At 46.0% G+C, this 60,948-nt stretch overlaps 1 protein-coding gene across 1 annotated transcript; it reads right to left on the bottom strand.

The window, feature by feature from the left end:
• On the bottom strand, positions 3,598-30,497 carry CES5A (carboxylesterase 5A). Its single transcript, XM_005691990.3, has 13 exons — positions 30,425-30,497; positions 28,978-29,185; positions 26,080-26,218; positions 23,922-24,055; positions 20,168-20,321; positions 19,306-19,410; positions 17,382-17,486; positions 15,596-15,736; positions 12,053-12,121; positions 10,125-10,272; positions 6,489-6,638; positions 3,920-3,992; positions 3,598-3,829 (listed from the first exon to the last, which is right to left on the bottom strand). Exons 1-13 carry the CDS (start codon positions 30,495-30,497, stop codon positions 3,598-3,600), a joined length of 1,731 nt encoding a protein of 576 aa, XP_005692047.2.

The raw sequence follows: 60,948 nt of genomic DNA, 5'->3' as shown, positions 1-60,948 counted from the left end.
AATTTTGTATCCTGAATCTTTACTGAATTCATTGATGAGTTTTAATGTTTTTTCGGTGGTAGCTTTAGGATTTTCTATATATAGTATCATGCCATCTGCAAACAGGGACAATTTTACTTCTTTTATTTTCCAATCTGGATTCCTTTTATTTCTTTTTCTTGTCAAATTTCTGTGGCTAAGACCTCCACATACTAAGTTGAATAAAAGTGGTGAGGGTGGGCATCCTCGGCTTGTTCCTGACAAGAGGAAATGCCTTCAGCTTTTCATTATTGAGTGTGGTGTTATCTGTGGGCTTGTCATAGATGGCCTATATATTATGTTGAGGTTTGTTCCCTCTACATCTGTTTTTTGAGAGTTTTTATCATAAAAGGATGTCAAATTTTGTCAAAAGCTTTTTCTACATCTATTGTGATTATCATGTGATTTTGATTCCTCAATTTGTTGGTGCGGTATTTCATATTGATTGATTTTCAGATATTGAACTATCCCTTCATGCCTGCCATAAATTCTGCTTGATCATGTTATACTTTCCTCTTACTGCATAGTTGAATTCAATCTGCTAATAGCTTGTTGAGGAATTTGCATCTATGTTTGTTAGTGATATCAGCCTGTAACTTTCTTTTTTTGTGATATCTTTGTTTGATTTTAGTATCAGGGTGATGTTGGCCTACTGTGATGAGTCTGACCCAGGTAATTTCAAATGACTGCTTCTGCCCTGAGTCTCACAGCATGTAAGATTCTGTGTGTGCCCGTAAGTGTGGCGTTTCTGTTTCCTACAGGCTTCTGTCTCTCATGAACACTGGCCTGCCAAATCAAATGTTTTCGGGGATCGTCTTCCCCATGCAGGACCCCTGGACTGAGGACCCCACTGTGGAGCTTAGACCCCTCACTCTTGTGGGGAACCTCTGCAGCTGGAATTATAATCCTGTTTGTGGGTTGCCTATACAGGGGTATGGATCTTGACTATAATATTTCTGCCCCTCCAACCCATCTCATTGTAGATCCTACAAAATAGTTTCTGCTAGTCTTCATGTCGTTCTCATGGATAGTTGCTCTGTAAATAGCTATAATTTAGTTTGCCCATGAGATAGGTGGAATTGGGGTCTTCCTACTCTGCCATCTTGGCCATGCCCCATAAAAGTTGATTTTTTTTTAAGATGCTCTAACAATGAGGAAAATACGTATGCCACATGATTAATGCTCAGCAGTTCTTATTCAGGGTGTGCATTGAACATGTAAAAGCTGAAAATATAGATATCCAGGTCCCTCCCAAGAAGATTTTGCCTCAGTTAGACTGGGGTGTGGCTGGACATTGGATTTTAAAAAACCCTTTATATAATCCTTCTACTTACACCCCATATAAATTCTGAATTAAATGAAAAAAATTGGATACCAAGTGTCATTTATATGTCAACTTTGATTTGATAAAATATCTGATTGCAGGTGGACAGGAATATGAGGGGAGAGGGCCCCATATCTGGATGAAGTAGAAACATGCTCCCTCCAGCAAGATACCAACCAAAATAAGAACCATATTTGATGTTAGGACTGCATTCAGTATATAAATGTGTAATTTCATTTAATATAATACTATTTAAAAATATGAGTTGAGTGGTATTTTCTAGTTGGTAGTTTTGCCAAATATCAATGTAGAAATTAGCCTTCTGCAGCTGCAGAAGCAATTGAATTTTCAGCTTGCTTGCATATGGCTCAGTCCCTCTTTTAAGAGCCATAAAATAGCCTGAACATCACTGATCTGCAACTCTCAAAATCACCTAGACTAGAGATAATCCAACGACTTTGGATCATCTGCTGAGGGAGGCAGCCAACATGGCAGGAAGAGTCTTGCTCTGGAGAGACAAGAGATTCAAGGCCTGGTTGATTCAAGGTTGGCTTGCTGCTAACTCACTAAGTGATCTTGGGTGAATCCCATCACCCCTGCAGATTACTGCAAAATGAGAAGGTAAGGGGTCCAAACCTAAACACCTTTAGGGGGCAGGTGATGTCAGTGAGCGAAGTGGGCCAGGACCAAGACAGTGGGGGACAGTGAGGGCTGTGGGTCACTTGGAGGTCATTCCTGTGGCAAGGGATAGCCCCTCCTCAGCTCCTGCAGACTGTTCCATCAGAGAACGCTTATGAAGGTTGTACAGTGTACAAGGACACTGTTTCAGAGGACGTGCCATTCATATCACAGATGTAGATACTTTCTGGGGAGAGTTCTGAGGAAAGGACATCTTCTCATTTGCACAAAGGTATTTCACGGCCTTTCAGAAGTCCAGAATTACTGTGTGGTAATTCTGTTCCAGTGTCAGCAGATCTGTTGTCGTTGAGAAGCTGTAAATATAGCTTTTAATGTGAAATTTCCCTAATTTAAAATTAGGTGGAAAATAATTCCAAAACATATTTGACATTGTGTGAGCTAAACAAAATACTTGTGGGGATCAGATTCAGGCTGTAAGTGAAGATCTCTGACCTAGATGAACTGTAAGTTGCTGACATTTCATAGACTTTCTTATTCTGTGTACCTCATGTCTAATTCTGAAGGAATAAAAAATAAATAAACACTAATTACCTGGGTAAGTTTTATGGATGTAACAGGGATTAAATGGGCATAAAAAGTAAAAGTACACCCTTTGAATGATGGTATGTATAATGTTCTCCCTAATTATCATGTGGTTAACTTTAATTCATCCCTTATTACAAATGTTATTTCTCCAGAGGGAGCTTCCTGAGACTTTCACCTAAGTTAGGTTCCCCTCTTATACTTTCTTAAAATGCCTTACTTTCTTGAGTGAACTCTTCGATGTAATACTGTAAGACAGTCACATGTGTGAATGTTTGCTTCCTGTCTGCTTACCATTCAGTGGAGAGTATGCCTTTATTAACCGCTATATGCCCACTGGAGATATTACGGGTATCTATCAGGCATCCTGTGTAGATTTACTGAATGATGGATTAGTCTTCACACATCCGTGTAACATCTTTTCTTCTTGGTGTCTCTGACTGAACTTGCTGCTTGGTGCTTGACTTCTGGGACTCAGACCTTGGAGGACATCTGGTTTCCATTTCTGAGAAGGATCTCTGGTATGTCCCCCTCCCTGAAATATCTCCAGAGTCAGACAAGAGACATAGTTCAAGGCAGTGATGTTCAGGACATCCATTCTTGGTTTGTGATTAAAATTCACCTGGATGGGGCTGGAGGACTCGTAATTTGGGAAACATACGCAAGATATGTTTTGCTGACAGAAAGCCCACTTCATCTTGGTTGCTGGGACTGGGGGGAGAGTTTTCAGCCCAGAATTAAATTCTGTTCCCTGTATCTGTTTTGCATTCTCATTTTATTTTAGATGAGTAAGAGGATCATGATGATACCAACTGATGGGCCAGCCCTCTTCCAGATTTACTAAAGAAATCTGGTAGCCTTCCAAGACAAACGGCATTTTTTGATGTTGAAAATAGTTTTTTAAGGGTCATCCCCAAGTTCCCAAAACACAGATAGAACAGCTGATTCCATAAAGTAACTGAACATAGATGAAGCTAATGATGGTGGAAGAAATCGTAGGAGAAGGGAAATCAAAACTACACGAAGAGAACTCCTCAGGGAGCAAAAGAGAGAATGAAAGGCGGGAGTAGAGAAAGGAAGGCTGAGGACGAAAGAGGAGCCAGGAGAGCTCCGGCCGAGGTCATCATCAAGGGGAGGGTTTCTGTCCAAAATTTCAGCTCCAGCTCTTTCAGTCTCTGTCCCACGCTTATGTTCAAGTCCAGCTGCAAGTATTCCTCAGACTCCCTGTAGGCCGGCCACAGAGGCAGACCGTTCCCATTAGGATTCCTGGAAGTGAGAGATTTTTTGCCTCAAATGCCCAGTGAGATTTTCATCCTCAAACACCTGGTTACAGAGGAAGCTGGGAGGTTCACTTACCCAGTCCGAGCAAAGTTAGCCCAGTATCTCATCATCTTCCTGCTCAGCGTTTTCTCTTCCTCTGTGGCTTCTTCTGGAGGAAATAATCACAAAATCTCATCCCCACAATGATTTGCTGGAAGCCCAAGGGGCCTCCCATTGGATGAATCGCTTTTGCGCCTTTCTTTTCGTTGCATCCCTAACAGCCTGCCGAGGCGCCATACTCATTGTGCATTTGCAGACCATGACTTGCCCAGGGAACCAAGCTTTCACATGGCGGAGGCTGAACACACACCTCTGCTGTCTGTCCAGTGCCCTTCCAGCCCGTCCATGTGACTGCGATCTCCTTGGGGACAGAGATCACCTCTCTCTCTCTCTGCCAATCCATTAATTGTATCTGTATTTTATTTGAAAATGTAATACTGCTCAAAGTACAAAATTAGAAATACAGGAAGTAAGTCTAATGAAAGTTAAGTTTCTCCCCATCTCTTCCCTCTAGTCACTGAGTTACCAGCCTCAGAGGCAACCTCAGAGGCAACCATTGCTTCCTCGTTCTTGAGTGCACTTCTGAGAGTGTAGACGAGCACATGGGTTTAAGCAGACATCTTTTTACACACTTGGTACTACAATGGACACACATTCTGTATCTTTCTCTTTCACTAAAACTGTATCCAGGAGTTAGTTCCACATTGGCACCTATAAAGCTTCCATTTGTTGCTCTTTGTTGTTCTAGAAACAGATAATATATAAATATATATTTATATGTCTGTGCTTGTGTGCGTGCTCAGTCATGTCCGTCTCTTTGTTACACCATGGACTGTAGCACGCCAGGCTCCTCTGTCCATGGGATTTTCCAGGCAAGAATACTAGAGTGGGCTGTTATTTCCTCCTCCAGGGGATCTTCCCAACCCAAGGGTCAAACCCACATCTCTGGCATCTCCTGCATTGGCAGGCAGATTCTTTTCCACTGAGCCACATGGGAAGCCCATATTTACAATTAATTATATGTAAATATATAATTCAGGTATCCATTACTGTATTAATGGGTCTTGACATTTTTTCAATCTTTTGCTCAAAAAAGCAATGTTTCACTGTGTGCATATATATTTTTGCACATAAAGAAGTATAATTGCACACACAAAAAAATCTTAGAAGTTGAATTGTTGGACTAATGACTACATGCATTTTAAGTTTTGATAGAGTGTTCCATTATCTATTATCCCCCACCTGCTCAAATACATTATGTAAAATGTTCTTCCCAACTGTGACCTATGAAAAGTGATTACTTGGTCAAGGTTAGTTTTTAATCCTCTTTGCCAGGAGCCAGTCTGGGTAGATTTTTATGTTCAAAAGCCACTGGTGTTTCTGTTTCCCTAGACTATCTATTTATATCTGTTACTCAGTTTTTGACTGGGTTGTGCTTTTCGCATTGATTCCACAAGCTCTTCAGATATCAAGTAATTTAACTCTTTGACACAAACACATGTTGTTCATTTGTCCATTTTTGAGAGTCCATGTGCCCATCATATACTACAGACTCAGTGATGGCTACTGAGTAGTAACAGTAGTATTTATTAAGCACTCACCACGTGATTTATGAGACTTATTTCATTTAATCCTTATGACAACCTAAGAGGTAGTTCTGTTAGTACTGGCATTAAAGATAAGAAAGAATAAATAAAGCAACGAACAAACCACACTACACACACTCTAGAGGAGAGGTTCTGTCCTTATCACAGAGAGGCCAGTGTGAATTGGTTAAGGGTCCATATTGAGCAATATTTTTAATGAACTAGTTTAGTCATGACTCCTGTGTATAGTTCCTGTGGTTTTTAAATTTTTGATAACCTCACTGAACAGGTCATAAGCTCAGGAATAAATGAGCTAACCTCACTAGAAACAGTTCACAAGCATTCACATAAGATCACCTGAATCCACACCACTTTCAGCTAAAATTATGAAAAATATGGCTTTTGCCTTTGAAAGCCCTGGATGGTAGCCTCATGGGAGCTCTGGGACGGGCAGGGAGGATAAGATCAGGTGTCAGGGAGAGGGAACTAAGTGGCTTTGTTTCTCACAATGATCAGACTGTGGGACTTCACTGGTTGTCCAGAGACTAAGACTGTGCACTCCCAATGCAGGGGACCCAGGTTCAATCCCTGGTCAGGGAACTAGATCCCACATGCTGCCACTAAGAGTTCACATGGTGCAACTGAAGATCCTGTGTGCCGCAAGACAATGGAGGAACTCACAGGCTATAGCTAAGACCCAGTGCAGCCAAGTAAATAAATATCGAATTGCATGAGTGTCCCCAGGTGCCCACCCTGCCTTTAGTCCAGACAAAAATTTATCGAGCAAATGTTGGCCCTTCTTTTTCATCCTCGTTTCTAAAACTATGAGTGGGGCCATTCTCCAGGGAAAGGTTGTGTCTGTAAACCAGAGGTTCAGTCCACCCTGCCAGCCCTCCCAGGCTCTCACATAGTGGTGGGGTGGGTGAGCCTTCATGCTAAAGGTGGTGATTCTCTCCTTAGCCCCTTCTCCCTATTTCATGTTCCTGCAAGAGCAGGAACCCCTCAGGCCAGTTTCTTACCAAACATGACAATGTTGCCCTTCAGGAAGGCACCTCCAAAGACGAAGCGGATTTCATCAGTGTGATCAGCTTTGACAAAAGGTGGCTTCCTGTCCTTCAAGCACTGGGGCCGATGCTGAAACTCATAGAAGTAGACAGGGGCACCAGCATCTACAGGAAGGTAGAGAGGGTTTGTGGTAGACATGCAGGCAGGGGACAGTAGAGACTGGCCCCGCACTCCACCCATCTGGTCTGGGATTCACAGACTCAGGTGGAACAGCCCAGAGACTAGAGGTGACCTAAACCAAGCTAACTCCTTCCTCATCTGAGGCTAGGGTTTCCTGCTCCTGGAAACAGAACTCATTACCCCTCAGGGCAGCCTGCAAGGGCAACGGTTCTACTTTTCAACACAAACAAACAAACAAAAACCAAGGGAGGATGGGATAAATTAGGAGAATAGCATTGACATGTATTTATATGCCATGTGTAAAATAGATAGCTAGTGGGCAGCTGAGGTCAGCTGACCTGGAGGGCTGGGGTGGGGGTGGATGGGAGGGAGGTCCAAGAGGGAGGGGATGTATGTATACTTATAGCTGATTCATGTTATTATACAGCAGAAACTAACACAACATGGTAAAGCAATTATTCTCCATTTTAAAAAATTCTTTATACTGATCCAAGATGTACCTCCTTGTGACTTCCTTTCATTGACCCTGGTTCCACTGTCTGCAGAAAATAGGACAAAGCTAATCCTCTTGCTTCCAAGATGCTCCACTGCATCCTATGTTGCTTCATCTCTCTTCTAGTGAACGTCTTTGCTCTGTCATTTCCCCTCCTCTGCATCAGTTTCTCTCTATTGGATTGTCACCATCAGTGGCAAGTAAGCTTACAAAGTCTCTCATTAAAGCACACACACACACACACATGCATGCATACACACAGAGAAACACACACAATCATATACACTCTTGGTCTCAACTTCCCCTCCAGTTACTGGCTTATTTCTCTAAATCCTTTCTAGCTAGCCTTATAATGCAGTTGCCTTGTACTCACTATCTCTGCTTCCTTTCCTCTCGTTTTCTCTCTTTTCATCAAAGTATCAGGTAAAAAGCACAGATTTTAAGGGTGCATTTTGATGAGATTTTACAAATGCGTGCACCTTCATGTAAACACCACCCCAGGCAGGATACAGAGCATTTCCATCACCCCAGAAGTTCCCTTGTAGCTCCTTCTAGTCATTCTACCAAGAAACACAATACTTTTATTCCTATCACAATTGATTAATTTTGCTTGTTCTTGAACTTTGTGTGAATGGAAAGCACAATAGGTACTCTCTTGAATCTGGCTTCTTTGGCTCATCACAACGTTTTGAGGTTTATCCATGTTTTCCCTGTATCAGTAGTAGTTGATTCCTTGTCACCAAGTAGTATGCTATTGCATGAATATACCATAAATTATTTATCTGTTCATCTGATGAAAGACATTTTGGGTTCCTTCCAGTTCTGGGCTATTATGATCGAAGCTGCTGTGGATATCCATACACAAGTCTTATGTATACTTGAATAATAGAGTAGGTATATGTTTAACTTTGTAAGGAACGTACCATTTTCCAGAGTGATTGTAACCATTTTACATTCTTGTCAAAAGTACTAAACATTCCACATGCTTGGCAATACTTTTTGGTATATGTTTTGAGGTTTTAATATTAAATACTAATCATTCTAGCAGGTATAAATGATTGCCTCATTTGGGGTTTACTTTGCATTTCCCTGGTGATTAACACTGTTGAGCACCTTTTCATGTGTTTTTGTTCTCCTTTTTCCTCTACTGCAAAGTGTCTTTTCAAGCCTTTCACCTATTTGTAAATGGATTATTTGTCTTTTCATTATTGAACTATAAGAATTTTTCTGTTCTGGATATGGATTTTTTTGTGGGATAGCTGTGTTGTGAATATATTCTTCCATCTGTGGCTTGCTTTTGCAGTTTCTTCACTATAAGTCGTAAAAACTCACCAACATAAATGTCAATATTTTAACAGTTTCAGGGTGTGTAATTCAGCAGCTTTTAGAAAGTTCAGAATGTTGTGCAAACATCACCACTATCTAGGTCCAGAATGTTCTGTCACTCCAGACAGAAACCCAGGCCTGCTGAAGCACTCATTCCCTCACTGACCCCTCCCTTTCATTCATGGAAACTGCATGACTGTAGATTTGCCTGTTCTGGACATATCACATAAACAGAATCACACAACATATAACCTTTTGTGTCTGGCTTCTTATGCTTAGCAGTGCTTCCAGTCTTCATCCATGTTGTGGCACGTATCAATATTTCATTCCTTTTTAATGGCCAAATAATCATTCATATATATAAATTAAATATATATGCCCTGCTTTGGCAAAAGGATTCTTTATCACTAGCATCACCTGGGAAGCCCCATAATCCACGTGCACCCTAATGTTCAGAGCAGCAGTGCTCACACTATCCAAAACATGGAGACAGCCTAAATGTCCCTCAGCAGAGGGATGGATAAAGAAGAGGAGGTGTGTGTGTATGTATCTATATATTCACATATATACACAGTGGAATACTACTCAGTCATAAAAAGAATGAAATGACGCCATCTGCTGCAACATGGATGCAGCTAGAGATTACCATGCTAAGCGAAGTAAGCCAGAAAGAAAAAGACAAATACCATACAACATCACTTACACGTGGTATCGAAGATATGACACAAATGAACTTAACTGTGAAATGGACTCACAGACACAGACAGCAAATCTGTGGTTGCCAAGAGGGAAGGGGGATGGGGGAGGGATGGACTGGGAGTTCGGGGTTAGCAGATGAAAATTATTATATATAGAATGGATAACAACAAGGTCCTACTGTATAGCACAGGAAACTATACTCAATATCTGTGATAAACCATAATGAAAAAGAATACTAAAAAGAATACATATGTGTATGTACACACATATATGTAGCTGAATTATTTTGCTGTATAGCACATTTACACATTGTAAATCAACTATACTTCAATTAAAAGTAAATAAATACAAACTTTTTTAACAAAGAAGGGCAGGTTTGTGCCCCACAAGTAATCTCTTTCTTATTGCTCCACTACTCCTTATAGATATTTGGGAAGACATTTCCAAAGACAGGGCTTCCCAGGTGGCTCAGTGGTAAAGAATCCACCTGTCAATGCAGGAGACATGGGTTTGATCCCTGGGTAGGGAAGATCCCCTGGAGCAGGAATTGGCAACTGGCTCCAGTATTATTGCCTGGAAAACCTGGCAGACTGTAGCCCATGGAGTCACAGAGAGTCAGACACAACTGAGCATGCACACGCACGCATTCCAAAGAGAAAGGTAAGTGGGGGCCGGCCTCTGAAAATGTGTGTGTGGGGGGGTGGGACTTCTCCACATAGTCCTGAAGAAAGGAAAGTACTAGAATCAACAAGGACTGATGAACATTCCTGAACTCTGAAAGGCAGGGGAACTGCGAAGGTCAGCATGCAGGGCTATATCCCAGGCAGCCTTGGGAGCTCCCTCTCAGCAAGGGAACAGAGGGACAGGGCAGGGCACGTGGCCGCCAGTACACAGGCGACAGGGATCCCTGCGGCCACCAGCCTGGCAGGAGGAGGGGCGCGAGGAGACTCACCTGTGTGATATTGAGCTGTGACCAGCCCAGGGACCACAAAGAACACATCTCCAAGTAAATCCAGGAAGCGATTTCGTATATCGAGCAGAGAGTGCTTGTTGTGGAAATATTCATCAGCCACAAGGTATAAATACTGGACAGGGATGTGCTGTAAAACATCATGGTAGCAAGAGACCCGGGTCAACCACAATAGTCATCATAGGGACACTCGCCAAACCTTTGCCTTTGCAGGCGTAATTCTGAGTGCTTTATACGCATTGTCTCATTGAATCCACACAGTAACACTATGATGCAGGTATCAGAATTAACCCCATTTGACAGGTGAGGGAACTGAGGTTTAACGAGGTGATGAGGTTTGTCCAAAGTGGTGGAACCATGACTCCTTCACAAGTCTATTTGCACCCAGGTCCCATGTTCTTAACCCCAGTATGAGGTGTTTGGTCATGTTCACCCATCCCGACAGTCTACAAGTCCCTCAAATGCAGGGAGAGTGCCTGTTATCACTGTTCAGTTCAATCGCTCAATCGTGTCTGACTCTTTGCGGCCCCATGGACAGCAGCATGCCAGGCTTCCCTGTTCATTACCAACTCCCAGGGCCTGCTCAAACTCATGTCCATCGAGTCAGTGATGCCATCCAACCATCTCATCCTCTGTTGTCCCCTTCTTCTCCTACCTTCAATCTTTCCCAGCATTAGGGTCTTTTCCAATGAGTCAGCTCTTTGCATCAGGTGGCCAAAGTATTGGAGCTTCAATTTCAGCATCAGTCCTTCCAATGAATATTCAGGACTGATTTCCTTTAGGATTGACTGGTTTGATCACCTTGCAGTCCAAGGTACTCTCAAAAGTCTTCTCTAACACCACAGTTCAAAAGCATCAATTATTTGGTGCTCAGCTTTCTTTATGGTCCAACTCTCACATCCATACATGACTAATGGAAAAACCATAGCTTTGACTAGATGGGCCTTTGTTGGCAAAGTAATGCCTCTGCTTTTTAATATGCTGTCTAGGTTGGTCATAGCTTTTCTTCCAAGGAGCAAGTGTCTTTTAATTTCATGGCTGCAGTTACCAGCTGCAGTGATTTTGGAGCCCAAGAAAATAAAGTCTCTCACTGTTTCCATTGTTTCCCCAACTATTTGCCATGGAGTGATGGAACTGGATGCCATGATCTTAGTTTTCTGAGTGTTGAGTTTTAAGTCAGTTTTTTTTTTCCCACTCTCCTCTTTTACTTTCATCAAGAGGCTCTTCAGTTCCTCTATCACTGTACCCAGGACCTAAGCACATGCCAGGGTGTGCACACTTTCAAGAAACATTTATTCAATGAAAAAATGAATGAAATGAACCTGGTACAGAATACACACTGAGTGTATGTTTATGGAAAGAAGAAATGAAGGAAGGGAAGAAATCTATCTCTGTCTTAGTGTCTAGGTTAAATATATCTCTATATCCCTAGTATAGGGAGTGAATGAATAAATGATTGACTAAAGGCCCTCAGCATTGCTAGAACATAGAACAGTACCTGACTGGTATGCAGTGAATATGGGTCTCTAGTCCCAGGTGGTTTTCAGAATTCAAAACTTTTCAGTTCTTAGATGAATAACTCAGCACATATGCTGCATATTATATGATATGCTCAGCCCCCACATTCATATGATCACAGAGAAACATATAGCGGATTAAAGTGAATGAACGTGTAGGAATAATGAAGACCAATGGCTGTGGATCAGTCTAGGTCAATTTTGGCTGCTGAGTTTTTGGGCTGTCAGAGCTATTTGGATGCTGAGACTGTGGACAGGGGATTGCAGAACTCTGTTTCGTGAAGATCTACTAAATGAATGAGTGACTAAATCTCTATCCCAGCCTTACTCCTGAGTGTGACCCAGGAGGTTTGTGAAATGAATGGATCACGGAGGAGAGTCACGCCCACTTACCAGGACTGAGTGTATCAGTTGCAGGGCGAGGGACTTGTTGGAGCCCCCGAGGATCTCAGGAAACTCCTTCTGTGGAAAGGAGCAGGGAGTCCTCCGTGAGTACATCAGGTCATCAGAAGGGAAACTGGTGTCCCCAAGGGCCCAGGCACCCACCTTTCAGAGGGGAGGCTGGCTAGAGCAGGAACGCTTTCGGCCCCAAGGGGTCCATGTGTAAGGAGCAGCCTCAGTGGGTTGGTTGAACAATGATAATTCTTTTTCTCACATTTGAATTTATCAAGCAGCCATTCCTTGTCATACCTGAGGTCTTGAGGGAGCTGAGTGGCCACCACGTTATGAGTTGAGTGTGTCCTCTACTAAATTCCTATGTGGAACCCCTAGGACCTCAGAATGTGACTGTGTACAGAGAGGAGGGTCTTTAAAGAGGTTGTTAAACTAACATGAGGATGCTAGGATGGGCTTTAATCCAATCTGATCGGTATCCTTATAAGAAGAGAAAATTTGGACATGCAGAGACTCAAGGGGTGTGCACATGGAGGAAAGACCTTGTGAGGCCACAGAGAGAAGGTAGCCACCGGCAAACCAAAGAGGAGGACGCAGAGGAAACCAAACCTGCTGGAGCTTTGATCTTGAACTTCTAGCCTCTAGAACATTGATAAAATACTTTTCTGTGGTTTAAGTTACCTCTGCCGTATTTCATTACGGCAGCCCTAGGAAACTAATACAGACCACCACTTGGCTTCAACAGCAAGTTGAAGTGGTTTATTTATTGCTCTCTTTCTAAAGTCCTTTGTCATTGGGCTGTCTGAGAAACCAGCAGTTGGCAGAGGCAGGCAGCAAGTGAGGCTGCAGAGTGGATGGTTAAAAACACAGAGGCTGCTTGGTACAGAGTAAGAGCTACAAGCAGTTATTTTTAAAATGACCCTTCCCTGGCCAATATCACAGCTTAAAAACATGAGGGAATAGAAATAGTATTCACTTGTCAAATGAATTTCTCTGGTACATTTTCTGCTGAAAATCTTGGGGTAACGAATCATGACAGATATTTAAACAAATCTGTCTTGTGGAACCTGAGAGAACCCCTAGAGTCTTTCAAATAATCCACAAGTACTTTTAAACTACTAAGAACCCTCTCTGTATGTTCAGGAGCTAGGATTGGTTTTTGGAGACTTTCTATGGTCTCAAACAACCACAGAATGACAGCACTTATGCAGGCTTTTGTGCTATACAGACATGGACACCAAGTCTGTCCTCCCACTTGAATAATTCCAATATCTAATAAATGCCTAGCATTTAGACTATATGCCAGGCTATTTGATATGCACCTGTGAGGCAGGTAGTAACTTTAGCCATATTTCATAGATGAGGGAACAGAGGTTCAGAGAGGTTAGGCAGCTCCTTGAAGGTCACACAGCCAGTAAATAGAGAACTCAGTATTTACAGGCAGAACCTAAATATATGAAATTTATACACTGCTGTCTCCTCTCTAGCTAGGAGATTTAGGAAAGTCACATTAGCCTCTCTGAGTCTCAGTTTCTTTAGCTGCTAAATGGGGATAATAATGCCTGTTTGCATTATTGTACAGTCGCCAAACACTTGCCTTATGAAAGACACTCAATCACAGTGATTATGGTGATGTGGCTGTTATCAGTAGCACCTGTCTCCCTTTCTCTAGTACAGATACACAAAGCATTAAAAGAAGTAGCTTAAGCCACAGTCTGTGACTCAGTTGCTTCAAGTACAACGAGGGACAAAAATCCCCACCTCACCTACCCTGAAACATTGCTCTGTATGTCAAATTAAAAATCGCCAGAACATGCCTTTAACAACCCAGTGATCTCAGGGTTTTGATTCCAGAGGACCACCAGCTAGCCTTGTAACTCGACAAACCACTGTATTTCATAGCCTGCATTTCATACATTGTATTTCACTGCCCGTACTTGAAAGATGGAGGTTGATCTGTAGAAGTGAACTAGGAAATATTTAGAATTGAGCACTCTCTTCTGAGGACAGCATGCGTGTGTGCTAAGTTGCTTTAGCTGTGTCTGACTCTTTGTGACCCTGTGGACTGCAGCCCGCCAGGCTCCTCTGTCCATGGGATTCTCCAGGCAAGAATCCTGGAGTGGGTTGCCATTTCCTCCTCCAGGGAACCTTTCCAACCCGTGGATCAAATTTGCTTCTCTTATGTCTCCTGCATTGGCAGGTGGGTTCTTTACCACTAGTGCCACCTGGGAAGCCCTCTGAGGACAAATGAAAAGCTTGTTTTAAATGGGGAGACTCAAACTACAGGGTCAAATGAATCATGGCTCCTACTAAGCATTCAGATCTCAGCTCAAATGGTCCCTCCTCAGAGAAGCCTTTCCTGACCCCTTTTCTGCTCCCTAAAGAAGCTTCCTCTTAGTCTACGTCCTTCATAGCCCTTAGACTCTCTGAAACCATCCATTCAATCCTGCATATCATCTGTCTCTCCCCTTGAGAACGTAAGCTGGCAAAAAGCAGGAACCATGTGACTTGCTCATTGCTGAATGCTGTTTGTTTGTTTGTTTGTTTTTGAGTGCAGGGCATAGAGTAAACCCTTGGTTCATATTTGTTGGATGGATGAAACAAGTCAATAATTTTGCAACTTGCACTGGCATTCTTGGAAATGAAATGCCAGAACCAAGGCTGGAAATGAAAGTGTGAAGGTCTGCAGTTTTCTAAACCTGTATGAATTTCACCTTTGAGGGAGAAACAGTGCTTATTTGAAACAGTCATTTGTAATATTTTGAACAAAGTCCACTTGGATGTCTTACTTTTTTGTACAGTTGTTTCTTTAACCCTATAGGAAGAACAGAGTGAACACTTGCTGCAGCTGCCCCCAATCCACAGTTCTCCTCCTTCATTGAGAAAAAGTGACTGCTGTGTATTTGGGGTGATGGGCTCCAGCCCTCATCAGTATCAGTATCAGTTCAGTCGCTCAGTCGTGTCCGACTCGTTGCGACCCCATGAATCGCAGCACGCCAGGCCTCCCTGTCCATCACCAACTCCCAGAGTTCACTCAGACTCACGTCCATCGAGTCGGTGATGTCATCCAGCCATCTCATCCTCTGTCGTCCCCTTCTCCTCCTGCCCCCAATCCCTCCCAGCATCAGAGTCTTTTCCAATGAGTCAACTCTTCCCATGAGGTGGCCAAAGTACTGGAATTTCAGTCTCAGCATCATTCCTTCCAAAGAACACCCAGGACTGATCTCCTTCAGAATGGACTGGTTGGATCTCCTTGCAGTCCAAGGGACTCGCAAGTCTTCTCCAACACCACAGTTCAAAAGCATCAATTCTTCGGCGCTCAGCTTTCTTCACAGTCTAACTCTCACATCCATACATGACCACTGGGAAAACCATAGCCTTGACTAGATGGAATTTTGTTGGCAAAGTAATGTCTCTGCTTTAGAATATGCTATCTAGGTTGATGCTGGTGAGATCTATGTGCATGCCCAGTGTGAAACAAGTGTGAAGCAGACAGCTGCCTCACTGTTGAAGGAGTGGGAGGAGGCACAGAGGAATTCTTACCATGGGTAGCAGGAAGCCACACTCGTGATTATTGACTCCGATGATGGAAGGAACCAGATGAAACAATTTTTGAGCCAACAGGTCTAGCAGCTCATTAGGAAAGAAAAGGCCATCAACCACTCGAGTGAAAGACTTGGTTTTCTGAAACAAGGAAGAAGAGAAAATCAGTAGCTGTTTCATTTCACAAAATCTGCTGTCCCCAGACTCTAGCCCAACTGAGCCAATCCACTATAGCAAAAGGCATTAAGGAAAGAAAAATCAATCACTCTTGGCCCATCCCAAGGCATCAGTGCTGCCTGGCCAACTCTGCCACTCACTTGGGCAAAGGGGCCCAACTTTTCCGGGCCTGAACTTCCTGGTCTTCTAAATGAGGATAAAAAAGTAGTAACTCCCTAAGATATATAATACCCCAGCACAATGATTCTCAGAAAGTGGCTCCAGGACCAGAAGCATTGCCTGGGAACTTGTTAGAAATGCAAGTTCTCAGGCTTCCCTGGTGGTCTAGTGGTAAAGAACCCGCCAGCCAATGCAGGGAACACAGGTTCGATCACCAGTCCAGGAAGACCCCATGTGCCTGAGAGGAACCAAGCCCAGTGCGCCACAACTACTGAAGCCCAGGTGCCTAGAGCCTGTGCTCCACAACAAGAGAAGCCACTGCGATGAGAAGCTCACACACCGCCACAAAGAACAGCCCCTGCTCTCTGCAACTAGAGAAACCCTGTACAGCAATGAGGACCCAGCACAGCCAAAAATAAACAAAAATAAACCTTTAAAAAAATTCTCATGCCCTATCCCAGGCCTGCCAAATACAAAACTCTGGGGCGTGCAGCTCAGTAACCAGCCCTCCAGGTGAGTCTGATGCATGCTCAAGCGTGGAACCACTGTCCAAATGCGATGGACAGAGAGGTGAGGTGAGGGGATGGCCAAGGTAGTGTGGGCTGCTGTGAGCATCTTCCCAAGGCATCTTCCTCAGCACTGAGACTTGGGTCTGGATGGACGGTTCTTGGGTCTTAGGAAGCAACATCTGGTTCTATTTATGATTTTTTTGTTTGTTTGTTTTTTTTAGGTCTCTGTTTTGGGAGTACGGGTAGAAGAGAGCCCACAAAAAGAACTTTCAGACTACATTGGGTCAAGAACTTATCTATTTCCTTGATCCTAGTACAACTTGTAGCAGATTTTTCAATCCATGCCAAATAATTGTTTAATAAATGTTGGAATCAGACAGGTAAGGACTTCATTTTCTCTCAAGGACTATCAGAAGGTCTCAAGATTGGAAGATTAGGCATAAAAAATTATCCAGTCCAGTGAATTACTTAGTGATTGAAATTCATCTATAGTCATTTAGACTTTGCTTGCATACCTACAGAGGTGGGTATCTCACTGTCTCCTAAAGGAGCTGATCCTTTTTCAGATACCTGAGTTTTTAGAAAGCGCTTAGTTATGGCTCCCCAACTTCCAGCTCTTGATCTTGAGTTTAGCTCCTGGTGGCCTGTGGAGCAAATGTGGACCCTCTTCCCTGTGAGATCCCTTCACTGATGTAGAGACAATTATAGTCTTTGTGTTTTGTTGTGTCTTCTCCAAGCTAGGCAGCACCCTAGCTTGTCAATCTCCTTAAATTAAACTATAAGAGCTCTATATTCCACATTGCTTTTTTTACAGTCATTACTAGGAATCCCCAACCCCCATCCGTCCAAGTTCTGAATCGAAATAAATAAGACAGAGGTAGGATTTGTCTATGATTCCATTCAAAGGACAACCTTGTCCCCAAATTCCCCTCCCTCTTCACCTGGCTGATGCTCAGCAGCTCCTCGGAGGACTTTGCCCGCAGGCACTGCAGCAGGGCCACGGAGTCTGATGCGTTGCAGTCACAAATACTTGCAATTGTCTGCAACTATTTTCAGAGAAGGAACAGGTCAGTGCACAGAACTGAAAGCCTCCAGGAAAATGAGAGTTGAAAAACGTCCTCAGTCCAGCCCTAGGCTGCTGCTTGATATATGAAGACCAGCACGTGGCCTCTCCCACCACGGGCCCATAGTGGAATGCACACACTGAGGACAGGCTGGCGCTGCATCATCCTTTCTCTCTTGCCTGGCCCTCCTCGCCATCTTTAGTAATCACCTGAGCTGGATCTGTCTCAGCCTGTGTCTCTGCTCAAGCCCCACCGCCACCCCAACCTGGAGCATCTGAACATGTCCTGAACATCCTTTTTCTGTCTCTACACCAATTCCTTGAGGCCCAAGCCCCATCTTTTCCAGGATGTCCTTTTAGACCATAGACCCCATGAGCCCTTCCTCTTCTAATCTCCTGTTACTCTAAGTGTCCTCACCTTCCTGCCTTCGTTAGCCTTTGCTAAACACCTTCCTGCTCTCTCCCTGGACTTCCTACATATATAGAACTTGGCTCTTGAAAGTAGTGACCCTTACTCTTCTGGGAGTCATGGATGCTCTGAGTATCCAACTGAAGCTACAGACCCTCTCCCTGAAAGTCGCACACACAGGCAGTCTGCATACAACTGCAGGGGTTCTAGAACCACCTCTTCTACTTTCCATGGATTCCAGGTTAAAAATCATAAAAAGGATTGATGCCATCCAACCATCTTATCTTCTGTCACCCCCTTCTCCTGCCCTCAGTCTTTCCCAGCATCAGGGTATTTTGCAATGAGTTGGCTCTTCGCATCAGGTGGCCAAAGTAGATTAAGTAAATAAGGACTGAGTTATATATCACCAGCAAAGAATAATGGATAAGCTGTAAGAACTATCACACATCTGCTTACACACACAGTCTTAAGTTAGTTAGTATATGCCTTTTCCACGGAAACACTCATTGGTCTTAAAATAGAGCAGGGAAAACCATGAGCACTCAATATGTGTGTGGCAAACGCACAAACTTAAAGTAGCTTGATATATCATTCTACCCAAATCAATATTCTCTGGGTATTGAGAGTATTTTTAAAAATCATATTACAGCTCTATGTTCCCACTCTTGGTTGTTATTTTCTACAAGGTGTTTAAAAAAATGCACCACTAATGTGAATGATACCCAGGAGATGGCTCCATAGTCCAATGCTTAATTAATATTCATTGAGTGAATCAGCTCATTCGTTAACTCATTCATTCAGCAAACATTTAGAATCTTCTAATACACACCAGATACTATGCTGGGACATGAAAGATACAGAGAGACCTTGGCCTCTGGGTCCTCTTATCTGGTAGAGCGCTAAGACAAGATGATAGATGACAAATATCTGGGGCACATGCTTCACTTCCCCCACAGTCTCATGCCAGACAGCATTTATCAGTACCAGTGTTATTTCACACTGAGCTGGAAACAACCTCAGAGCCTTTCTTAACATAGCACTGTAGGTAGAGAAAGCAGATAAGCCATACATAATACAGAAAACTGAGTCATGTCACCAGCAAAGAATAATGGATAAGACGCGAGAACTAACACATCTGCTTACACCGCCCCTGCCCACCCACTCCCCCCCGCCCCCAACCCATGCAAGCACACCAGCAGCAGTGCATGGTGCGCCTGGGCCTAAGTCCTATTGAACCAGACCTTCCGTGAAGCAAGAAGGGTCACCTTGGGCCAACATCAGACCCTTTAGTCATGGTCAGTACAGACAGTCAAGCGGATGGTCTCTGGACACCTGACCACATTCTCTCCTGACCAAAGAGAGGAAGCTGGAGAAGAGTTCACAATATACCTACATCATCATTCCTCTCGTAATCAGAGGCCTTCAGGTAAGGGATGATGGCCACCCCACTCTCCATGATGGCTCTGTGGAATAAGCCTTTGGTCATGGGGGACAGAATCTGGAGAGAGAATGCAGGAGACCCAGGAAACGTTATTCAGGGAGCTTCCCACCCATCACACATAACAGCCAGCCTTTCTTTAGAGAAAACTTCCACAGAGATGCAGATGCAGAGAGCAGACCTGTGGACACAGTGGGGAGGGGGCGATGCCCTGAGAAAGCAGCATTGGCGTGTATGTATATTTCCATGTGTAAAGCAGACAGCCCGTGGGAGGCTGCTGTACGACACAGGGAGCCCAGCCGGGCACTCTGTGACAACCTAGAGAGGCGGGATGAGGGAGGTGGAGGGAGACTAAACATGTCTACATAAGGCTGATTTGTGTTGTTGTGTGGCAGAAACAATAGACATTTTAAAGCAATTAAAAAATTAAATATAATAAAAATAAAAGAAATAAAGAAAACCTCCCAGGAAGCCTACTTAAGTGTTCTACACTTAGAGGGAAAGAAGTCCTGGTTTGGGAATTTCAAGGGTAGCTGCAAAGGTTTGGGCAAGTCTTTTAACATTTCAGAGGCCCAGTTTCCTCATGAACTTGGAGGTCAAGCCTTCTGGCACGGGGGTGCTGGCTCCCTCACTTCTTGCCCTTGAAATGAGACTAAGCCCCTCACTCACCATGTATTTGTGAGGCTCAAGGGAGACAATGTGCTTATGAGCATTTGTTCAACATGAAAGCAGCAATTAGATGTGCATGACTCATTGTCCTCATTTTTGTCACCTCTCCCACCGAGGTTCCTTCAGGTCCCAAAGAGAAGAAACTCACAAGGCTGGAAACACTTATCGCTCCTGCTGACTCGCCGAAGATGGTCACGCAGCGTGGGTCCCCACCGAAGAACTCAATGTTTTCCTGGACCCAGATCAGAGCGGCCACCTGGTCCATGAAGGCCCAGTTCCCCCGCGCGTGCTCGTCCCCTGTGCTGTGGATGAGAGGCAGGGTGAGAAAGCTCATCTGGCTGCTGTCTGCTTCCCACAGCCCCAGGGGTTGGAGGCGGAGGCTGTGGGCTGTGTCAGGGCACCACCACTCCAGCTGGAGAAAAGTGGGGAGTCAGAGGCCTGGGGTTGCTGGGAGAACCAGGCTTAATTCTCACCCCCTGTTGGGATTTGGGTTTCTTTGAGAATCTGATGAAAGCTCCATACCCCCAGAAAAATGCATGGACAATCTGGTATGTGCAATTTCAAGGTATTCACAGGCTCCCCTGAATCCATGGATTCCAGAAGAGTTCTGCTCCTGAGAGTTGGTCTGCACCAGGAAGCAAGACCTCCCCGGGCACAAGGGTTCCAAGTGAATGACTGAATTAAAAAGAATGATAATAATAGCAGCTGTTGCAGCATCGTGTACAATGCTGTCCCCAGGGCTTTATAGCGGGAGTTCCTATAATCCTCCCACCCTGTGAGGTAGGTGGTGCTGGTCTTTCTCCATCCTTCTGGGTCCTCTCTCTGCCCTTCTCCACCTTGTTCTCAAAAGGCCGACTTTCATGAACTACCCCACCCAGGCTCCCCACTGTGTGCGGTCAGAGGGAGGAACCGGCTGGGGGTTTCAGGGTGGAATATTGAGAGACTGATTCCATCACCCTGTGTTCCCCCACCTCTGCTGGGAAGTGGTTTGGGCCAGTGGCTGCATTTCTCGGCAGCCAGAACTCACTCACGTCATGCCCACTCCCATGCTTGATATCCGCAAGCATGTTCTAAGGATACTGAGGCATTCACCGTTTCCGTCTCACAGACAGGAAGCAGAGGCATAAAGAGGTGAAGTCCCTTGCCCAGGAGCTAGAAAGTTGCAGATCTGGGTCCATTCTCCTAACCATGTGCCCCTGCTGCTGGGTAGTACGTGTATGCTACCCACCACGTATGAGAGTAACCTCGGGACCACAGTCTGCTCCTCCTCCATCTTCCAGTCCCCCACACTGCCCCTCCCCTTGGTTCTCTCTCTCTGTCCCTGATGCCTGGGCTGGCCCCAGCTCCACCTTCTCTCCCCCACAATCCCTGCATCTGGTCGGGAACCACACTCTGCTAATTTCACCTCCATCGCATCGTGGCTCCCATGGTGGTTCCTGTTGGGGTTAGAATAGGAAACAGGAGTCCAAAGTGGCAGGGGCTAAAGGACAAGGGAGGGAAAAGCCCGTGAAAACAAAGCAAAGGAAGGCCAAAGGAAGGTCCGAGGGCCCCAGGTAAAACAAACAGCATTCCTGGCTGGCCCAATTTGCATAGGGCAGGCCCAGGGGGAGGAAAAACATATAAAAGCAGAAGCCAAAGCTCTCTCTCTCTCTCTCTCCCCACCACGTGCCTGAGCTCTCTCTCTCTCTCTCTCTCTCTCTCTCTCTCTCCCCCCCACACTCTGGGGCATTCTTCTCTTCGCATCTTTGGGTCGACGTGCCCTCACGCCTCAAGGGTGGATTTTCCTGCTATTATCTAAATAAAATAGAGCTGTAACACGGAGTTGTAACACTGATTTGTCTAAGAGCTATAACACGGTCCATTTGCGACCTGAGAGCTATAACACGGTCTGTCCAAGACCCGAGAGCTGTGACACGCTGAGGACTTTAATGTCCATCACTCTGAATCTTTGTTGTGACGAGACAGAACCGAGGAGCATACACTCGCTTGACAGTCCCCATTCCTCCCTTTGTTTATCCTGATTCATAATCTGGTCACTTATGATCTGGGTGACCATGAGCGAGTCACTTAACTTGCTTTGCCTCAACGTTCTCATGTCTGAATGGGGTTGATAATGGTATTTGCTTCGCATGACTGTTGTGAAGACTGACGGTGCAGGCACACAGTAAGTGCCATATCTGTGCTGGTAATCCCTCTAGTCATTCAGCCACCAGCCTGCTTCACCCCATGACCTGCATCCAGGCTGTACAGCCGCACCCCAACCAGATGTCCCATCTGAAGCCCAGGCACCCCTGGGCCAGCCTGCACTCTGCTCTGGAGTGACCTTCCACTCTACTGCTCTGCAGGGCACTCCTGGGTCCCTCCTTCTTTATCCACTAAAAACCAATCACCATGCACAGCTTGGCATTCAGGGTCTTTCCCAATCAGGCCTGGCCCTACCTTTTCCCACCCATCTCCTGTTATATCCTCATCTACCTGTCTATTAGAACCCAGATGTTATAAACAACTTTTGGAAACCTTTCTGTTGAGAGAATATTAGGGCAGAATCCCAATGTACAGACCTGCTAAACATGTAATCACTCTGGTCAGGACATTAGTCTGATCTCAGCCCTCTCTGCCTCCACTGCAGCCTCTCAGCCACCTCCCTGTGCTACATGCCCCAGAGCCCAGTTTGCAAATACCGTTCCAGCCCCAACTTCCTTCCAACTTCCAATTAGGTTTCCTTCCAACTTCCTAGTCTTTGCTCAGGCAGCTCCTGTTGCCAAGAGTGCTCTCTCCCAACCCTTCAACCCTAAGACCAACCCCGTCTTTAAGGTGCAGTTAGTTCCAGTTCCACCTCTCTCAGGAAGACTGGCTGATTTCTTGCAGCTCCCGCCTGTTTCTACATGCAGCTCTGGTGCCTCTTACCCTTAGAATGTGACTTATGTCCTGCCTGGGAGCCCGGGGATTTGTGCCCCTGTGTTATTTTCCCCATGACACTGACAGCCTCTCGAGGGCAGGATACATGCTGGACTGCTTGCTACCTTCCCCATACTTTCTGACCTTTGGCTCACGTCGCATCCTGGCCAGGGCTTGAGTTCTGCCATGTTCTAAGTAGGGTCAAGGAAGTGGCCAAGAGGCCTAGCTCTGTTCTATGACCTCTGGGAAGTTGTTTTACTTCTCTGTGCTTCCATTTTTCAAGTGTAAAATGAGAATAACAAGAGTATGTTTCTCATAGAATTAGTCTGGGGGTGAGTTATAACGAATGCATAGCAAGTGCCCGGCATGGTGCTGGGCTCATATGAGCACTGAAACACGCTTGATATTATTTGGGGGGGGAGGGAAGTCATCAATGGAGTGATTATTCCTAGGTGAGCAATGGAGGAGCCTTGATGTGGGGCCCGATGGCAGACACTTGGAACTGCTCACACTCCCGGTTTCCTCATCTGCCAGGGAGCACATTTCCCTTGCAGTTGAGTGTGGCTATTATGACTGACTTCTGCCACCTGTATGTAAACAGAGTAATAATCGCCCCCTCCAGGCTGACCTGGAAAGACCTCCCTGGTATGATTCTCCTGCTTGGTCTCCATCTGCTGGCCAAGTGCAGAGGAGCTGGGTGGGGCCTCCTAGAGGAGGGATGGAAGGAGCCTGGGTCCCTGATTGACCATGGAGAAGAATGCCTGTCAGTCAGAAACACTTGGTTGGATTCTAGTTGAGTGAGAAGGAAAGTTTTATAATTTGAAGCCACTAAAACTTGGGGTTTATCTGTTACAGCTGCTAAAATGACCTAACTAGCTTGGGCCAAATTAGTTCAGCGTCACTGAAGGCTCATTTCTTCTTAGGTTGCCGAGCACTAAGTTCCCTGTGGCTGCACTCAGCTGCTCCTTGGGGGTCAGGGGTGTCAATCCCTTGGGGAGACTCACTTGAAGAAGCCAAATATTCCTAGTCGGTACTGGATGGTCACAACCAGCACGTTCTCATAGGAAGCCAGGGCGGACCCATCGAAGATGGATGCGGAGCCAGTCTCGAAGGCGCCGCCGGGGAACCACACCATGACCTGAGGAAGGGGAAAGGAATCCTCCAGCCAGCCCACCAGGCACCCACAGCCCCCACCTCATGCATGCTGGGACATTCTTTCTTTAGGGAAATAGGAATGTTTCACTTTCCTTCCCAAACAGCCTCAGCGGTTTTGTCTTTTGAAGAAGGCCCAGGGTTAGGTATGTGGATTCTGGTATATGAGAGCCTGGGTATGATTCCCATCTCTGCCCTTGACTAGCTATGTGACTTTGAGCAGCCTTCTGAGCCTCTCTGAGGTTCGTTTTTCTCATCTGTAAGATGTGCAGAATGAAAGTGTCTCGTTTATGAGGCTAGCATCACGTTGAAAGAAAATTCTTCATCTGAAGTTCATGGAACAACGTTGGCATATTTCAAGAGCTCAAAAAGTGTTAACTGAGTGTCATGAAACTTGTGACCCACAGAAAAATGGAAATCGCTATAAGCGATACCTGAGACCAAGAGCCACTTAAACTGTTTTAATCTAAGAGTTTATCCTACTTACAGAGAGAAGAGAAGAGAGGAGGGAAAAAGAGAAAAGTGTGGAAGTTTTACTTTACCAATTAGAAAAATTGGGACCAGGAAACATCAAACATTCAAATGGTATTATCACCAGGTATATACTTAGTGTATGTGTGCGAAGTCACTTCAGTCGTGTCTAAATCTTTGCCACCCCATGGACTGTAGCCCCCCAGGCTGCCCTGTCCATGAGATTCTCCAGGCAAGAATATTGGAGTGGGTGGCCATTACTTTCTCCAAGGGATCTTCCCGACCCAGGGATCGAACCTGAGTCTCATATTAAGTCTCCTGCATTGGCAGGCAGGTTCTTTACCACTAGCACCACCTGGGAAGCCCATACTTAGTGCATATTACCATGTATATACTTAATTTTTTAAAAATCCCTTCTCTTCTCTTTTAAAAGTCATATTAGTGGCTATAACTCATGGGGTAGGAAAGAGAAGAAAGCCATGGGGGTAAAGGAGAACTGGACAAAGCACTGGCTTGACACCCAGATCTGCCACTTACTGTGTGTATAACGTGGACCAAGTTGCTTATGCCCTCCCCATTCCTCAGCTTCCGCATCTGTAGAATAGGTCCAATAATGCTCCCCACTGGGTTATTATGGGGGCTTAGATGAGAGAATGAACTGTACCTGGCACACAGTCAGCCCTCAAAAGGTGCCGCTGTTATGATACAATAGAGCAAGTCTCTGTTGCAGTGGCAAAGAGGAGGGAGAGGGTGATGGAATGTGTGGTTCACAATTAGATGTATAGTGCACTCACTCGTACAAAGATCTTTCACATTCTTAGGTGAAACATTTCCCATTATAACCTGTCTTCATTTGGAAATAAAAAATCTGCAAAAGGCAATTATCTTCTTTAAAACAGGATGTCCCCCAGACTTCCCAGGTGGTCCAGTGGATAAGAATCTGCCTGCCAATGCAGGGGACACTGGTTAAATCCCTGGTCTGGGAAGATTCCACGTGTCTTGAAGTGACTCAGCCTGTGTGCCACAACGACTGAGCTCTCGCTCGAGAGCCCAGGAGCCGTAGCTACTGAAGCCGACGCTCCCTAGAGCCCATGTTCTGCAACAAGACCAGCCCCAGCTCACAGCAACTAGAGAAAAACCCTCGCAGCGACAAAGACCCAGCATGGCCAAAAATAAATGAATACATAAATATTTATTAAAAAAACAGGATTTCCCAAACCAAAAAAATCAGAGTCCTTCAAAGCAGGGTATTTTCTGTTTGCAGACTATTTAATCCCCAATAGAGGCAAAAACAAAACAAAACAAAACAAAAAACCAGAGGTCAAATCACTAACCATAAAGAAGTAATCACAAAAGAAGACAAAGCGAATCTGTCAGCAGAATGATTTTTGAGAAAGCTATTGACATGTCAAGTGATTACATTTCCCTTTTACCCAAGGGAGCCTAGATGGGATTCCAGATATCCAGACACTTTACCCAGGTCCTAGGCCCAGAACCTGCAACTGGCGCCCCCAGCACAGCAGGAGCCGTGAGCCTTACCGGGAGCTTGGAGCCGGTTTCTGCATGGGCCGGGGCATAGATGTTAAGGTACAGGCAGTCTTCCGATACTCTGAATTTGGGGTAACGCACCTTGAGAATGTGTTGATCTGTGAACAGCCACTCTGAGTTCTGGAAGCACCTTGGAAAAGGGAAGGAGAAACCCCCAGAGTTGCTGTCAGCAGACCTGCCTCAGAGGGGCCAGCTTTTGTGACAGCAGGGAGGCCTAGTGATCTCCTATGCCTGAGCAGAATAGGGATTCAGTGCTCTGGTACAAAGTTTAAAAACACCCCAGCCCCCATGGTGGCCCAAACAAGCTGTGCATGTTAAGTCACTTCAGCTGTGTCCAACTCTTTGTGACCCTATGGACTGTAACCCACCAGGCTTACATGGGATTCTGTCGATTGGGTTCTCCAGGCAAGAAAACTGGAGTGGGTTGCCATGCCCTTCTCCAGAGGATCTTCCTGAACCCAGGGATCAAATCCATATCTTCTGGGTCTCCTGCATTGGCAGGCAGATTCTTTACCATTGGCACCACCTGAGAAGCCCAAACAAGCTATAATTCTCATTGATCTGGTTTCTGGGTAAGAAAGCACATTGTGCAGAATAATTATACCATGAACCTCCAGGACTCACTCATGCGTATCCCCATCACCATAACACACACACACACACACACACATAAAGACTCAAGCTGGCTCGACAATTCTCCAAGCTGTAGACAGTAGGTCACAGGGTTGTGTATCAAGGGTTGTGCTTTGGTGGGTCCCTTTTCTGCCTCTAGAGGAACAAAAGGACATTCCCAGGCCTTTCTACCAGAAACAACAGAGGTAGGCTAGCAGCAAGATTCCTGCAATCAGGCCTTTGCCTAAGCTAGTCCCTCTGCCCTGACTACTTTCTCCCCAGATCTGCTTGTTCACACTCTTCCCTTTCTTTCAGATGCTGTCAAAGTGTCACCTCCTCCAAGAAGCCTCCTGAGATTTCTCCAGCTAGACCAGAGCTCTTTGGAATTGTTTAGTTGCTAAGTCATGTCAGACTGGTTTGCAACGCCATGGACTGTAGCCCACCTGGCTCCTCTGTCCATGGGATTTTCCAGGCAAGAATACTCAAGTGGGTTGACATTTCCTTCTCCAGGGGAGCTTCCCAACCCAGGGATTGAACCTGTGTCTCCTGGGTTGGCAAGTGGATTCTTTACCACTGAGCCACCTGGGAGGTCTTTGGAAACATGTATATATTTTGTGTTCTTTCCTAGAATCTCTCCTAGTGAGCAGCTAAAAGCCTAGGGTTCTGTATGAGTCACCTTGGTACCTTATAGTCCCTAGCCCAAGGCATAGTAGGATTAAGTGAGATTATATATGTGAATATGTCTAGTAAGTGCTCAATTAATGTTCATTGTTTTTCTAAAATAGAATAGTGTACAGATTAGGCAGCAGAAAATCATTGCTTCAGATGCTTTTTTCTTTCTGTGTATGTTGTGTATCAGAAATTGGGGCTCACTGCTTTTAACAAAGCCATCTCTGGCCTCCCCTCAAGTCTCCCTCACTGACCTGCTCTGACTCCCTAATGCTTGCCTTGTCACCCCATATTTTGACTGTCCTTATTGTTTATGTCTTCACCACCACAGCCAGTCTGCAGGTTCCTTGAGGGAAGCTGTATCTAACTCAAGTGTCACGATCTCAGGGCCTAATGAAGAGCCAGTTTCTGAGTTGGTTCTCAGTGGATATTAGTTGAATGAATGAATGAACACATAAGGTTCAACTTATTGTCCTAGGTGTCTGGGCAACATAGGGTTTTCTTCTGTGGCTTAGTTTTCTGGCACCAGGGTCCTCCTTCTGCCTGGGACCCCAATGCCAAGAATCAACGTGGCCCAGTCTGAGGGCTTCACAGAATCTGAGAGTTGAAAGATCCTTGCCGGACTTCGCTGGTGACCCAGTGGTCAAGAATCTGCCTGCCAGTGCAGGGGACAACAGGTTGGATCCCTGGTCTGATCCCTGGTCTGGGAAGATTCCACATGCTGAGGGGCAGCTAGGCCCATGAGCCACAACTACTGAGCTCGTGTGCTGCAACTGCTGAAGCTTGCCTGCCTAGAGCCTGCACCCCTAGGGCCTGTTCTTTACAATGAGAGAAGTCACCATGATAAGCCTGTGCCCTGGGCTAGAAAGCAGCCCCTGCTTGCCAGAACGAGAGCGAGCCCAAGCAGCGACAAAGACACAGCACAGCCAAGAGTAAATAAATGAATAAACTTATACTTTAAAAAAAAATCTTGGCATTTCCAAGCCTCACCTCCCACCCAGTGCACAAGACACCTCCACAATTTACCTGGGAACTACTTGCTCATCCAACCTGGAAAATTTGCAGTGTCTGGGAGCATCAGCCCTCCCAGCCCCTCTGGATCACAGAGACACATTCATGTATCCATTCCACAGGTAATTATGGATTCTCCACTATGGACCAGGCCCTGCACTGGGCACCATGTGAATTGCTAGAGTTAAAATTCCTCTGGGGTGGTGCTCACTCTAAAGACCTGACCCAGTCCGATGGTGGAGACTAAAAAATCACCTGGAGATGCATCAATAACCTCTTTTAACCCAAAGACTCAGTCAGCCCATCACAGTGGTTCCTCAGCCTGACTGGTCCTCAAAATCGCTAAAGAGCTTCTTTACAGCCCAGTTTCCCAGGCCCAGCTCTGGGGATTCAGGGACTTCAGAAGAGAGCCCAGGGACTCTGTTTAAACAGGTGGGGAGCCATGCCATCACAGAAGCCTCAACCACATCTGACCCTCCACATCCTCCTCACAAATGCTGCCCCTTTTCCAGTGGGCTGCATGACCTTTACTCCCCCTCAACGTTCTGCCCCTACTCCCAGGTCACAGGCCACCCCTGGGACCAAGCCAGTTCTTACAATTTAGGGTAGGACGTGGCATTTAGGAAACCATTCCAGGGCAGTAAAGGCTCCGGTTTTGCAAATCGCAGGGGCCCTACAGGGGGTGCGGCATAAGGGACCCCAAGGAACACATTTACGAGCATGTCGTTTCCCAGAACAGAAGCTTGCGTCCCCCGGACCCATCCCAGGTTGGTGTGCCTGGCTGGTGCATCAGCGGTGGCTGGCCCTGAGGAAACACAGAGGGAGGAATTAGGGGTGTGGGGAAGAGGTTGGGAACAAGCCAAACTCAAGTGTTTCCCAAGGTGGAGCGCTCTTTCTCAACCCAGAGACTGTGCAAGTATCTAGATTCCTTCTCAATGAATCCATGTCCACTGCTCCTTCGACATTCCCCTAGAAGTCATCTTCATCAGAGCACCCACTGAATGTCTCCTAGGAGCATAGACCAAGCCACAAAACTTTCTAAGATGTAAGTTGGGAACCCATCTCCCTGCTGCTGCACACAAGCTTTTCTTTACTGTGGAAAAGATACACACCAGCCTTCATAGAGCCTGTGTGTGTTAGTTGTTCAGTTGTGTCCATCTCTTTGTGACCCCGTGGACTGTATAGCCTGCCAGGCTCCTCTGTCCATGGAATTCTCCAGCAAGAATACTGGAGTGGGTTGCCATGCCCTTCTCCAGGGGATCTTCCCAACCCAAGGATTGAACCTGGGTTTCCAGCATTGCAGGCGGATTCTTTACCCTAGGACCCCATAGAATCTGGCCCACATTTCAGTTATTTTTATACCCACCAGCATAACTGCTGGCATGTCTGTGTATCATCTGTGTGACTACTGGCTTTCCTCTTTTCTTAAAATTAAATTGAGATAGGCTTCTAAAATTTTACTTGGCGGAATTCTAAACAATGACACCTATGGAACTGTTGCTTTGATGACTTAGGTATATGCTTTTGAGTACACAAGAAAATACATATAGAGCCACAAAAACAAAAAATTATCTTACGCTACCTGAAATCAGCTCATTTACCTCCAGGGGTACAAGGATAACTCTTATGGACATTGCGCTAGCTTCTCAGTTTCCACATCAAGTATGGAGCCTTGAGAAGTTAGTTGCCCAGCTATTTACTTATGAGGGCCCAGATTTCTTGGCATTACCTGTTCTAAAGTCATTACAACAGCAACAGTCCTGCCTCAGCAGTCGGTGTTATAAACACAGGCTCTGTTCCATGCCCCTCCAAGCCTCCCAAGATTCAAGCAACCCAAAGACAGGACAGGATCTTCTGTACTCTACACACACCTGGGAAGGAGACTCTGGCCTGGGGCTCTCAGCAACACCAGGACATGGGTCAGGGGCCCTGAAGTTCAACACAACCCTCCATTTTCCATTTTCCACCAGTGGAAAATCCTCCAAGGCAGGGAAATCCCCTATCCCATTTTCTGAGAGCCCTCCTCTCCCACTGGGTGTCTCACCCTTGGTGGCAGCTGCAAGGACCCAAACAGCCCAGATCAGGGTCTGGCCTGGGTGCACCCACTCTCCACTCATCTGGCCAGCTCGCCTGACTCTCTGGACATCCACAGCCACAGCTGGCCTCAAGGATCTTCCGCCAGGGACAAGGAACAACTTCCTGATAGGAGACAAGTGTTGAGCAGGCAGACACAGGACACAGCCTCAGTGAAGAATAATAGCTAAGATTTTCGGAGGAATTGGCCAAGCAAGAATTTCCTGTTCTGATTTACATAAGAAGCTGATGATTAACTCTTGAGTGCAGGGTTGGGTGGGGGGAGGGGAGCGTTTGGAGATAATTCACAGGATGGTAGAGGCAGAAAGTACATTTGGGAACTTTTGGGTGCATCTCAACTCAGATGCCTACAGAGGCTAGGAAGGCAGCAAACAAGCAGTGAATGAAGCTGGCCAGGAGAGACAATAGGGAATGGTGGGGACTGTGGAAACCAGACAGCACATGCTCTGTTTAAAGGGGCAATGACTACCCCACTCCAGTAAACTTTTAGTTCATGGTACTGTAGGTTGGCCAAACTAGAAGTCTATGATACTTCTCAATTCTTAAATGTGGCCTCAATTGAAAAAAAAAAAAAATCACCATGTGAGCCCAAAAGCATTTCTACTGGCTTGAGTTGTGGATGAAGACTCTGCAATCCTAATCTAGATCCAGGCTCCCCACAGTAAATATAAAGAGACAAACCTAGGGAGTGAAATTATTATAAGCCGTTCTGTTGGGACCAGTCATCAGCATTCTGGATTCTTGTTGCAGTACTGGTGGGTCACAGATGATCCAGTTCAGAACCCAGGATCATCACCATCCTGCCCCTCACAGGCTCCATGCCTCACATAGGGTTAAGGACTCAGGATAGAGCTTCCCAAATATTTGGGGCTGGGCCAGTGGGGTCAGAATTATCAGGGGCACTCTGCCCCACCCCCTGGAGATGCAGGGAAGGAATTTAACAACAGCAATAGTGGGTTTGAGAAGCAAGGGAAGTTTCCTAGAATAGTCACCTCCTAAAAGAGACAGAGGAGTTATGAGCCAGATACAGAACTCTGCACTAGCAGGTAAGGTCATCCTCGAGGTCAGAGCAAGGGGCTGCCTGATGTACTTTGCTCATCAGGTGCTCCATAAACTTTTGTGGATATGAAGTCCTCCAGTAAATAATGTCTTCCTTCCCAGCTGCAACTGCATTTCTGCTATGCCACTGACAGCACTAAGGATTGTGGAAAAGGGACTTCAGTGGAGTCTTATGTGAGGGTTTGATTCTTAATTCAGCAAAACCCCCACCTGGTTCAAATAAACCTTGAAAATCCCTCAAGTTGTCTCTGAAATCTGGTGAACACCTGTGGACAGTAATCCCTATGCATGATGAGAACCACTGGGGACCAGGGGTAAGGAAGAGAGGGACTGCTTATTTCAGGAGTCTTAATGTTCAAATTGCCCACATTTAGGTGACCATAAATCCTGGGAGGTGAATGGGGGATGGGGCCAGGATATCGAAAACCTTTCCAGCTTGTCTGCATGGTTTACTTATTTTGGTTTAACGTGAGGCATACCAACACATTTTTAAAGAGTTTTTATTAGGTTGTGTTGGGCCTTAGTTGCAGCACACGGAATCTTTGTTGCATCATGCAGGCTCTTTAGTGATGTCACATGGCCTCTCTAGCTGTGGCAGATGGGCTCCAGAGTGCATGGGCTCAGCAGGTGCTGTGCACAGGCTTAGTTGCTCTGCGGCATATAGGATCTTAGTTCCCTGACCAGGGATTGAACCTCTGTCCCCTGAATTGCAAGATGAATTCCTAATTACTGGACCACCAGGGAAGTCCCTACAAATATCTTAATTCATGTTTTGTTTGTTGTAATAGTTTCAAGAGAACGATACCATTTTAGACATCAAAGCATTTAGCTTAATGCCCGGACTGTACAGTAGGTGGTCAGCAGTGTTTACTAGATCAGAATCTACAACTTTTTCTCCAGGCCTCAGCCTCCCATGTTATGAGAATTGAGAAGACATTTAAGGATTGTAAATTCTAGAGACCCCAGTACGAATGAGGTTTCCATTGCTGTCTGTGATGCCAGAAGAACCCAGAGCAGGGTGGAAAGGCAGAGAAGTTTCCAAGGAGAGGAAGAAGGCTGCTGATCGGATAAGTGATTGACTCTGAGGCACAAACTTTGCCAGCTCAGAATGGCATCTCCCCTGGCCTTCCCACCCAGGGTCTGAAATGTCCATTTTGTCTATGATCTTGAGCCTTCTTAGACTATCTCCCTGCTCTGGCCCTCCCTCACTGCCTCCAGAAAGAGTCTTGTTGCCCTACCATTCTGTCCCTCCATCCAGTCAGAAATAACATTAACACCTTATACCAGTACTCATTCAACAGTTTGAAAAGTGTCTTCACTTGTCCTGTTGCTATCGTCACATGGCCGCACACACATTTTGGAAGTCTTTCGTCCCTAGCTTCTTATCCTTTAAAGTCCAGTTCAATGGCCATCTCTCTCAAGAAGCTTTCCTAGGTTCTCCTGAACAACTAAATGCTCCGCTTTTCCCACCCCTCCTGCTTGTTAATGAGTTGTGTACATGAATGCCTTACTCCTCGAGGAGGTCTTTTCTACCCATGTATTCAACACAGCTTTTTCCATGTATCCTGGTGTTTCCCCAACTCAGCCATTGACCTCCTAACTTTACAATTTGTATCATTCCCACTACTAATTTACTATCAATTCACTTGATATTTTTCTTTAAACTGACCTTGAAAACTGTTAATTATCAAAGAAATCATTAATATCTAATGCAATAGGGATAGTATTTTAGAAAGAGTGAACCAGTGTGTCTTGCATTTCCATACTGCAAAATCATTCCCCCTTCTCTTGGCAACCAATATGCGAAGCCAAATGGTGTGATGTAGAGCACCTCAAAATAGGACCAAGAGGAGAGTTTTGGTCCCTCCTATACTGTGGACCTTGGGAAGGACAAGGAAACAGAGGTAGGGAAGGCAGGCATTGACACAAGTTGCTTTGAGTTTCCCTCTTAGACTTACGTCCCAAAGTGGGAGGTATGAGAGGTGGGAGAGTTCCAAAGCAAGCTTGGCTCTCCAGGAGGAGGAGGCTGCCTCCGGTGTGTCCACACCACTGAACCAGCCTGCAGCGGCCACAACAAAATAAAAGAGGACAGACAAATCACAGGTGATGCTCCCACTCCCCTCAGATCTGCTGTTCCTTGGAAGGACCCCGGATAAAATCTTGAAGGGAACTCAAAGGTGATTGAGAACCTGGCCAGGAGCTGGAGTGGGAAGAGGGCATGAGGCCCACAGAGGTGTTTTCTAGGCTTGAAAACAAAGTGGAACCACAACTTGACCTGGGCGGAGCACAGTGCTGAGTGCTGGTCAGAGCTAAAGTGAGGGCTGAGTTAGCAGGGGAGGACCATTGGTTTTGATCAAGACAAGAGGACAGATCACAAGCTTACCATGTTAAAATTCATCATCCTCCCAGAAACCTGGTGCAGAGGGAAATTGCCATGGAGATCACAAGAGGAAGATGTTTACAAATGGCTCCAGGCTCCTTCTGCCCTTCTACTCATATAAGTTTCCCCAATTCATACAGCCAGATTGCACCTTGGAGAGGAGGAGGGAAGCCAGGCAGCCAATCTGAGAGGCCATGCATTTATTTGAAAAAGTTACTTTTTAAAGCTTATTTATTTTTTTAATTGAAGTACAGTAGATTTATAATGTTGTGTTAGCAATACGTGTATGTGCTCAGTTGTGAAGTCATATCCGACTCTTTGTGACCCCATGGACTGTAGCCCGCCAGGCTCCTCTGTCCATGGGACCCTCCAGGCAAGAACACTGGAGTGGGTTGCTATTTCCTTCCCCATGAAAAAAGTTTATGTTACTTAAAGAGACTTTAAAGTATTGAATAGGACTGAGTTTACCAGATTAAACACAACCTAATTTTCCCCCATTAACCAGAGGGACAAGGGTGTTCTCTCTTTGTTATAAAGAAAAATTAACAAGATATATATGGTGGCTTAGCAGTAAGGAATCCACCTGTCATGCAAGAGACAGGGTTTTGATCCCTGGGTTGGGAAGATCCCTGGGAGAAGGAAATGACAACCCATTCCAGTATTCTTGCCTGGGAAATCCCATGGACAGAGAAGCCTGGTGGGCTATAGTCCATAGGGTGGCAAAGAGTAGGATATGACTTAGTGACTAAACAACAATATACACATATATATAGATAGATCTTATTAATAAGATATATAAACATATATTTTATTTTATATATGTGTGTATATCTTATATGTATATATATATGAAACATGCAAACTGAGTCTATCTTTTCTGCAAAACCATTATTGAAAGAGAACTGTGGAGGATATGGCTTCCTAACCCTGTATCTTCTATTTTCTGTTCCGTCTAGGTTGCCTGTCCCCTAATGCTCGGGAACTCCACTCTGGGAGACACCAATATATGTCAAGAAACAATGGTACTAGTTTTCATGTATGGAATGTAGGTGTCAGATCCCAGGCTGAATGCTTTGCAGCCATTCTCTAATTTAATGCAATGATTGCCATTCTGTAGATGAGGAAGCTGAAGTTTTGCAAGGTAGGATGAATTGTCAAATATCACAAGGCTGAAAAGCAGCATAGCTGGGGCTTGAGCCCAGATTTCCTGCCTCCAAGCTGCAGGCTTTGCCATTTAGAGAGGATGGAGTAAGAAATGAGGAACAGAAGAAAGATTCAGGAAGGATGGCTGACTTCTGCAGTTCTTGATCTGTGAAAAATCACGTAATCTTCTCGGAAGCTGACTAATCACTTGACATCACCTCCTAGGACCTTGATGTCCCCATCAGTAGCACAGACCAGTGGCCTGGATGGCCCCAGAGAGACATCAATGGGCTCTCAGTGTTCTCCAGATTGCTCTGCTATAACCCCTGAGGGAGAAACCAAAAATGAGAGAGGACCCCAGTCTGAGGCGTGGCGTAAAGCATGTGCTCAACCACCCCTGCTGATAGATGGTAGTGGAGATCAAAAGCACACTTTCTGATTCTCACAATGGGAGACAGAAGGAACCCTGAAGGCATCAGAGCAACCCTGTGGCCTCAAAGTGGAGACTGGCCCGCAGGTTGATGAAACAAAGGGAGGATGGTCTGGGGATGGAATCAGCTCAGCAGGCAATGCCCCTGTTATCCCACATGGGCCCAGAGCTGGACCTTTAGAGTTTCCTTCTTTCAATCTTTCTTCAAACCCACTTCACATTCATGTTAAACCCAAATACTGCCATCTCAGAGAGATGCCTCACTGCACCCCATCCCAACAACCCCATAAAAACATGCCATCACTATAGTCCCATAACTATACTCATCACTGTACTCCATCACTGTACGCCATGGGTGTATACGGTCTTTGTTAATTATAGTTTCCTCTCCTGGATGTTTTGCCTTGACTTCTCCTGATGAAATCCTCAGTCAGATCAGTTCAGTCTCTCAGTCGTGTCCGACTCTTTGAGACCCCATGAATCGCAGCACGCCAGGCCTCCCTGTCCATCACCAACTCCCGGAGTTCACTCAGACTCATGTCCATCAAGTCGGTGATGCCATCCAGCCATCTCATCCTCTGTTGTCCCCTTCTCCTCCTGCCACCAGTCCCTCCCAGCATCAGGGTCTTTTCCAATGAGTCAACTCTTCGCATGAGGTGGCCAAAGTATTGGAGTTTCAGCTTCAGCATCAGTCCTTCCAATGAACACCCTACTTGTCTTTTAAGATCCCATGGAAATACCATCTCCTCTATATAGACCTCTTTATTGTCAAATGTGAGATTCATTTTTCCTTTCCTCCTATATATTCTGTAGATTTCTCGTTATATTACTTATAACAGTGGTCCCCAACCTTTTTGGCACTGGGATTGGCTTTGTGTATGACAATTTTTCCATGGAACAGGGCTGGGAGCGGGTGGTTTAGGTACGATTCAAACACGTTACGCTTATTGTGCACTTTATTTCTATTCTTATCACATCAGTTCCACCTCAGATCATCAGGCATTGGCTCCCAGAGGCTGAAGACCCCTGATTTATATATATATAAGTCTGCCCTTGTTCTACAGCTGGTTTAGCCACAAATAATGATGATGAGGAGGATAACAGTGACAGTGATGATGACGTCACTCATCACTTGGTCACTAAACCTCAGCACACTTCTGGTTTAAGTCTTAGCTGAAGTAGACAGTTTAATGCACACTCAGCCTCACCTTGCAGACAGAATGCCACTTGAAGCCTCAATGGGCCACATGACTTTCTATTTTCTGTTCCCGTTTGTCTTTGTTCAAGTGAGACTGGAATTACAGGATGGTTAAACCCCCCAGGAGTAACCCTGTGCTCCAGCCTCTGGAGATGTTCTGTATCCTGCTCAGGTAGCAGGAAGTCCTGGAGAAATTGGGCTCTCCTTGGTCACAGCAGCAGTCTTAGTACTACACACTTATCATGTGGTTTCCTCCCCTGTCTGTCTCAGGTTCTACTCTCAGGGGACAAAACTAAGTCAACTAGTCCTAGAGGGGGACCTAGGAAGGAGACCCTCAGTGGGATTCTGTAACTGGGTTACTCTAGTCTGACAACATCATGTCACTAAGACTCTCTCCAGCTGGAGGGACAGCACTGATATATGGATTAACTCTAAGTTAAGAGTTAATGCGCTTATCACTCTAAGAGGCAATGCGCTTCCCAGGAGGCTCTAGTGGTAAAGAACCCACCTGCCAATGCAGGAGAACTAAGAGATATGGGTTCAATCCCTGGGTTGGGGAAATCTCCTGGAGAAGGGAATGAAAACTCATTCTAGGATCCTTGCCTGGAGAATCTCATGGACAGAGGAACCTGGTGGACTACAGATTATGGGGTTGCAAAGAGTTGGACATGACCGAAGTGCCTCTAGCAGCAGCACAGAGGCAATGATAATGATAAGGATTGTGGTTTGGGCTAGCTTTGAAGCTTCTTGGAAATCCTAAAGAAAATGACAAGCTCAGCTATTAACAGAGTATGCCACGAAAATTAGAAGGCTCTGTCAGCTCTGAAAGATACCTTCTCTCCTGGAACCATAGTTAGATCATGAAAGTTATTCTCAAAATTTAACCACAAGAGTGAGAGAGCTACAAAGGAGGTTGACTATACAGCCATGGAAGATCTCCTATACTAAAGTTCAGTTCAGTTCAGTCACTCAGTCGTGTCCGACTCTTTGTGACCCCATGAATCGCAGCATGCCAGGCCTCCCTGTCCATCACCAACTCCTGGAGTTCACTCAAACTCACGTCCATTGAGTCGGTGATGCCATCCAGCCATCTCATCCTCTGTTGTCCCCTTCTCCTCCTGCCCCCAATCCCTCCCAGCATCAGGGTCTTTTCCAATGAGCCAACTCTTCGCATGAGGTGGCCAAAGTATTGGAGTTTCAGCCTCAGCATCAATCCTTCCAATGAACACCCAGGACTGGTCTCCTTTAGGATGGACTGGTTGGATCTCCTTGCAGTCCAAGGGACTCGCAAGAATCTTCTCCAACACCACAGTTCAAAAGCATCAATTCTTTGGCACTCAGCTTTCTTCACAGTCCAACTCTCACATCCATACATGACCACTGGAAAAACCATAGCCTTGACTAGATGGACCTTTGTTGGCAAAATAATGTCTCTGCTTTTCAATGTGCTATTTAGGTTGGTCATAACTTTCCTTCCAAGGAGTAAGACTCTTTTAATTTCATGGCTGCACTTATCATCTGCAGTGATTTTGGAGCCCCCCAGAATAAAGTCTGACACTGTTTCCACTGTTTCCCCATCTATTTCCCATGAAGTGATGGGACCGGATGCCATGATCTTCATTTTCTGAATGTTGAGCTTTAAGCCAACTTTTTCACTCTCCTCTTTCACTTTCATCAAGAGGCTTTTTAGTTCCTCTTCACTTTCTGCCATAAGGGTGGTGTCATCTGCATATCAGATTATTGATATTTCTCCCGGCAATCCTGATTCCAGCTTGTGCTTCTTCCAGCCCAGCGTTTCTCATGATGTGCTCTGCATGCAAGTTAAATAAACAGGGTGACAATATACAGCCTTGACGTACTCCTTTTCCTATTTGGAACCAGTCTGTTGTTCCATGTCCAGTTCTAACTGTTGCTTCCTGATCTGCATATAGGTTTCTCAAGAGGCAGGTCAGGTGGTCTGGTATTCCCATCTCTTGAAGAATTTTCCACAGTTTATTGATGCTAAAGTGAGGTCCCAGATAAAGAATGATTTAAGACCTTGAGACATGGAATGGAGACATTCGGAGGTATACATTTGAGAAATGAGCACCCAGATTCTCTTAAACTCTCCAAACTAGCAGGAAAAGCTTTCTCCTTCTCACTAGAAGAGAGTAGATGTGATCTATGATGTGTGTTTCCTATGAAAATACTTTTCCACATAAAGATCACCTGAGTTCATACACTGCCCCAAGTTAATATCCAGGGACATGTTGCAGCCTAAACAAGAAAATATAGTTCCTTCTCTGGGAGGAAATAGACTTCTTACTGGATTAATTGCATGGCACAGCTAATACATCCTGGTAGGAATGAGAACGGAGAAGGCAATGGCAACCCACTCCAGCACTCTTGCCTGGAAAATCCCATGGACAGAGGAGCCTGGTAGGCTGCAGTCTATGGGGTCGCTAAGAGTCGGGCACAACTGAGTGACTTCACTTTCACTTTTCACTTTCATGCATTGGAGAAGGAAATGGCAACCCACTCCAGTGTTCTTGCCTGGAGAATCCCAGGGATGGGGGAGCCTCATGGGCTGCTGTCTATGGGGTCGCACAGAGTAGGACACGACTGAAGCGACTTGGCATCAGCAATAGCCAGTACTCTTGCCTGGAAAATCCCATGGACGGAGGAGCCTGGTAGTCTGCAGTCTATGGGGTTGCTTAGAGTTGGGCACAACTGAGAGACTTCACTTTCACTTTTCACTTTCATGCATTTGAGAAGGAAATGGCAATCCCAGGGACAGAGAAGCCTAGTGGGCTGCCGTCTATGGGGTCGCACAGAGTCGGACACGGCTGAAGTGACTTAGCAGCAGCAGCAGCAGCAGCAGCAGGAATGAGAAAAACATGTGTGGGAGTGACTCTTGAGGGTGGTGGACCTGAGGCATGGGGCGGAACATAAGTCTGTGTGGGAGGGAACTGATTAACACAAAAGCACATGCTCATGACTTAGGATTTATTGTCCTGAAAGAACGCCTCGGGCTGGTCTAGCATGCTGCAGGAATGGCTCCCTGAAGCTTGGACACGTTAACAGCCTATAGTAAAAGAGATGGAGCTGCTAGAATTGCCATGGCAGAATCTTGATGAAGAGATCAGAAAACTAGGGACTGTGGGTCTGTTAGAATACATTTATTTCCTAATACGAGGGAAACCACCACCTAATGATCTTTACTAAGAGAACCCAGGAGCTCTCTTCACAAAGGCAACAAGAAATGCAGTAGTGTAGAGGCCACCAGCATCTTTGAGAAGCTAGATGGTGACAGTCCTTGTTAGATCAGGGTTGACGGTAGTCAATTCCACCATGAAAATAGGCTTTCTTCGGATTCTGTGTGAATGAGTCAGGAAAAGCAGAGGCCAGGTAGTGCTACTTAACCATTACAGATAAGGCAGAAATAATTACCTTAATGGGCAGCAAAGACATAGTGGCAACCAGGTTGCCTCATCCCATAAAGATCTATGACAGTGGTAATAGACCATGGTATTCCTAGAAGTAAGATAGGTGGACAGCCAATTTGAACATTATTTAACTTTTAAAACCAGACTTTTCAAGAGCTGGTGAGCAGAAGTTTTACATAAGCCATAACAATGAAAAATCACAATATCTTGAATAAAGGCTTCTGGGTCCTCTTATGGAAGAATTAGGCAATGCCACTACCTGTAAGCAATTCCTAAGTCCTTTCCCAAAGAAAATTGTAGCCAGCATCCAGTTCACAATGGAAAGTTTCAGATTCATGGGCACTCAGTGCCCAAGATCTAGCATTTCTTCTCTACCAGGACCAGTAACATGCCAGGAGATGCTTCTCACAGGGCATGTAATTCTCTGCTGGAGTTGGCAATGGCCTTACTCCAGAATTCCAGGGAATTGTATCATGATTATCCCACTGGAGCTTGACATAGACTCCACAGAGTGCATCTTTTCCTGACTCTGACATCTCCACACCATAAGGCCTGGCAGATCCTGTCACTCAAACAGCAGGTCTCTTTATGTTTCACCTGGTATTTGGAGCAAAGCATTATGCCTTGGTGTAAAATTTGGTACCTACAGAACCCAAGGAGGCCTAACTTTCTTCTTTTTGATAGGAATTTCAATTTGCATAAATTTGTCTTTTATTTTTAAGGGGAGATTCTCATATGCTCTTAATCACTAGATTCCTAAAACCTTCAATGAAGTGTTCACTCTCTGAATTTCCATAGGATTTGTCTCCTGCCCTCTGGATCCTAAGGCCTCCAGAATGCTTGCCAACCCTTGATCATCCTGTCCAGTCAGCATGAAATTGTCAGTTTAATGGGAGAGTGTGATGTTCTGTGGAATACCTGGCAGTCTAGATGTTTTTGGACTATATTATGACAGACAGTGGGAGACAGTCTTGCAGATGAATATTACTCATCCCATGTGAATGTGAACTATTTCTGATCCTCTTTCTAAATTGGAATAGGAAAGACTGCATTTTCTAAATCAATGGCTATATACCTTGTAGCAGAGGCCTTATTAGTGGCAAGGATATCACATTTAATGGGAAGGATACCACATTTAGCTATGGTCAGGGTGGCGTGCATGCATGCTGAGCCACTTCAGTCGTGTCTGATTCTTTGCTTCGCTATGGATTGTAGCCCGCCAGGCTCCTCTGTCCATAGGGATTTTCCAGACAAGAATACTGGAGTGGGTTGCCACACCCTCCTCCAGGGGATCTTCCTGACCCAGGGATCAAACCAGCGTCTTTTAAGTCTCCTGCATTGGCAGGTGGGTCCTTACCACTAGTGCCACCTGGGAAGCCCCATGATCAGAGTTACTACTTGGTTAAGTTTTCTGTAGACGTCTGTCATTCTCCAGGTTCCATTCAGTTTCTACAGGTGCTAAACAGGTGAATTAAATGGATATGTGAGAGGAACTAACATCCTTTTATCTTTTAGGTCCTTAATGGTGGCATTAGTCTATGTCATATCCCTCCCCCAGGATACAATATTGTTTTATATTTCTTGCTTTGGCCATGGGATGGGGACCTCCTGGATTCTGGCAGGACAGGGGTTTCCATTTGGCCTTCCCTTTGTGACAGCTTTAACTCCATAAACCATGAACCCAATATGAGGGACTACTCCAGTTGCTAAGTATATCAATCCCAATTTATGCACTTGGGTACTGGAGAAATGACCACTGGGTAGGAGTCTACTGATCTAGTGGGCCCATTATGAGCTAAAATTTAGCTGAGATTCCATTTATTATCTGTCCCTATATAGGTCCCCACTCTAATAATGGCATCATGATGACACTTTGGGTCTCCAGATATTAAAGACAATTCAAACTTTGTGTCCAACAGTCCTGAAACTGTTTGCTGACAGTCACCCAAGTACACAGCCATAAGAGAAGAACTAGGGAAACTGTCACAGTATATACTTGTCATAATTTTGCAGAGCCCTTCTTCCTGGGAATTCAGTCACCTTTTCATTCAATGACTTTCAGATCTTACTATAACCTCAGAGCTACCTCTCTTATCAGGGTATGGACTGCATGAGGTCAGGGACACATTAGATTTACCTTTTACACATCAATGACCAGCTTAGAGCCAGATAGAGCAAGTCTTTAACAAATGTTAACTTTAAAATTATAAATGTGTTTTCCTATTCAATTTGATGGTTAGAGGGGAGTTTTACACAAATGTGGCCTGGACTAATTCAAACCCAACAGAGCTATTTGAAGACAGACTGGCTGCAAAACTGATGGAAGACATCAACCCACATATCTAAGAATCCCAACAAATCTAAAATAGGATAAACCCACACAAAAAAAACCTATGCTTTGGCACATCACAATCAATTGTTGAAAACCAAAACTTAAAAAATGTCTTCCCAACAGCCAGAGAATAAAACACATATTGGATTTCAGAGGAAAGCAATAAGAATTATGGCTAGTCCCATTAGAATGAATGCAAGGCAAAAGATAACAAAATGATGAAAGGAAAACATTGTCATTCTAGAATTCTTTATCTAGGGAAAATACCCTTCAAGGATGAAAAAGAAATAAACACATATTCAGGGAAGAATATGCTATTGGCAGACTCAGACAGTTCAGAAAACACAGGTTTGATTGACCCCTGGGTCAGGAAGATCCCCTGGAGAAGGAAATGGCAACCCACTTCAGTATTCTTGCCTGGAGAATCCCATGGACAGAGGTACCTGGCAGGCGGCAGTCCACAGGGTCACAAAGAGTCAGACATGACTGAAGCGACTTAGCACACATACAAAACTGCTCATCAAGAGATATCATTAAGAAAGTGAAAAGACAAGCCACAGACTGGGAGAAAGCATTCACAAGACATGTATCTGACAAATCATATCTGGAATATATAAGCATTCCCACAGTTCAATGATAAAAAGACAAATCACCTAATTAAAAATGGACAAAACTTGTATGAGGAATCTACAAAAATGGCACAGATGAATTTAATTACAAAACAGAAATAGGGTTACAGATGTAGAAAAAAAAATTTGTGGTTACAAAGGTAGGGGGAGGGATAAATTGGGAGATTGGGACTGACATACACATTATCACATATAGAATAGGTAACTAACAATCGACTGAATAGCACAGGGTACTCTATTCAATACTCTGTAATGCCCTATATGGGAATACAATCTAAAAAAGAGTAGATGTGTGTGCATATATAACTGACTCACTTTGCTGTACAGCAGAAGGTAACACAACATTGCAAATCAACTGTACACAAATCAAAAAAAATCTGAAAAAATGAACAGACATTTTATGAAAGAATCTATCCAAATAGTCAATAAGCACATAAAAGGGTGCTCAATATCATTAACCTTCAGGGTAATGTAATTAAAACCACAGTATAATTACCACCAAAAATGCTAAAAATAAAAAAAAATCTAAGTATTGGCAAGGATGCAGAGTATACATTGCTGGGAAGAGTTAAAATAGCAAAAACCACTTTGTACAACTGCATGGCAGTTCCTATTAAAGTTAAACCATTGTACTCATAGTTGTTGGAGCAAAGGCTTCAGGCCTCCTCTGCAGGGAGCTCGTAGGCCCTAGCATACTCTTCCCCTAGCCTTGAGGGTACTTTTCATCCTGCCCTCCCACTTTGAGCTTCAAACCATGACATCTAACCCCAGGAAGCTGCAGAGCCACATCAAAGGAGAACAAGTGTTTGAGCCCCTATCAGAAGGAGGGGGAAAGGAGTGGGAAGGGGCCCCAGTAGATTAGTGGTAGATTTTGTCCATGTCTGCCCACATCCACAGCTTTGGCATTGACCCTTCTCCTACAGTGACTCAGAGGTTGGCCATGTGACTTACTTTGCGGGCTTCCCTGGTCTCTCAGATAGTAAAGAACCTGCCTGCCAATGCAGGAGATGCAAGAGATGCTGGCTCGATCCCTGGGTCAAGAAGATCCCCAGAGAAGAAAATGGCAACCCACTCCAGTATTCTTGCCTGGAGAAGTCCATGGATAGAGGAGCCTGGCAGGCTACAGTTGATGAGGTCACAAAGACTGGGACATGACTGAGTGACTAACACTTTCACTTTGAATGAAACAACAGCAAATATAACACAAGCAGAGATTTGAAAAATATCTATATATTGGGGGTTTTCTTCTCTTGCTGCCCTTTGGGACCCTGCCATTCCCTTGTGTTGAATCAGTCTGGCCAGCCTGCTGGACAGTGAGAGTCACAGAACAATGTTCTGAGGCCCAGTGTCCCCATTGTTCCAGCCAACAGCCACCTAACCCTCAGAGTCAGGGTCTCCTAGCTGACTGGCAGTTGACCCTGCAAGCCTCTTGCTCCCAAACCATGCCTTGATAATCCAGGGATTATCACTGGTTCTCCAGAACTGGATAGGGGAATTAGGGAACCCAGAAAGAGTTCGGGCTAGATTCTCTCACCATTTGTGTACAGTGAGGTCTCTGCATGCTAATTTAACATTATCAACATCAAAGAACATTATATTTTTATTCTAAGTTTGAGGTAGTTACATTGCAATATTCTCCTTTACTTTCAGTGATTGTCATGGGAGTTAAGCTTTAGAAGTTCAGCTCCTTCCAGCTGGAGGAAATTAATTATTTAAATTATTTATGAGTGATCATATTAATATTATACAACCATGTAATATTTACTGTTTTGTTATTATTATCATGGCTTTCACTGTGCTAAATGCTTTACATACATTGCTTTAATTAACCTACCTACAACTGTATGAAATGGATATTATTACTGCCATTCAACAGGACAGAATTAAGGCTTAAGGGAACTAAGTACTTAGTTCCCTAACTTCTGAGTTTCATCCCCTATCTTATATTGCAATTTGATTTTGGAGGCAACAACTATGGCTGTACAGATTCCAAGAGAATTACAACTAGGAGGGATCTAGAGATGACCAAAGTCAACCTCCTCATCAGAGCACTGGGGCCACGCAGAGTTATAGAGGGTTAGTTTTGACCAGAACACAGGTTCCTGACTCCTGACCACTGCTCTCTACACAGATTCAGGGTGCCAGCCTTACAATATGAAAGCACTGTGGACCAAAAGGGTGGCAGGCATTGTCTCATTTAATCCTCATGACTACCCTAGGAGATGGGGTTTATCCTTATATTAAACACGACAAAACTGTGGTTTCAAAAAGTTATTATCTTGCCCAAGGTCTTGGATGCTGAATGGACAGAGTCAGCATTTGAAAGTAAAACTCTATTAGAAAACCTGTGTTTTCACAGCTTTTCATAATCTGCCCCCAGGGCAAGTGGTACTCATCCCAAGGAATGGGTTCACAGAGGTGGATTTTCTGTTGACTGGAGCCACGGCAGCATTCCCACATTCCTGGGTGAGGCCTGGACTGCTCACTTGTGTGCAAAGAGCTCTCATTCTGCTCCTCTGCAGCTTGTGTCTCCAGGGGACTGCTAAGTGTTCTGCTCCTCTGAAGCCCGTGCCAAGAGCACCTAACTACCAGGGAGTACTCCCTGCTGTCCTCTGTGGGAGACAAAGCACTTTTCTTGGAAGCAGGGCAGGGGAGAGCCAGCAGGAAGTGGGATGCAGGGAGAGCGATTTGTTCTTTACTTTGACCAAAGGCCAAGACACCTCCAGGGCTGCGGTTTTGGGGGAAGAGGAAGAAGTGGTCCTGGGACCCTGTAAGTGACTCAGGGTCTTAGAGGGGTCCAAGATGAAGGTTTGCTTTGTTTTTTGTTTTTTTGGTTTTTTTTTTTTTTGGTCCTGCAAGAGGCATGCGAGATCTTAGTTTCCCAACCAGGCACTGAATCTGTGCCCCTGCAATGGAAGTGTGGATTCCTAACTCCTGGGCTGCCAGGGAACTCCCTGCTTCATCTTTCTTAGGAGAAGTCCATCAACACCTAAACCGAATGGATGTGTTGAGTGGAAGCCAGCTGTGATGATTAATTTTATGTGTCAATTTAACTGGGCTACAGGAAACCCAGAGAGCTGGTAAGGCATAGTTTCTGAGTGTGTCTGTGAGGGTGTTTCTGGGAGAGATCAGCATTTGAATCAGTAGAATGAGTAAAGACAGTCACCCTCACCAAGTGGGTGGGCAGCTTTTAATCCATGATCCTGAATAGGACAAAAAAAAAAGTGGAGAAAGGTCAAATCTGCTTTCTTCATGAACTGAAATACCCATTTCTCCTGCCCTCAGACATCTGTGCTTCTGGCCTTTGGACATGGATGAGGACTGATGTCATCGGCTCCCTGGGGCTCTCGGGCCTCCAGACCCAGACTGAACTATACCACCAGCAGACAGCAGAGCGTGGGACTTCCAGTTCTCCATAACTACGTGAACCAATTCTTACAACTACTCTCCTCTTACATATCTCTCCCTGTCTATCCTAGTGTCTCTTGTTTCTCTGGAGAACCCTGACTACTATGTCTGCCTTAGCCTGAAGAAGGACCAGGCAGGAGCCTGGATGTAGCGATGTGTTCCCAGAATCCCCTCATTTGCCTGATGGAAGGACCCCAGGAAAACATCGCCTCCAAGCCTCTCAGTGTACAATGGGGAAAATAAAAACTCAGCATGGGGTAGGTATCTCCATGTTTCCTTTTTGCTTAAGAGGCACTTACAGATGACAGTACGTCTTTACCATTAGGCTTTAGAAACCTACTTTACTGCACATAGCAGCATTATTTGTAAAAGCAGAAAACTGGAATGAATTCAAATTTCTGGCATCAGTAGGATAAGTAAATAAATGTATTACTAGGATAAATAACTGTGGTCTAGCCATACAGTGGAATACCACACAGTAACGAGAAAGAATGAACTGCTCCTATATGCCATGAAATGAATGTCTCTCCCAACGTCAGACTTTAAAAGCCAGACACAAAAAGACTACACACTGCACTAGTCCCATAAGCTCGAGTTCAAATACAGTCAGGCTAATCTGTGATGGCAGAAGTTGGAACAGTGGTTGCCTTGGTGAGGTAGGTAATGACTGCAAGGCTTCCGGGTGCTGGGGATGCTCTCCATTTTGATCTGTGTGATGTGGTCGCATGAGCAAAAATTTGTGAAAACTTGATTTGTATACTGAGGATTTGTGCACTTTTCCATATACATGTTATATGGTATATTTTGATAAAAAGGTAAAAGCAAATAATGAGTATTTCCTGAGGGCACGCATGTAAAATCATGTGTAAGTGTATTCAGGAACTCTAAAAGGTGGGTCACAAGATGTCAAAAGCAGGTAGGTCTTCAAAACAGGAACCAGAGTGGTCTTATACTTCATACTTTTCCATATTGTTTGAAACTTTATTTGTAATGAGCAAGTAATATTTTTATAATTGGAAAAAATGGTTATTTTTATTTGGGGAAAGACATACCTGAAGCAAAATAAAGACAAATAAAGAGACTAAAGGAGGAAGCCTCCAAACAAAGTATAATGGCTCATCCTAAACACACAAAAAATTTGGCGGAATTAATGTATTGATAAAACCTCAAGAGATTGTTTCAATAGACTTGGAAATTGAAACTCAGTAAGAAGTCCTTTAAAGCCTCATCTCTAATTATGGAAGAAAGGTTTTATCCTAATAATGAGATATGTCCCTAAGGGGCAGCTAGGGCACAGAAGCCCCTGCCCCAATCTGGCTAGGTCTCTGCCACCATGGGAGAGGCTGGGGGCTTCCTGGGAAGATAGTCTGAACAAGGAAACTAGGGACGGTGGTGCCAGCACTGAAATTTACAGGTGTCGTCACACTCATGACCGTGTTCCAAGAGATCACTGTGTGCCTGGCACAGTGAAGGTACTTAAGTAGGTAATTTAATTTCCTCTTCTCAGTCATCCTATATGGATGTCTTAACGGCTGCATTTCATAAATGAGGAAGCAGAGGTTCAATCAACCCACAACTAATGTGACAGATGGACACTGAGATGGAGGTTCTGGGGTGAGGGCCTGGAGACACCTCAGTGAGGATCCAAATACTGGACACCAGCATCTCAAAGATCTTGAAAGCTGTCTGAGCCTATAGCAAGGAAAGGACAGCTCCGTTAGGTGGAAAAGAACGGTTCCACTTCACTGGTTCCAAACGATGCTTTCAGAATTGACACAGCAGTTGAGAGTATGTTCTCTCATTGGCATTATGACGGAAGGCTTCCTGGAGAAGGTGTCCAAATGAAGACGCCTAGAAAAGCACTTGCAGTGCCACACATCCTTCCAAATGGGAGCTGGCCATCCCTCCAGAGCCCCTCCTCTGCCTCTCCAACTGAAAATCTGACTCGGAAATGGGGCCCAAGAGTCACATGGTAATTTTGAGCTAAGAGACAACTGGGATTCTGAGTCTGTAAGTTTTTACATTGTGTCTCCTAAAACACTAGCGTGTCAGAAGAGCCTCTGGGGCAATGGAGAATGGAGAATGGATCCACATCACACTCCCTCCCATCTCCCTTCAAAGGAGACTCTCACCTTTTAACTGTTTTATTGGATTAAAATAGCGGGCTTCAATCAGGAGCAATTTTTGCTCCCCTCACCCAGGGACAAGTGGAAATGTCTGAAGACATTTGTGGTTGTCACAACTTGGGGAGTGCTACTGGCGTCTGGTGAGTAGAGGCCGGGGATACTGCCATCCATCCCACAGGGAAGACTCCCACAGCTATCCACTGCCAGGGTCAACAGTGCAGAGGCTGAGAACCTCTGCACTAAACCATATGAATCAGTCAGTTGTAAAGGAAATCAACCCTGAATGTTTATTGGAAGGACTGATGCTGAAACTGAAGCTCCAATACTTTGGCCACCTGATGTGAAAAGCTGACTCACTGGAAAAGACCGTGATGCTGGGAAAGATTGAAGGCAGGGGGAGAAGGGGACAACAGAGGATGAGATGGTTAGATAGCATCACCTACTCAATGGACATGAATTTGTGCAAATTCTGGGAGATGGTGATGGACAGGGAGGCCTGCCGTGCTGCAGTCTTTGGGGTCACAAAGAGTCAGACACGACTTAGCGACAGGACAGCAACAACAAATAGCAATTTCACATGATGCATATTGCCTTTGTATAGATTTCAATTTAATAAAGGGTTCCAAAGTATTCTTAGATACTGAAATCATTAATCAAATCCAAACTCCTGATTGCACAGATGGCAAAAATGTGGCCCAGAGAGGATAAGGGGACTTCCCAAGATCACACAGCAAGTAAGCATGGATCCAGACCTGAACAGAGTCCCTGTTAACCCTTCCCGTCAACACAGAAGCCTCCACCCAGGCTCATTTCTCCAGCCACAGGAAATGGCTTTGTTCCTATTTACTGCTCTAATGTCCTGTCGCAGGAGAATGTTTCAGAGAGGGCTGCTTCCCACTGAAAACTTGGAATGACATTCATCCAGAACTCAAAAGAAAACGTGTTTGCTTAAAAAGAAAGAAAAGGGGCGGGGGTGGGGGGACAGGACAAAAGAACTTTATTCCCAAACAGCCATACAAAGTAAAGGCCAGCTGCAGGGAATTAAGTGAGATTAATACCCGCTCACGTTGATCAAGAGAGAAAAGGCGGATGAGAAGCACATAGGGCCTTTGTGCTTTCCTCTCAAGGAATAATAACTGCCTCAGATGGACAAGCAGACTTTCACTCTGAAAGAAGCGACCCAGTACCATCCCCCCATAATAAAGCTTGTGCAGGGGTCTTCAGGAGTCCAGGGAACTTGTCCTCCAGGAAAAATGAAATTGCAATGCCATGGCTACTTCTAAGGGCAAAGGACACAGCCTACAGGAGAGCTTTCCTTGTCAGAGCCAGGAAGAACCTTAGAGACCGTCTTGGGGGAAAGAAGCAAGCCAAGTTGTGCAAATTTGGGGTGAGGAACAGGAATCAAAATTGCCCTCACTCTGCAGCCAAAACAAGGCAGCTTGCCTGCCAACTTGAATTTAACCTGCACACATTCATCTTAGTACCAGGACGTTTACATCCCACCTGCCCAATGTCTCACCCAAGTTTCCTTCAAATACTTCTCTAAAGAGCGCATCAGGGAAGTGCTTGTTTGATTGCACATCCTTATTGTGTGTCTCATGGGGAAATTGAGGCAAGAAAACAGGGAGGGTTTTGCCTGAGTTATGGGAAGTGTGGCTTACCTCTCCATACCTACACAAGCAGGGAAATAAAGTCAGCGAGCAGATACCTCATGGGCAACCTTATTAAAGTTTTGTTTTGTTAAAAAAATCAAAACTTCACTGTAGAGTTAAACTCATACAGACAAAATACATGAAGCTGCTGACCATACAGCTTGGAAAGCAGATGCCCCTTCCTCAGTGAGGCAGCCTTCCCCTTATAAAACACATCAAGCCTCTGGCTCCAGCCTCTCTGGATCTCCTATTTATCTAGGCCTCAGTTATGCCCCCTGCTGCGTGGGTGCCAGCAACAGTCTGCAATCACCTGCCAACACCTGGCTTCTCAGCCTCCCTCTGATGGTTTCCATGGCAAACACTCCCACCACCCATTTAAATGGAGGATTTAGGCCAACCAAAGGGCTCTTTGGAATGAACTGGTTTTTCAGATTCAACTAGTATTGATTTCTGTTTTTGTCTTATAAGTCGATGGATTTCATTTTAATTGCAAGGCTCACAATGACATTGCAGCTGTCCCAAGATTGTCTGTCTGTCAGCATGCGGCTTCAGCAGCCAACCGCCGCCCACATTCTTCATCCTTGTTCCTTGCAGCGCACGGTGACAGAAGCCTTGGCGAGGACTGAAATAAGGAACAGGAGAGTTTGCTCTCAAATGAAGCCCATTCCCTTTGATCTTCACCTTTTTGACTGTGCCTCTGGCTGCTGAGCACCGCTTTGATCCTTCACCTGCCAGAAGCCATGGAAGATTTTCGACATCCTCTGCTCTATTTAGAAGGAAATAGAAGCTTCATCACCTGGCAGGCCGGGGCACCAGTGTCAGGGAACGAGAAATGTGAGCATCCACTCTGCAATGGTGACTGGACATTTTGGGGGGCTGTGATCTACGGGACATGGAATGGGCAGTAGAAATTTTCTTACATGCTGCCTTCTGTCCCGTTTGGTCAAATGCCCAAGGGGCCTGTCTTCCACCCCCAGGTGGGAAGTGATGGCACAACTTCACTGCCCATCAGGATTGACCTCCTGAGGCCCTTCCCATAGGAGACAGGAAGGCAGATGAAAGAAGACATCACCTTGGTTTCACCTCTCAGTCCTGACCAACATCCTATGAAATGGTTGTTTATTTAAACCTTCCCCAGAAAGATATTCACAATGAAGTGGGATTATCAGAGGCACCATCCACAGCTGTCAGAGGCCTAGGCTCAGTGGGGTTTGAAGAGGGATTGAGGGGAAAAGTGTGCTTTGCCAGAAGCTTCTAACTGTAGATAAGGTTGGGACTTATCATCTATTAATAGCTGCTGACACCAAGCCCTCATGATTATAGACCATAACCCTAGTACAGAGGAGAGAACCAATAATAATTGAGAAGAGGAGAGGGGGGGCTTCCCAGGTGGTGCTCATGCTAAAGAACTTGCCTGCCAGTGCAGAAGGCATTAGAGATATGGGTTCGACCCCTGGGTCGGGAAGATCCCCTGGGGGAGGGCATGGCAACCCACTCTAGTGTTCTCTCACGGACAGAGAGAGGAGCCTGGCAGGCTATGGTCCATGGGGTCGCAAAGAGTTGGACATGACTGAAGCAAATTAGCATGCAAACATAAGAGGAAAAGGAAGTTTTCATTTATTAATTTCCTGGGAAGTCTTTTGACACTTTAAGTGTGCTATTTCATTTAATCCTTGCTACAACACCCCTGGGAAGAATCATTGATTTTATGTGACCTGCGAGAACACTGAAATCCAAAGAAGTTAAGCCCCTTGTCCAAACTGACAGAGAGAAAAAGTGACAGTCAGGATTCAGATTCAGGTCTATCTGCCTCTAGGGACCTGTAGTCTCAGACTATATGAACTGTTACAAATGGTCAATGTTGGGGCGGGGGCGGCCCCTCTGAGGATCACACATACCCTAGGCACCAAAAAAGACACCTGGGCTTAAACAAGACAGTGTCTAACTGAGATCATTCTTGTTTCCTGGTGAGACCATTTGAGGAGAGGGATGCTGATTGATGCCAGTTGTAATAATACTTATTTGTCTGTAATTGCTCCTTGAATTCCAGCCAAAATGGGACACACTGAGCTGCAGCTGTATAAGATGTCTGGATTCTCTCATACAGCACAGAGTTGGGAATGGGGTGGTCAGAAAAAAGGTGAGGTGGGGCCGGAAAGACCTCTCCATTTAACAACTATTTATTGCACCCCTGCTTCATACAAGACCTGGGGAGGTGGGGAGAGGAAAGGAAGAGAAAAGGCATGAAGCTAAACAAAATGTAGTTCCTCTAGGTTCTTTGCATGTCATTAACTGTTTCCTTCATGGTGCAAAAATTTTTAAAAAGAGTCATCTCTTCCTTTGTAGGAAATAACAGGCACATGAACAAACACCAGAAACCCGATGTGACTAACATAATCAGGATGTGCTGGGGAGGCCAAGAGAAAGCGCTCCCCAGGAAGCTGCAGAAGAGTTTCCACGAGAGGCGATTTTTAAGTCAGGGCTTGCAGGTAGGTCTTGTGTGGTTGTCCATCAGGTGGAGAGCAGCTGAGAGGTGAAGAGGCAGTCGGGCTGGGGGGAACAGCCTGGGGAAAGTCTGTCAGGCGTGGGCAAGCATGGAACGTGAGAAGTTCAGAGTCAGATGTATCCACTGTTGAGTCACAGGCTGCTGGAAAGATCTGAGGCCAGTACATTTCTTTGTGCTCATGTGTCTCTTCTTGTGAGATGGAGAGGATAATAGTTCCTAGAGATGCGGGTTCGATCCCTCGGTTGGGAGGAGGAAATGGCAACCCACTCCAATATTTTCGCCTGGGAAATCCCATGGACAGAGGAGCTTGGCAGGCTACAGTCCATGGGTTGCAAAGAGTTGACGCTGTGATAAAGATGAAATGTTATTACATGTTTAATGCCTAGAAGAATTCCTGGCACATAGATGCTTAATAAAAGCTAGCTGATTTTAATTACTCATGTGATGAAGATAACAATGATGATATAGGACAATGATGAGAAATGAGAATAGGACATTTGGTCAGGGTCAACTTATCAGGAGCTTCAAATGCTATGGGAAGGAATGGAGAATTTCATCCTGTGGGCAATATGTTTCAGAATAAAACTGCAGGTTTCTGCTCAGAGTGCTTTCACTTCTTTCAGATGAGCCCCGTCACTTTGACAAGGACACTCCCCCGGGATGTGGCAAGGCTAGCTCACTCATCCCAGGGATTCTTGGAGTGAGAGTGGGGGAGTGGGCGGAGGGACAGACAACAGGACAAGTCCCCCTCCCTGCCCCCACCATCAAGCCCCGTCACTGTTCCTCACGGATGTGCTGCGTAGGTTTGTAAGGACATCTCCAGACCTCCTGGGGTTTGAGGCACACCGGACTCCACAGGAAACCACCTACACTCCCTCTTTGGGCTCTGCTCACTGGGTCCCTCCATCCCCACCCCCATACCTCCCCAACAGCTCTTGGAAAAAGAACATGGATGTCCCACCATTCCCTGAAGCCTTTCCAGGCCATCAGTGATCTGGTGTGACTAACCGGCCTCTGGTCTGCACTTGGCTTTGTCTTCTCTTCACCCTGCCCTGCCTGGTTCTTTTCCAATTTGTCCCCTCTCATAGCCCTTGTCCATCTACCCCTGAAATCAGCCACCCCTCCAGGCTTGCTCCTACTCCTTCAAGCACAGGACCCTTGTTTTCTTCACCATTCTGGCCCCCCACCCCTGAACATGAATGCTTCCTGTTCCTGCTTCTCCTCTCATCTTGCCCAGATCCTATCTGTCAGCCTCCACTGGAGACTTCTTGTTCCGACAGTGTCCTCTCTCAACTCCTAGAGTCCACGCTAATTTTTCCCGTCTCGCTTGCTACCTGTAAATCCAGGATGCTCTCTCTGCTCACAGTTTAGTCCACCTTATATCTTACACTGGCCATAAGCACCTTGACTCGTAATCTGATCCCCCAAAAAGGTTGCCCTACAGAGGCCTCTCCACCTCCCCACCCACAAGGGGCAAAGGCACCCAGCACTAGCTACGGAGGGAGCTGCCCCTTTCCCTTGACGGGTGAAGGCTACACCCCTTCTTCTTCCCTTCTTTCCATTCCAGGCACAAACTGCTCAAAGAGAACAAAGAAAATGCTCATATTTTCCCGAAAAGAATAAAACTCAAAGAGAATCTAGAACAGAAGAAAAAAATGTTCCATATTTATAGATTGGAGGAGGGAGGAGAAGTGATGGGATTGTAACAAAGCAGAAAAGGGCAACTTTCATTTGCTTGGGGTTGGGTCAGGGCTGTAGAGCCCACTGGTTTCTGAAGGACACTGCCCTCCACCCCTCCCTCCAGAGCCCTGGGGATGACTGGGACCTGGGGAGCCTGGGTGGACAGCCCTCATCTAATTGTTCTCAGTCCATGCGGGCTGGAGGTGGGGGGCTGGAGCCTTCCTGCCACCCCCTTTCCCATGGAAATAGGAAAGAAAGTGAGGGCAAATTCACGGATTTCAACCCACTCCTCACTGTCATAATGCATAATGTAGCAAAGCCAACCTGTATCTAGAGGTTAAAATAAATCAGACCAAAAGCGAAGCAGGAATGACTGCAGTAAGACACCAAGGAGAACTGGCAGACCACTGCAGTAGGACACACAGAGGTGCAGAGAGGAGCTATGGTGTCTGAACAGCAAGGAAAGGTGGCCTCAAGTGAGCTGCTGTAGCTGAGGTTGCACGCATGCCTGGAGATGGAGAGACCTGACCTGATCATCTCCTGAGTGCTCTTCGAATTCTGAGGTCCATGAAATAGTGGCTAAGACTCTGCACTTTCAATGCAGGGGGCTCGGGTTTGATCCCTGGTCAGGGAACTAGACCCCATATGCTGAAACTAAGAGTTTGTATGCCTAAACTCGATCTCATATGGTTCTGTGAAGAATGATGATCCCACATGCTGCAACTAAGACTTGGTGCAGCCAAATAAATAACAAACTTTTAAAGGGTCCTACACGTGGAGCAAATGGCTCAGAGGTGGCCAACAGCAGATTTGAGGCCTGCACACAGCAGTAAAGAATCCACCTGCCCACGCAGGAGACACAGGAGACACGGGTTCAATCTCTGGGTGGGGCAGATCCCCTGAAGTAGGAAATGGTAACCCACTCCAGTAGTCTTGCCTGGAAAATTCCATGGACAGAGGAGCTGCAGAGTTGGACACGACTGAGCACACACACACACACCCCATCTTTATGTCAGCTGCATCCCCCAACTCTGGGAAATCAGGAAATCTCGATTCAGGCTCCTCTACTGGCCTTGGGAGTTCATTCCCCTCTCTGGGCTCAGTGCCACCATCCTCAAAATGACAGGCTAGAAAAGATCATCTCTAGGGGGCTCCCAGCTCTGCCTTCCAAGAAGTTGGTGTCTTCACTGTATGCTGAGACAGTGGGAGGCGCTGCCCACAGGAGTGCCCGGCCACAGCTGGTCGCCCAAGGCACTACAGGTCCCTCACCTCTGCTGGGCAGCCACAGCCTCAGTGAGCCCTGACACACCAGCTGGACAGCAGTGGCATCAGGTGTGGGCTGAGGGGTACCAGCTAGCGGTAGCCACATGCCCTGTGGCTGGTCCCCCTCCACCACTCACTTCCAGCAAAGAGGCGCCCTATAGCCCACTCCTCTAAATGCACCCAAATCCAGCATCTACCGGTTCAAAACCACGCACAACAGTCATTTGAGCCAAGATACCTGTGTGCCCCTCAGCCAACAGCGGAGCCATCCCACAGCTCAGTGAGGATGCCCTTCACCTCACCTCTTCCCGTAGTCTCCGGCAGGTAAAGTTTCAGGTTCTGTGACTGTGCTGGTCCACACCCATTTGCCCCCTCTCTGAGGACACACACCATACACCGCCCAAGCCCCAGAGATACCAAGGGCTGTGTGCTCTGTTGAGATAGGTCTGCTCCTTAGCATGAATCTTGTTTCCTTAACATGAAACCTCTGTGACTATCCAGGGGTCCAGGAGCTTGGAGAGATTGCATAAAACTGAAAGCTTCCATATGAATAGTATTTGGAAATTAAATTAGGGTCAAGGTTAAGCTGCAAAGAATCCTCAGTATATAGTGGCTTGAGGAACACAGGAGTTTATTTCTCTTTCTGAAGAACCAGAGCTGAAGCTTCTGGTTCTGGGTTTACATTCCCTTGGGTCCCCTTACTGGGCCCATGCCCACCAGTGTGGCTTCCAAAGCCAGCACCTGCATCTTTGGCAGAGGGCTGCCCTCGGCCGGATGACATTCACTTGGCCCACCAGTACACAGAAGCCTGGAAGGGCCTGAGAACAAGTTCCCCCACCCCCTGCCCTGACACTCATGGGTGTGGGGATAAATATGGCCAGTTCCTCCACTTGTGGCTACCTCTGAAGGCTGTGTTTGATACTGTTTCTCGGAACGTCCCCATGGAACTCCCCCCAAGTCATCCACTGTGGTAGCCGGCCTTTACTGGCTGCCTTCTCTTCCCTTGGTCACCTCCCCCACCTGCCAGTGCCCTGAGCCTTCCCAAGCAAACCACATGCGCTCAGTCCTAGTCTCAATACCGGGACCCAGGTTCCTTCCAATCTGTTGCTCTGTTAGCCCTCCACCACTCCCAGCATGCCATCCTGCTCGGCACAGACAAAGAGGTGTCATGGCATAGCCATGCCCTGGCTTGTAGGAAGGAAAAAAGAGGACATGCTGGGAAGCAATTTGCTACAAGTGAGTGACACTGGAGTGGCACCCATCCTTTCCTTTCATGTGTCCTTGGTGACAGCTTAGTTGCAAGGGAGGCTGGAAATGTGCGCTGCTTGAAGCAGTAATCTGGAGGAGAGGAAACGGTTGCTGTGGCCACTTTGTAGTTTCTGCTACAGAAATGAAATAAAATCTACCCATTTACCGGACTCCATAATAAAGGTGCTCTGCTTATCTTCCATGTGCTGCTTTGCTGACTCTGCACAACACAGTGAACATCACTGTTGCCATTCACAGATCGGGAAACTGAGGCACTCAGGAGTTCAGGGTCCTGTGTGAAGTCACACAGGGGCAGTGAGGGGCAAGGTCAAGATCTGAACCCAGGTGTTTCTGTGCTCTGTGGTTATTCTGCTTTTTATCCCTAGATGTATTTTATTTGGTTCCATATCCTGACTTTGAAGGTGACAAAATGGGGGGGCAGGGAGGGCAGAGAAAGGCAGAGCCTCATCACAAATCACCCAGAGAGAGAGAGAGCAAAACGCTGAATCGAGCCAGAACCCAGGGGTCCTTGCTGCCAGCAGGCTGCTTTATCCATGGAGCCTGCTCTGGGCTGATACCTTCAAACAGCTCCTGCTCCAGTTCAGACCAGTGCCTCCAGGGCTTCAGGGGAGGGGGACACACACCCTTTGGGCTCACTGAGTCCAGAGCCCAGCCTTAAAACTCAGCGGCATCTACAGATTCCATATAGAAAAATCTACCAGTCAAGGTGGCAGTGATGGCCCAGTGTCCCTTGTGACATGAACAACATCCTCTGTGCTCAGCTCACAAGCCTTAAACTGGCTCCCTGCCCTCTCCCAGAAGAGGGATGCAGATTCCCTTGGGCCTTGCTGTCGGCATGCAGGAATTAGACAGAGGAGAGGGATTGGGCCATCAGGGTCCCCAGATCCTCCGTGAAGTCATCCCCTCGCTGTCGTCAGTGTCAGTTGCCTAGCAACTGCCTTTGGCAGATGGTGGCACTGAGAGCATGCCAATCTCTCCACAGCTAAAAATACATTCCGACGACAACGGGTCTATTTTAAAAGATACAATGCGCTCCCAACATCTTCCCTTGTCTGCAAAGAGCTGTGCTATGCCGGGTCTCTCCGCGCTTCTGATTTGGTCTGACGGTGTGGAAGACAGTATTCTAGGAAAGGAACTCAAGACCAGGCACCACAAGGGTGCTTAGCAAATTGCCCTGGAGGAGGATGAGGGTGAGAAAGAAGAGGAGCGATAGGAAAGAGTGGACGGGGAGGAAGACACAGGAGTTGGGAGCAAACCCTGCCATTTGGTCATAATCCTTCCCCACTCAGAAGGGTGGAGTTAGGAAGAAAAGTCATAGACTCACAGAAGCCTGGTGCTGGAAGGGACCCAACCCCATTTCCCAGTTGGGAAGGCAGAAGCCCTGAGAGACTGAGATGAGAAGAGCTGGCTCTTTGCCCTTGTTCACGGTGCAAGTGCTGGGGTTCCCAGGGGTGGGTGTGAGACCTTGGACCCTCTTGCACTGTATCAGCAAGTTTTTCATATCACTGCCACCCCGCCCCACCAGCTTAGTCTTTCCGTTTAATCACCATAATTTGCAGCTTTTAAAGAAAATAGAGAATAGTAAGCCTATTTGGGCATTGATTAATGCTTCTTAAGCACCCACTGCCATACTGTGCCAAGCTCTGGAGATACAGCAGGGGACCCATACATGTGGTCTCCACCTCCTGTTGCTGGTGGTCCAGCAGGTGAGGTTGGCATCAAGCAGGTAACCACAGGGTGCACTGTGCTTCAGACATCGAGGCAGATTTGGGTCGAGCCCACTTACCAGTTCTGCAACCAAAGGACATCACTTAGGGTTGCAAAGCAAAATACAGGGAACCCAGTAAAATATGAATTTCAGGTGAAAAACAATTATATTTTAAGATTAGTGTGTTCCCAGTATTGCATCATCTGAGGTTCAAATTTAACTGGGCCTCCTATAATTTTCTGGAGAAGGAAATGGCATCCCACTCCAGTATTCTTGCCTGGGAAATCTCATGCACAGAGGAGACTGGTGGGCTACAGTCCATGGGGTCACAAAGAGTTGGATACGACTGAAGTGATTTGGCACAGCTCACATAGGGGTTATTTTTCAGATTAAATAAGAAAACATATATACTTCTGTGGCCAGTTGATAAATGTTATTTCCTCTCCTCTCCAAGCAGGGCTTCTCTGGGGTTTAACCCTGGTCAGCATCTGAGCCCAGCTCTCCTTCCCTCAGGATCTAGCAATAAGTGATGGTTCGCAGTAACTCTGTTCTGTCCTAAGGCTGAGCTGCTGCTGCTGCTAAGTCACTTCAGTCGTGTCTAAATCTGTGTGACCCCATAGACGGCAGCCCACCGGAAAATGTGCTGGTGGACGTTGACTTGCCAGATGAACTAGGAATCAACCCAATTTTACTTGGAATGCTGGTTGGGGCCAGCAATTCTCCACTACCTGGGGTGCTTGTTAAAAATATAAGTGCCAGGGGCTTCCCTGGTGGCTCAGTGGTAAAGAATCTGCCTGCCAATGCAGGAGACACGGGAAGACCCCACATGCCATGGTGCAACTGAGCCCATGAACCCCAACTACTGAGCCTGTGCTCTAGAGCCCGGGAGCCCCAACCCCGGAAGCCCATGCTCCACCACAAGAGAAGCTTCTGTAATGAGAGGCTGGAGTGGTCCCCATTCGCTGCAACTAGAGAAGAGTCCATGCAGCAATGAAGACCCAGCACAGCCAAGTACAAATTAAATTATTTAAATTTTTTAATTAAAAAAACAAACAGATGCCAGGGTTCTACCCAAGATTCGTGGAATCGGGATGTCTAGGGAAGAATGTGCCACTTAAGCAAAATCTCTGGTGAGTCTCTGGACCCTGTAAAGTCTGAGAACCCCTGGTCTGGTGTGTGCTGAGAGACTGCTGCCCCTGCAGAAGCAGGGCCACCAAAGCCTGTTTTGGAATGTAGGATCCTGGACTGGATTCTGGAACAGAAAAAGGACATTAGTGGGAAACTGTCTGAAATCCAAAAAACATCAGTAGTTTAGTTAATGGTATTGTGCCCATGTAATTCCTTAGTTTCGATCACTGTACCATGGTTGCGTAAGATGTTAACATTACGGAAAGCTCACACTGAAGGCTATCTGGGAACTCTCTGAGCTATTGTCGTAACTCTTGTATAAATCGCAAATTGTTTCCAAATTAGAGGTTTAAAAAACAACTGCTTTAGCTCACAGCCTGCTATGGGCCTTTCCCCAGACTGGTGGAGCATCAGAAGGCCTGGCCCATGTGCTAACCTGGCTTGCGTTGAGCAGGTGCAGGTAGCTGAGAGCTCCCACTCCACAGTTCTGGGAGAGCTTTGCTCTCTTCCCTGTCATTCACACTGGGGCTTAAATGTCAGCCTCAATGAATTACATTTTAATCTGTTTCTGTTATCAGCCTGGCCAGGCCCTAATTGGATGCCAGGCACACTGCTGAAGGGCATGCATAATTCATCAGCTGGGAGGCCAAGAAGGCCTTTCATCATGGGCCAGAGAAGCAGGAGGGAGAGAAGGCAGAGGGGAGGAGAGAAAGGGGAGAAGGGAAGGGGCAGGAGCTCCGAAGGGAGGGAGAGCAGGTAGGTTCGGGGGGAGGGGAGGAAAGGGACCCAGCACAGTTGTAGCCACTCAGCCCTTCAGCCTCTGCTTCAGGGCCACCTCCTCCAGGAGGTCTTCATTTGCAAGCCTCAGGCCCTTCTTCCCTTGGCTGTCCATTGCACAGGACAGACCTCTGTTACACTTGACTGATCGCAAGGTCCCCCTGATGTTTGTTTAAACCACCTGCCCCTAGACCCTGAATGCTCTCCCTTTGGGGTGACATCTGACCTGATGACAGATCACCCAAGTTTGGCAGAGTCCTGGCACAGTGAGTGTTTGCTGGATGGCTGGAAGGTAGATTCTAACTCAGGCCATACAAGGAAACGGTCTTAACTTGAGCTCCTTGGCTCTGCCACCAAACTT

This window comes from Capra hircus, chromosome 18 (assembly GCF_001704415.2).
Source record: "Capra hircus breed San Clemente chromosome 18, ASM170441v1, whole genome shotgun sequence".
Lineage (NCBI taxonomy): Eukaryota > Metazoa > Chordata > Mammalia > Artiodactyla > Bovidae > Capra > Capra hircus.
Note: the sequence above shows the minus strand (reverse complement) of the source record. Positions and strands in the feature narration are given on the sequence as shown.

Bases quoted from the DNA above. Each gene is read 5' to 3' on its own strand.
- CES5A (XM_005691990.3), bottom strand. From the start codon at position 30,497: ATGAGTGGAGAGTGGGTGCACCCAGGCCAGACCCTGATCTGGGCTGTT. The intron at 15,737-17,381 runs GTGAAGAGGGAG...TCCTTGTTTCAG, and splicing joins AGCTGCTGAGCATCAGCCAG to AAAACCAAGTCTTTCACTCG. The intron at 12,122-15,595 runs GTAAGAATTCCT...TCCTTTCCACAG, and splicing joins GTGGCTTCCTGCTACCCATG to AAGGAGTTTCCTGAGATCCT.